Source organism: Mytilus galloprovincialis, chromosome 1, assembly GCF_965363235.1.
Source record: "Mytilus galloprovincialis chromosome 1, xbMytGall1.hap1.1, whole genome shotgun sequence".
Taxonomy (NCBI): Eukaryota; Metazoa; Mollusca; class Bivalvia; order Mytilida; family Mytilidae; genus Mytilus; species Mytilus galloprovincialis.
The window spans coordinates 94,944,035-95,008,172 of record NC_134838.1 but is presented as its reverse complement, the minus strand read 5'-3'; the positions used below and the strand labels follow the sequence as shown (position 1 = coordinate 95,008,172).

The following is a 64,138-nucleotide window of genomic DNA, read 5'->3' as shown; positions in this document are numbered from 1 at the left end:
GTAGCTTTTCACGCTAACAGACCCCTATATATTAAATAAACCATTACCCTTTTTAAGCTTACAATCCAGTAGCCTTTCACGCTAACAGAGGGTCTCCATTGACAGTAGACGATCAAACCAAGGAACACATTGTGGTATATGATAACGTAAAACTAAACGTTGGACTCGCTTACAACTCAGTCAAAGGCAAATTTGAATGCCCTGAAGCCGGAATATATTCATTCAGTTGGACATCAGACGTACCAAAAGGTAAACAGTTTGAAACTTCATTCATACTAAAACACAAAAATAGTCAGCTTGGCACAAAAATAACCGGGAATAGAGCAAGTGCCATTGGAGTCAGTGATTCGGTTCAGTCAACCAAACACGTAGTCGTTGACATGAAGAAGGGTGATATGGCGTTCATTAAAACAATTCGTAATGCTGCAGATGTTCTTCATGGTGATGTCAACTCATTCTCATCCTTCTCAGGCTTTAAAGTTCTGTAAAAAAAAAGTAACAACGAAAAACAATGGTCTGAAATAAGACCGAACTAATTATAAAACATTTTCTTGAATGTTTGTGCATCTATATAAATTTGATATCATTTACTGTTTTATATATATATCAATGAATGAATAAAATCTATATAAAATGCTTTACGTTGTTAGATTTATTGAAATACTCAGTATTAAAATTTGCTATGTCTATGTATACGAAAACTATGTACAAATAAAAACATTATCTACATATTAAACGCTTTTAATTTGAAAAGGAAAAGATGTTGTGGTGCACATAAGAAGTTGATACACACAAAAAAAAAGATCACATAAAATATATTGAAGTATCCAAAAATATCAAATAAAACCGCGATTAAATTTTCGATTTTGATAATAAAAAAAAGACTGAAAAGAAAAAAACAAACTTAAAAGGGCATAATAAAACATGGAAGAAATACAGACCATATATTGGTCGGAAGATAAATAGACAAAACAAACGAATAAAAGTCCACTCAACAGTACAAAAGAAACAACGATTGAGCAATAGGAACCGAACAAAATAAACGGGGGATAGAGCTCAGGCGCTTCGGAATATACTCCGGAATGATAACCGACACCTGGTCTACTAGTGGTACTCAATATATTTCTCCCTACAAGTAAAAATACATTGATAATTCATATCATAGGACGTCTTAAAATCAAGAAAAAGAGGACGGAATTGAAATAATGACAAATGGAACAAATAGATGGTCATTATTTCATCAAACAAATAATCATTGCGTCCGTAAAACTTCCATCTTTACAACAAAGAACACTTCGCTTCAAGTTTCCTTGTAAACATATCAAGTACATTAATATGAAACGTAGTTATAGTAATGACAACCCTATCAAGGAAAGAAAAATCAACAACAGGAAAGGAAAAGTCTCTACGTTTGAGTAGAAAGAGAATTTTAGAAGCACTTGGGTACAGAATTTCGTTTGTTTTCTCTTTCGTTGTTTTGTACTGAATACTTTTCAGTTTTTATACTACATACATAACACTAATAGGTTTGTCTTACCTTTAGTTGTTTAAACTTATTTGTTTACATTGCACAGAACACGTGTGTTTGTAAGAATAGTCACCAAATACACTCTAGATTAATAGATTGGAAGTCAAATATATAAAACGTTGGAGAGTTTAATACTTAATTGCCATAACAGGACCTGTCTTAGGTCAGCTAACATGGCACAACAGTCAACCTTACAGGTTCCAAACCCCTATAGGGTCAACTGTTCTTGAGGGAAATGTGTGCAAGTTTCGCTTTCGTACAATTATATATATTTTTATAAACTGGAAGCTTACAGAGTAATGTATTAATTGAATCGCTCCAACACGCAAAGCACTGACTGCTGCTAGAAAGCGCCTACTGAAAGACTGATAATCCATTAGCTAAAGTACCCATGCGCCTGTAGTAAATCAAATATTATGTCATATGTACAAGACAAACATACATATTCAGTAAATACAACAAATTGACGTTAGAACGTTCCAAATTCTAACTGAATCCTAAAATTATAAAGTAACTCGTTTAAGTTCAAATAATCTGCTTGTCATGTCGATTTCAATTTAGAAGAACATGGAAAAAGATATATAAAAATCTGCACCCCTGCTTGCCGATTTGTTTTTGTACTCAGAAGCAGAATTCATTCAGAACCTTCTAAAAGACAAAAAGAAAAAGCACCTTGCGAAATTCTTTAATTTTACTTTCCGATATATTGATGATGTTCTATCATTGAATAACCCATATTTCAGCCAATAATTACACCTCATATATCCCAGCGATCTTGAAATTAAGGATACTACTGATCCTAGAAGGACTGCTTCTACCTTGATCTTTTCCTAAATATTGACGCAGATGGACGACTTAACACGAAAATCTATGATAAACGGGACGATTTCAACTTCCCAATTATCAATTTCCCATTTCTCAGCAGTAACATACCCTCTGCCCCTTCGTATGGTGTTTACATATCACAATTGATACGTTATTCTCGTGCTTGTTCACACTATACGGACTTCATATACAGAAGTGTGCTCCTTACACAGAAACTGCTTCAACAAAGTTATAAAGAGGACAGATCATATGTTGTACCCTTTTTGACTTGTTATATATTATATTTTGTAGTGTACAGAATCATATTACATGATCCATCGCCCTGTAAGATTGATCGTTGACTATTTATTCAGTCATTATATATATATATATATATATATATATATATATATATATATATATATATATATATATATATATATATATATAAAACGATTTATTTTCCTCCATTTTGTTTATTTACTTTTTTTTCGAGTTTCTCGGAATTTATCCGATCAGACAATACTCGGAATTCACCTTGAGCTCAGAAAATCAATAGTCAGCTGATTGCATTTTAAAGCTATCGACAACAAAGGACTAATTAATAAAGGTGTTTTTGGAATTGTTTGACAAAATGATATGGTTAAATGGCTTCCGCTAAATGTCACATACAGAAATTATTTACCACTTTGCGACGCACGTGTTTGAAGCAAAGTTTTGACGTCTCCTCCTTTTAAAGACAGTTTGATAGAAAGTTGATTGAAAACTTTAATTATCATTTGACTTTAATATCATGAGGTAATTGATTTGGGAGACTACTTTAAAGTTGTTTGAGTGACACACGTGTTTCAAGCATAGTTTTACGTCTCAACTTTTTCATTTATCATTGTTTACGATGGTCAAGAAAAGAAAACTGTCGTTATGACGAAATATATCCAAAAGGTTGGGAACAACCCCTCGAATAAGAGTAACTCTTCAATGTAATGAGTACACATGAAATGAGGGATCAATTTCATATGATAAAAGCTTTTGTTTTGTTGTAAAAACCACTTCTTAGTACAAAAGGGCACATCAGCATTTTTCTTTTAAAGAAACTTTCCCTAAGAACTATACTGGTATTATTATTATATGATAAAAAAAACATTAATTTGTTATGTTCCACGACTTATATCTTCTTTATTATTATAAAAGTATACAGCCCCCTCATTTACAAAAGTTGTTTAAAAAACAATGACTATATTTTTCCCTTTCAAGTTAAAAAAAATTCTGATGTTTAAAAGTAAATGTTTAGTGTTTATTCATTAAAATGTAGACTCTAAAATAAGTTTGAGAGAATAATCATAGACACATTGGGACAAAATCATCTTATTTGAGGGAGGGAGGGGGTAGAAAAAAAGGTCAATTTTAAATGAAAAATATGTTTATGTTACTTGGCGATAAAAAAAATAAAGTGGCGAAAAATATATTGTTTTGGCGAAAGAGGTGGCGAAAAAAATAATTGACCTAGGGGAAACCCTGTTTATGGACACCATCATGAATTAGTTGATCCATACGATGTGTCTTTGACCAAACTAGCTAAGTACATTTTTACCACATGGTAGATTGTGGTTTGTCATTACGTCATCTAATCTTTTAATTACGGAACGGGACTTATTCGCGATTGTGACTGTTTTGCTGAGTGTGAATTCGCATTACTATAAGACGTGTGACGGTACTAATCTATCCCAAATTTATGTATTTAGTTTGATGTTATATTTGTAATTATCATCGGATTTTGTCAAATCTGTTGACGTCTTTTCTATTATATTCATGTGTTATAGTAAAGAAAATTAATCACCGCCTTCATTTATTAGATTTGATTTTGTTCAACGTAATCTGTACGATGTTTACGTTTGAAGTTAGATTCAAAACAAACCGGACATATATATAATATAGTTAATTGCTATTAATAAGTGTTGCAACGTGCATTGTGTTTAAATGTCATATCAGTATTTAGTTCTGTTATAATCTTAAATCAATCCTAATTCTATCTTATTTTTGAAATATAGTTTTTCAAATGTGACGGCATTTTTGTGCTGTTTCAGAAATTCAAATGTTACGTAATTTTTGTGCCTTTTCACCACTTCGCATGACGTCATTTTTATGACTTTTTGCATTGCGGCCTGTACTAAGTTATTGTTCAGATTCCGTGAAATCATACAAAATATTAATGCTTATGGTCATAGTTTATATTTTTGAAATGAGAACTTCTTTTCATTTATTTTTGTGGTTAGTTTACATACTTTTGTTTGTTATTTTTATGTGTTTTTTTTAAAATGAGATCGAATTATGTTGATTTGTGTGGCTATGTTCCACACCATATGAGTATATGAACCATACGTGTATGGTCGGACCGTATGCGCATAAACTCGTTTGGGTATTTACGGGTTGAACCATATGAGTATTTATATCATATAGGTATTTTCTAAATTGCATTTGAAACGTTTCAATAATACACAAAACTTTAAATTAAAAAAAACCAAACAATTATGGTTACATGAGAATGTCTAAACTTTATAATTCAAAGGGTACATAAACATTAATATTGATGCCAGTTAGTTTTCGTCGCTAATTGTATTCGTGCATGTATGCTTAGGGTGGCATTTAATTCCAAACGGTACTATAGCTTTTCTGTCTTTGTACGTGTGGTTGTGCACGATCATTTTGCAGTTAAACCTTTTGTTAGCGAGTAAAAAGCTAGCCTTCTTTGCAGATCTTTTTTTCAAACCTAAAACGGCACAAGTTACATGTTGAAACCCTCTGTCTTTAACACGTATCGATTTTCTGTTCGTTTTTAGTGTGAGTTATTAGACTCTTTCTACTGTCGATTTTTTTCGTCAGTCAGTAAAAGATATTACTTCTTGTGTAAAAATTCATCAAAATATTTATAGATAAAGGCAACAGTAGTATACCGCTGTTCAAAACTCATAAATCCATGGACAAAAAACAACATCGGGATAACAAACTAAAACCGAGGGAAACGCATTAAATATAAGAGGAGAACAACGACATAACACTAAAATGTAACACATATAGACAAAATCCCACGAGAATAACAAATATAACATATATATATAACATCAAAACCAAATACATGAATTTGGGATAGACAAGTACCGTGACACGTCTTATCGCAATGTGAATTTACACTCAAAAATAAGAGAAAACAAACGACACAACGTTATAATGTAATACACAATGAAACGAACTATAATATAACAATGACCATATTCCTGACTTGGTACAGGGCATTTTTAAAGGAAAAAATGGTGGGTTGAACCTGGTTTTGTGGCATGCCAAACCTCGCACTTTTATGGCCATGTGAAATATAACATCAAAATGACAACACAGGACTACAATATAAATAAATTGGAGAACACAATTGACAAAGAATCACACGAACAACAGCCAACAAAAGAAGAAGTTATCTTCCCAAGTCGACATATTGCCATTCACTCGTAAACAAATCGGCAATGGCAATAGGTATAAAGTAATCTGTTTTCTATGGTTCTGACTAGTGAGTTAAAGCAGCTGTGAAAACTGCTTTTGTTCACATATAATAAATTGGCCTTTGATAGCTTTTTTTTAATGGTGACAACTAAAAAAGAGGGACGAAAGATACCAAAGGGACAGTCAAACTCATAAATCTAAAACAAACTGACAACGCCATGGCTAAAAATGAAAAAAGACAAACAAATAACAGCACACATGACACAACATAGAAAACTAAAGAATAAACAACACGAACCCCACCAAAAAACTAGGGTGATCTCAGGTGCTCCGGAACGGTAAGCAGATCCTACTCCACATGTGGCTCCCGTCGTGTTGCTTATGTGATAACAAATCCGGTAAATAGTCTAATTCGGTAGGTCACATTCATGAAAGGGAAGGGATTGTAGTTACGACGTAAGGAACATATCCGATATCATTTGTGAAACGGTTATTCCATAACGGTCAACGAACTCGTGATGGCGTCCGTAAAATTTACGAAGGGATGATTTCAACTTCATCATTTGGAACTTTTGGTTTAATAGATTCCTTGTGAGCAGCAACCCTCTATCAAGAAAATCATGATAGGAAATGCAAGCACAGGAATATCGTATCTTTTGGGAGATATATACCCCGTATGCAGGTGCTGCTGGAATGTTGCTACTTAGAAATGGAAAGTTCTCAATTGGAAAGCTGAAATCATCTCTTTTGTCGTAAAGTTTTTTTCAACCGACCCTCATTGTCAATTTCTAGATGTAAATCAAGATATGAGGCCGACTTAACTGTATCTGTAGTATCCTTTATCTCTAGCTCGATGGGATAGATGCGTTCCAATAGTCACCAAATTTTGAATTATTTAGTGAAAGAACATCATCTATAAAGCGGAAAGTAGAGTTAAATGATACTGCTAACTTCTTATCTTTCTTCCTAAGAAGTTCCTGCATGAAGTCAGCCTCATAATAATAAAGAAACAAGTCGGCAAGTAGAGGGGCACAGTTTGTTCCCATTGGAATGCCGACAGTTTGTTGAAGCGTCATACCCTATGGAAAATTTTGAAGTATAAAAAGTAAACGTGTTATTTACCCTGACCTTGAGCGTACAATAGGACCATACGCGTATGATCGGACCACATGAGTATATACCCATATTGTCATGACCATACGCTTATTGTCCAAACACTCGTATGGTTCGGATCAACTATTGCACGTTTTTCAAAAGGAAATGATGCTTAAAATTTAATTTTTTAATGGTGATTTCATCTATTTGCATACATACCTTTAACAAATTCATATTTTCAGTTTTCAATTACAATTCGTTATGCAGCTAGAATTGGATATTTTTCAAACTGTATGTAAATGCGATTATGTTTTGATTACTTAAATTCATTACCTTTTGACTTCTAATTTATGTTTGTTTTCTTGTGAATCTTTCAACATATTAGTAAGAAAATGGGTATATGAACTCATTGACCATAGGATATGATAAATGAGAGAACTGCAGTTTAAAAAAATAAAAAACACAATGGATAAGCGTTTGATCAAAACAAGATGACATTTATCCCCAGCTTTACGATATCTTTTTTACGAAACAATGATCACATGCATTATCTCTTTTTTTGAAGTACTGTTCAAAAGGAGAAATAACCAAGATTTATTCAAAAGAGTTGATATCACAACATCATCTTTATGTTTCTTAATGTCCATATTTGAAAGAAAACTGAAATAATATTTTATCATTCTTATTATCAAATTATCGTTTTTACCTAATTATACAACTAAATGTATGCTTAGTTCATAAAAGCTAAAAAGAATGCATAAAAATCCTGCCTCAGATGTTTTATATGAGGTTTAGAAGACTAATCAATTTTCAATATTTCTTATTCACTTATTATTCCAATATATTCGGACGATATGAAATAATTTCAAGAGATAACTAGGCATCGAAGACCAAACAAACATCATGTAAAAGAACAGACATCAGCAATGAAAAAGGGACGCCGCGAAATTCACAAAAAATACTTGGAAATATGTTTACGTACACAAATCATTATTTAGATATTTAGGTATGTTTAAAAATTAAAAAAAAAACCCAACAGTATGGGAATTTCTCTATTTATTATTAACTTTACCCTTAAAAGCTTTTCTTGACAATGGAAGGATGTTTAGCGATTTTTTTATGATAAATAGAGCTGTTTCTTTTTTTGGTTGTAATGCATTTATCATTTATCCCTTTTTTACATGTACAATGTATGAAGTTGTTTTAAATAAGAAAGAACAAGAAACTTTGAATCATGATTGGTACAAATGTCACATGTCAGGACAGAAAAAGCTTTCATTTATCATCACTATATAGAAGTAACTTTTGAACTTTTGACCGGAACAAATAGTATAAAAGGTACAATTTACTTAAATCATGTGGACATATGCTAATCATACAAATTAAAGGTAAGTCTAAAATTATCTAAAATCGAGCCCTTTCATTACAACTTTATTACTAGCTTTACAGTCTGTCATAATTGTTTTTCGTAAACTGGTCCGTTAGTATTATCTTTTGAATTGTTTCACATTTTTCATCTCGGAGCCTTTCATAGCTGACTATATGGAATGGGTTTTTTTCTAATGATTGAAGGCCGTACGGTGAAATGTAAGTAATAGTTATCCTATGAGGACACGGTTTGTCAGTGTAAACTCACCCCCGATGGCCGAAGTCCAGAGGGGATCTAACATTGACACACAAAGTCCGAATGGGATAACTATTTTACATCCCAGCTGTTCTGGATAAAATAAAAACTATTTACGCCTCATAAAATTTAGTTTAAAGCGCCACACTGTCATTATTATATACTTAATATATTACTTTATAATATATACCCTTTATGAGCCCCGGACACAGTGTTTAAATATGTTAAATTAACTAAAGTTTCTATCCAGTAGACCTGTTGTAGACTCGTGGGTTAAGATGTTAAAGGTCTTGATTTCGATTCCGAGCATAGACAGTGGATTGTTTCAACATAAATTTTGATAGTTAGTCTTTTCCGTGTACATGTTTCTAAGTTTAATTGTGAATTTGGCATTCCAGTCAAAATGTTACAGAACAAAAGGAAATAAGCTGACAAAGAAATTCAAATTAGGCTGATCTGGTAGGGATGATCCGACTCAGATCACCCCTGATATAACAAAGGAGCTCCGAAGTAATTGATTTTATACGACTCATTTGACCTCTGGTGAATAGTTGACTCATTTGGCAATCATACCATACCTCCTAATTTTGTATATTACTTCAATTTTGTTTATTTACAAATAAGTAAGGCTGCAATTTTCTCCAGCATATTTAAAAGTTTTGAATATAATATAAAGATAACTTTTTAATCTTCATAGGATAAACCTTAAATAGATAAGGATAATTCATTTTAACCTTATATGGGTGACCCACCACTGTTTTGTATACTATTTGTATTTTTATTTGATTTTGTAGTCATGGGATTTTCAGTTAATTTTGACTTATTACTGTTATGATTTTGAATATCCCATTGGCATCTTTTGCGTCTCTTTTGATTACAACTGTAGGTTAATGGATCCTCATGTTTTTGAAAAAATATATTAAAGTATAACAATTGAATCTCGGAAGTACTCGTAAGGCATATTTTGTAAATTTTGTAAGAAATGTTCATTAATTTCCTATTGAATATGCATATGCATAAAAAGTTTACGCAATATTGAATTTAAGGCCAACAATTCGTTTCGTCCTATTTTCTGTGTAGATTCAAAATTTATAATTTGTATTTCGTCATTCATCTTTTCTTAATATGTTCGTTATACAGTACGTATCATGCGGTTCATTGTTTACTTTCAGGAACAACCATCAATATAGACAATGTCTGGAACTGCATCCTTTGCCATAGTGGCTCTTTGTTTCATTTCTAGTAAGTACCAGTTCGCTTTCAAATCTACTACGGTAAAACATATAACCTCAATATTCCATTAAAGGGACATAAGAGCATTACATACACGTTATATACGATTCCGTTATTTTGATTGGCCGAGACATTCCAAAAGGCGATCTTTCATTTCCCTATCAAATGTAACATTGTTTAATGAACGTGATATCTGTACCTTTTTAGAACAATGGAATATCAAACTCAAATCTTAAGTCAACTAGTTATTTCATTGTTGCTACATGAAAATATAATCATCAGAATAAAAAGGTTCTTGTAAAAGAATAGAACGTGCATACATTTTTTTGTATGACGTTCCATACAAAATGTGCTTTTATCAACACTTTTACGTCCAAATGAAATAACAAAAAGAAACATTCAATTTTCATCAGATCGACACAGATAAGAAACACAAAAGTACGGAACGAACATGGTAAGGAATTAATACTACAGAAAAGACACAAAGTACAGATCTGACAGTACTCGAAGTGACTGACATCTAGTTAAAAGCCAATATTAACTTATAAAAAAATCATATGTCTAGGAATTGTATATTCATTTTAAGCTTGAAACTGAGTAGGAGTGTTTTATGTTTCAACTGTTTGAATACATTTATTGTTAAAGATATGCGACTGTAAGGACCATATGATATCTTCTATTTATCGTTTTTTTAATTGATAAGGACTTTTAAGTTGTATGCCATTGTTTTGCCTTTTATTTTACCCAAACGTTATTTAATATTTGTTCCGTTTCTTGTTACAGGCCAGACAGTATCAGGTAATACATATTAATATATATACGAATAAAAGAAGTAATGAATAACGATTTTTTAAAAATTTTAGAGAAAGAAATTTGTACAATAACGCCTACCAATGCATAATTAAGTATCTGTTGGCGAAAAATGAACGTAAAAGATACATATTTTGAAATCCTATTATTGACTTCATAGTGTTAGTTATTTTCATATTTAAAAACTAAAAAAAAAAAAAAAAATATACAGACTACTCATCAATGTTGAATGAGAATGTATTATGCTAAGTGGCATTGATCTTCACCACAAAACAACATGTCATGCATTCATTGAATCCTTATTTTGTAAATAGATCTAAAGAACCTAACTTTTAACTTAGTGTTATGTAGGAGACGATTTATTATCATCCTAAAATGAAAGGAGCTGAAGAATTCATAAATATATTGATTAAATTTGGATTTTTTTTTATCATGTTAGTATGTTAAGGACGAGAGTAAAAACGTTCTCATCATATATTGGTAAAATATCGAATTTTACGATATTGTTTGGAATTTTCATTCTAATGACGAAATGTGCATTGGATTTTAGTATTTATACAAAAAAATTACAAAGAATGTAAAGATGTAATTTATGAGGAGAAAGGACTTTATACGTATATACAAATTTTTTTAGTCCTGATATATATAATGAGTTTCTTTACAACCACTGGGTCGATGCCACTGCTGGTTTAAGATTTATTTTTCCGAGGGTATCACCAGCCCAGTAGTCAGCACTTTTTGTGCCGACATGAATTATCATTGATATGGTTATATTTATAAATTAACTGTTTACAAAATTTTTAATTTTTGAAATACTTAGGCTTTCTACCTCAGGCATAGATGACCTTAGCTGGATTTGACAAAACTTTTAGGTATTTTGGTCCTCAATGCTCTTCAACTTCGTACTTTATTTGGCCTTTTTAACTTTTTTGGATTCGAGCGTCACTGATGATTCTTTTGTAGACGAAACGCGCGTCTGGCGTATATACAAAACTTAGTCCTGATATCTATGATGAGTTTATTTAATGGTCAAATTTTGGAAATGTCATGATATATTTTTGTTGCTTCATTAATTTTCGTGGATTGCATTAAACATAGTTTGGTCATGGATATTTGATTTCGTGGTTTTACCAAGATTAGCGTAACTTTTCTTTTCTGAACACTTCAATTCGAGTTTCAACTTATACAATATTCATATAATGCTCACCACGAACTATCATGGATTCACAGTATAATGTTAATTAATATATACTATATTTTATATAAATTCAAAGAGGAGCATAACTAAAAGTTATTATTTATTATTTTAATTTATTGATGTTTAAACTTTACATGTACTATTCAGATTTCTTGCCATGGCTTTGTTTGGACTTGTTTGTTTGCTTTTTGGCCTAGTTTGTCCCAATTATTCTATTAACTGTTCATTTGCATTCAGATATAGCAAGTCAAATTTATTCGTACATAGTTTATTAATTTACGTTTTTTGATTGAGTTAAGCCTGACAATTGATATTTTATCGTGTGTTTTTCTATGTTGTGATGTTATGCTATTGTTTCAGAAAAAAGGGAGAAGGTTTGGATTCATTAAACGTTTAATCCCGCTGCAAATGTTTGCACCTGTCCTATGTCAGGAATCTGATGTACAGTAGTTGTTTATGGTATTTGTACGTGTTTCTCGTTTCTCGTTTTTTTATATAGATTAGACCGTTAGTTTTCCTGTTTCAATGGTTTTACACTAGTAATTTTGGGGCCCTTTATAGCTTGTTATTCGGTGTGAGTCAAGGCTCCGTGTTGAAGGCCGTACGTTGACCTATAATGGTTAAACCTTTTTCTAAATTATTATTTGGATGGAGAGTTGTCTCATTGACACTCACACCACATCTTCCTATGTCTATTTTTGTACTAACCTTAAATTCATGTGATTATACAGTTTATGAAAGCTTAGCAAAACAAAACTTAAAAAACATATACTAGCTACTTTTCATTATGATTTTTGAAAAAGCATTATATTAATACTTTGCAGTAAAACAAGGTATGAAAATGTACTTTCTTTTGTTTATGCGCTACTCAACCTATGCATGTATGTGATACACAAATCATTATCCATTTTAAGCTTACAACCCAGTAGCCTTCCACGCCAACAGAGGGTCACCAATGATGGTTATTAAAGGCAATCAAAACAAGGCACACATTGTGATATACGATAATGTGAAAACGAACGTGGGCCTCGCTTACAATTCAGCCGAAGGCACGTTTAAATGTCATGAAGACGGACTATATTCGTTTAGTTGGACATCTGACGTACCAAAAGGTAAACATTTTGACACAGTATTCATATTGAAACACAAAAGTAGTCAGCATGGTGCAAAAATAACCGGAAATAGAGCAAGTGCAGTTGGAATGAATGGTTCGGTACAGTCAACCAAAAACGTAGTCGTTGATATGAAGAAGGGTGATACTGCGTTTATAAAAACAATTCCTAATGCTGCAAATGTTCTCCATGGTGATATGAACTCATTCTCGTCCTTCTCAGGCTTTAAGATTCTTTAAATAGAAGAAGAACGAAAAACAGTGGTCTGAAATAAAATCAAAATATTTTCATGAATGTGTTGTTTTAATATATATGTTTTGTTAAAGTATTTAGTAATTAATGAATAAAATCTTTATTAAATACTTTTACATTGATAGATTTATTGTTATTATTTTTGCTTTATTTTTCTCGCTTAAATTGATGGAAATTGATGAAACATTTCAATCAATGTTGAAATGATGTTTATATACAAACACATGTACACATTAACACATCATCAACAGATAATTGGAAGCAAATAAATAAAGAAAAAGAAAATAGGTTGGCTGTATATAAACACGAAATAAAGAACACATGAAATATATCGAAATATCTAAAATAACAGCGCTTAAATTTCGGTGTATAAGGTAAAAAGACAACAGAGAAAGGAGACAATAACAGACAAATAACTTTGAACAGAGTTCACAAAACATTACACAAACATTAAATGATTCAGCAATACTAACCAGAACTTAAACCGGCTGTAGAACGTACATGCTCCGGAAAAGTTCGGAGGTTCTTCTCTACTAGTGGCACTCGACGTGTTGTTCAGAACAAGGAAACAGACAGTTGTTTTCTATTCGTTTGATATGTTTAATTTTTGCCATTTGATATAGGAATTTCTATTTTTCATTTTTATTGCATTTCGGTATTTTTGTGAAATGTGCGTTTTTTGAATTTACATAAGCTGACGTCTTAAATGTGGAAAAGTGGGAAGTGAAATGGGTTGTAGTGATGACTAGTGGAATAATTACAAAATATGTGACACTTATATTCTATCAACCAAATCCACATTGCCTGCGCAAAACTATTGATGATATGACTTCGCCTTTACACTAAAGAACACCTGGATTCATATTTTCTTATTCAGAACAAAAACCATCTATTATAACAATAAGTAAATTCAAATATAAAACGTAATTCATAGAAAAGCGTTGTACACTCCATTATAGGGAAACATTGTTATATCCCTATGAAAGCAAGGAAAGTCAACAAGAGGAAAGAAAATAATCTACCATAGATTGACGTCTTAAACTCACAAACTTTCTTCAAACAAATACAATAGAATTTACTAGTAATTAAACTGCCGAGTTTCCTGGTCCGACTATCATATGAACATACGTTGAGGTTAAAGAAGCATTTTATAAAACTTTCCAAATCAACTATTGTTTAAATTCATCCCCTCATTGATTACATATGCAATATCTTAAAAACGGCAAAGCAATAACCACTAATTATCCCCATTTGCTTAATATTGTTTTCGTTTTATTGGATGTTTATGGGTGTGGAGAAGGTAGTGGTGAAAATAGAAGACAAGGACAGTGGATTGATGCATTCTAATAAGGTATCTTTAAATTTGATTGCAATACTTTATGCCATAGTGGAGTCGATTTGCTGCAATCTTTTTCTGTGATTAATCTTCTTTCAAATTCAGAAAAGAAACACCACGGTATCATCGATTTTTCGACGTGTATCTCGAAATTGTAATGATCATTGTAGAGTTATCTTTCTTTACCTAATAAAAATAAATATAAAAAAGAAGATGTGTTATGATGAGACAACGCTTCACGAGAGACTAAGAGTGCATTTGTTTCTAACCCGAAATTTTGTCATCGATGACTATCGGTTAGTAAACGTTAAGCTGCTAGAAACAAATACATCGTTTAATAAACTTTATCGACCCCACGTTGTCAGACAAAAATAGATTACACTCACTTACTGTAAACAAACAGGTAAAAGTGCGGGAAATAAATAACCAGGACTTTGCGAAAACAACACGTGCTCGTAATTATTTAAACGACAGATGCAAAAACAAATTTATCGTTTACACGTCTCAACGATAAACGATCAACGTCTACGCGACTATTTTGCGCGTACATCGTTTATGTGAACGATGTCAACGTTGACCAAAAAATGTAAGAAACAAATGGATTAAACGACTACGCGCGTAGTCGTCTACATCGTTTAGGCTAGAAACAAATGCGCGCATAATGACACATGAATTGAAAACTATAGGTAACAACAATGAGCAAAGCTCATACCGCAAAGTCAGCTATAAAAAGCCCCAAATTGAAAAATGCAAAACAATTCAAACGAGTTAACAAACAGCCTAAGTAATGTACAAAATAGTGAAAGAAAAACAACTATGAAACATAGTAACAAAAACACAGAGTGGACCTTAATGGGTAGGGGTTTTATATATATATATTTGTATATAGCAAATATGAAAATGAGCTGTTTAAAATATTTTGTCATCGAGCAATGCGTAACAAACTCAATTGGAGTTTTCATAGAAATGAGAAAACATTTTCTACCTTCCATGTTTGTATTGCAATAGCCTTTGTCTGCTTTTTCCACAACCTGTCTGGAAAATGGGCTCTCTGGTATGACATATTGTATTTTACAAAATTATAAGAAGATATTTATGGCTGGCACGCTAAACATTTCTATTTTTTTCGCACTGATAAAATTTCAAAATTATGTTCCAATAAGATTATTATTTGTCGAAGACCATTATAACGAACAGACGGACAAATAATATTATAACGATGTTAAAATAATCAAAAATGAAATTCTGCACAAGGAAAATGTTAAAGTATTTTGCATTCTTCATTTTGGTATAACATATTTTGATGTCTTTTCTTTCACTTTACTTGTGGGTAATGGTGAGGAAAAAGCGATAATCATCTGTTTTGTTGATACATAAATCATTCATTTGATCACGATTGAAATGGAATTTGACAGGTATAATTGCACGGCAATGACTGAATATATCATTTTATGATATCTTGGTCTATATCACACATGCCTGTTTAAAGTTGAAGATTTTATCATTAACGATTTTGTTAAAACGGTATAATTTTCTAAAGAGACATATATTAAGTCTACCCTATAATCTTATAAAATTATTATGTGGTTCTTTTAACAAGAGATAGGAGTTTTAAAACTATCATTTTTATCGATAAAATTGACAAGAAATCAAAATTTGATAACAAAGTAACGACCAATGGCGATCAAATATGGATCAATGCATAGGGGTAACAGATTTGTTCTCACGAAGCTTGTTGGTTTATGAAAAAGATGTCCTTATTGATATTTTCTTTGTGGTATTTTGAAAGTAAAATTTATTCGAATAATTTAAGATTATTACTGTGTGGTTTGAAATGACTGTCCGCTGCAAACAGGTGTTTAATGTGAGTCGGAAATAGAACTACAGGCAATCGAATTTTGAAGTACAACAGTAATTTCAGTTTAAAACAAAAAGTTTTCTCACTGATGATTTTGTACAACTTTGCTATCAAACTAACTCTATAAAATGTCCCATTGTACGAGTAACAAAATATGTAATATTTTATTTTTGAGTTTTAGTAAACTTATTTCAAATTTCTTGGAAGTAAAACTTATTGGAAAAAAAAAAGGTTTGATTGCAAAATCTGGATCCAAGATTGCTAGCTAGCTGTATAATATAAGAATGTGGTATGATAATATTGTTGCCTGTGGTTTTGAGGGTTCTGGGATACATGGGCTTTTTCTTATATTTTTATAACGGTTTGGTTTTGTTATCAGTGTAGGAAATTAAGCTTTTTTTGGATGGTGGACTGTTAAATTCAGTTGAAACTAGCTTCTGAATTTACGCATGCAATTATAACAGTTGCTGTCTATTCGTTTGATGTGGGTTATCATTTGATTTTGCCAGTTGTTCATTTTGGTTTTTTTAAAATTTCCTTGGAGTTCAGTATTTTTGTGATTTTTACTTTTTAAATATTAAAGTAGTCCTTTGAAATTTTTAATTTCAAACTAGATTAATGGTTATACACAAAATATATATGACACAACTTCCTCTTTTTGCACGATGTTTGATTATTAATTGCGTAATATTCAGTGGCAAGTATTTCATTTATATTCAGAAGAAAAAGAACCATTATAATTTTTCGGTAAGTAGTGCAATTTGGGTTGACCGGAATATAGAGTAAACATCGCTTCTACCAGAAGGGTTTGTAAAATGTAAAATTACAAAAATACTTCGAGGAAAATTCATTTCCATATCTGCCCGATTTTATTAAAAAAAGAGGTAAGTTTCAAAATTCATTTTGTTAAATAGAGCGGATATTTTGCATTAGAACATGCCACATAAACATTGAAGATCTCCAAAATGTTGTTGAAAAGGTTCATTTGCGCGCAGAAATCCTGTCAATCTCTATATCGCGGTTATATTTAGAACGCTTAAATTCCGATTGAATCGCCAGTAATCTGTCTATCGAGAAATGATTTAACAAATTCTGGATGTATTGCTGGGCTTCCAAAATGTTGTAAATTACAAATTTTCAAGAAAAAATATCTCACAAGAAAATTTTGACAAAATGCATACTTCCAAAATGTAGTATGTGAACTTGAACATTTTTGTAAAAAGCAGTGATAGAAAAACTTTGACATTTCCCAGCTAAGCGATGACCATATTCCATTAAATCATGCAGTAAATCCTTATAGTGTCCCATGCATGGACTCAATAGATTTTATCATTACGAGTGATCTTGAAAGTCCATAAGGTTCGGAATTTTCCTTTATAATAATCATAAATATTGCCTTTAGGTGTATGAATAAACAGGTCTAAGGAAAGAGGGTTGAAAGAATATTAAGGAAAGTGGTCTAGTTACAAAAGTGAGGTGAAGGATATCAAATTAATATTAAAACTAAAAAGTTGAAAATAAACTGACAACGCTAAAAAGGAAAACCACTAACTTACAAACAGACAACAAATAGAACATAAAACATGGCATAGAAAACTAAAGACTAAGCAATACGAACCCTGCTAAAACTGGGGTAATCTCAGGTTCTCCAGGAAGGAACGCAATCGGAACTGCTTTGCGACCAGAATGGCACTTCGCATATATTTACAATAATCGGGAAGAAGAATTCCCGAATAAAACAACAGGAATACGATCATGTGTGTCGACGGTGTAGGCATATCCTTTTGTAAATACACCAACACCACTGCGATTTCATGCGATGATATTGTTGAAATAGTCAGCAACCAATATAGACTGTACATTAAATAAATATAAATCTGCAAATATAGTCAGTAATAAATAAAAGCAACAGTAGTATACCGCTGTTCAAAACTCATAAATCGATAAAAAATACAAATGCGGGTTACAAACTAAAACTGAGATAAACGCATTAAATATAAGAGAACAACGACACAACATTAAAGTGTAACACACACAGAAACGAACTAAGCATTAGACAAAATCCGATGAGAATAACAAATATAACATCAAAACTAAATACATGAATTTGTGATAGAAAAGTATCGTGACTCGTCTTATAAGAATATGAATTCACGCTCAAATATAAGAGGAAACAAACGACACAAAAGAAACACAACGTTGAAAGGTAACACACACAGAAACGAACTATAATATAACAATGAATACAGAATAAATACAGACATATAAACAACCTGATTATGTGTTTGTCATCCGTATAATGTCGTTACAAAAAAAATCAAATAAAATATTAATTTATTCATCAAAATGTAGTTTAACATTGCCAAAAATGCTGCCAAAAAAAGGAATATGTCCTTAAGTTCAACTTAACAGTAAATTCTTGTTATTCATGACTAAAAAAGGGGGAAAAAGTAGCGTTAATAAATGAGTAATGAATTGTGAAAAAATCCTGCACCCTTGTCGCGAATACATTGATACTGGCCCATATACTGCCATTACCCAGACCTGTTAAGTTTCACAACTTCTTATTGTTAATTTACACTTCCTGCATGCTATGAAGCAACTGGTTGTGTTTTCTATTAGCAATATACGCGCCTTGATTAACACCTTAACACTCTAACAATGTTGTTTTCAAGCTAATGTGATAGGGGTAATTAACATCAATCAAATATTTGTTTTGTTATTTGAACTTCATCTTAAAAGGTCTCATTTGACAGACTGTAAGATACATTTTACTGCCATTTTTCACAGATGGATAAATCTTGCATAACTTACATAATTATTGATTTGTCGAAAAGTTATTCAATATTTAAGAACATTCGTGTTTTGGCGTTATGCCCTTTTCACATAGAATGCAGCCACTGCATATTATGTCTGTTTGTTTTGTTCTAACATCGTTGTCAATATAATAGAATTTCGTGCGACTGTCAAACAAGTGAGATGTTTAGCTAGCTACAAAACCAAGTTTAGAACACTGCTTTCTAGTTCTAAATCAAGTCGGAATATAACAGTTGTTTTCTATTCATTCGATGTGTTTGAGCTTTTTGCCTTTTGATTAAGGACATTTAATTTAGAATTTCCTTGGAGTTCGGTATTTTTCTTATTTTTATTTTTATCCAAACACAGTGTAGTTCTGAAGATAATAGTATTGCTCAAACCTTTTGTGAGATCTATCTGTCTGATTTATGGTCTAGATATATAAGCCAAAGGTACATTGTATCACGAATTCTAGAATATGTCTATATTCTACTTTCCTCCTACAGATATATAATTAGATAACCTAAAAAAAAAAAAAAAAATAGAATTAAAAATGACTGATTTATTAATATTATCAATATGCAATTTAAACGTCCTGACAAATCGATTGAGATCGTATAAAAAGTAGAGGTCTATTACATATCGGTATTTTAAGACTTAATATTAATTAATCTTGGAATTCAACGACATTGACAACAATTTTATAGTTGTGTGATATCAGAATAGTTGATGACAGTCTTTAAATCTACATACTGCTTAAAGGGGCACTAGCTACGAGATACGAAAAAAATAATATGAATTTGTTGAGCCAAACATTGATGAAAATGAAACAATATAATAATAATTTATTTTTTGCAGCCACTTTTGTTAAATTTCGCTGGTGAATTATCCTAATGCAAAGCATCTGTATTCATGGGACCCTCAATTTAATCCATTTGCTAGAGATTGTTTAAACATGTATCCGTCGTGTTCAGAAATTACAGCAAAATATCTAGAGTGTGTTGATAAAGGTAATATCTTTCGTTAGCTTGCTTGCTTAAGCTTGCTGAACCGTGAAATCATGAATAGGTAAGGTATGCTACCCGCTTTTAGGAGTAGTGTAGTCCTACAGAAAGACAGACTAGTTGTCTGTCAGGCTGGTCTACTTCTGTACCTAACTAAATAATGACGTTACGGTTCAGCTAGCAAGCAAGCGAAACAAAAATATTACCTTTCCTTACACACGGAAGGCATTTTGCTGTAAAAGGGAAAGTATGTCAACATTTAAAAGTGAAACAATAGTCAAATATTTGGTTGACTCATTCTTATACAGGTACACACATTAATTAGCGTATTAAATATATAACATTAAATCAAGCAGACTTAGAAAATACAATTGCACGAGGTCGCTATATTTTGTTCATATTTATATCGGGTTATGTGACCGTCGGCAGTCTTCGGAGGTTATCTCGATAGTTAACTAGATAGTGTCTGGACTAAAATACACACGAAATTCTGATAAATATTATCAAGTACAGGCATTGTTAACTGTTAATATCAGACCTATTGTAATTTGAATATACGTTTTAGTATGTTAAAAATAAAATATGAGTATTTGAATTCAATCGGTGAACATGAACTTGACAGCTAATGCTCCTTTAAGCTCGACGGATGGCAAGACGATAAGAACGAGTACTTATAAGTGCATAACGATTGATCTGAACAATACAATTTTCTAAACGCTGAAATCGAACTCTGAATGACAGAAAAATATTTACGCTACAGTAGCGCATTACTAATTTTGCATAAATTGTTTATTTCGATAAGGTTTATAACTAATTCGGATTGTTATGAGTCGGAGTGATAATCTGCGTTCAATTGATATGAGTTTGATTTGGTTTATATTTTTTTCATTTTCTAACCATCAAACAAGGGTATACTGAATCGCAAGAAATCACGAAATTATAAAAAAAATTGTCTTTCATAAAATCTTATTGTGCACGTGAATCCCAATTGGTGGACGTCGAAATCGAATAACTTCAACGATACGTACCACGCAGATGATAGTTTGGCCTAAAAAAAATACTAATGTTATTCAAACAGGAAAACCAACGGTGTAATCTATATAATAAACGAAAAACGTATAACACTTATATACCATATCAACAAACGACAACTACTGAACATCACATTCCTGACTTAGGACAGGTGCAAACAATTCCAAAACTTATAACGGAATTTGATGCGATTGTCATAAAAATCAGAGGGTTAGCGCTATAAAACCAGGTTCAATCCACCATTTTCTACATTTGAAAATGCCTGTACCTAGTCAGGAATATGACATTTGTTGTCCATTCGTTTGATGTTTTTGATCCTTTTATTTTGCCATTTGATTAGGGACTTTCCGTTTTTAGTTTTCCTCGGAGTTCAGTATTTTTGTGATTTTACTTTTTTTCTAGGGAACATAGAAGCGAACTCATTTAAACGTTGTTTTCTTTATTTCAATTCGAGTCACAAGACGATTAAATAAACAAACAAGATAATCCTCAATTAAATGATTTTTTTTTTATAGAAATGAAAAAGAAATGTGTTTATGCCAGAGGTGAAACTCTGGTTAAAATCTATGAAAAAGTTATGATACATATGTTTCTGTTCATGAATCAATTTCTAATTCAATTGGTTTCAAAAAGTCCTTCTGTATTTACCATCCAGGAACAACAATTTTCATCAACCGTGGGTCATAAGTCTAGAACGGTAAAAGTGAAAACTAAATATTTACACTACAGTAGTGCATTGCTTATTTTGATAAAGTTAATAACTAATTCTGAGGGATAATCTGCGTTCAATTGATGATGAGTTTTGTTGTAAAAAGTAAAAGAATGTCAACAGTGAAAGTGAAACAAAAGTGAATACTTGATTACAAACAATTATTCAAAAACTTCTGTGCTGACATGAACTATCATTGATATGGTAATATTTATAAATATCTGTTTACAAAATTTGTTGAAACTTTGAAATACTAAGGCTTTTCTACCTCATAGATATATTACCTTTGCTGTATTTGGCAAAACTTTTAGGAATTTTGGTCAGCAATGCTCTTCAACTTCGTATTTTATTTGGCTTTTTTATTTTTTTGGATTCGAGCGTCATTGATGAGTATTTAGTAGTCGAAATGCGCGTCTAGCGTCAATACAAAATTAAATCCTGGTATCTTTAATGAGTCTATTTATCACCATTTGTTCGATGCCACTGCTGGTGGAGTTTTAATTCCCGAGAGTATCAACAGCCCAGTAGTCATCACTTCTGTGCTGACATGAATTATCATTGATATGGTAATATTTATAAATTAACTGTTTACAAAATTTGTTGAAACTTTGAAATACTTACGCTTTTCTAACTGAGGGATAGATTACATTAGCTGTACTCGGCAAAACTTCGTATTTTATTTTGCCTTTTTAAGTTTTTTTTGGATCACAGATGAGTCTTTTGTAGACGAAACGCACCTCTGGCGTAAATACAAAACTAAATCCCAGTATCTTTGATGAGTTTATTTATTCTAACGAAAAAGGAGAAAACCATGAAAATTGAACGTCACTTGGCTTTAGTGGTTTAAATTTTTTCGTAAAAATTTCAGTCAACTTGAAAAACCAAACGAATTAAAAGTTTTCGATCAATTAACAAATGCATTTGTTATTATCTGCTTCTATAGTATTTTTCTAAAAATATTTTTTGGTCAAGTCTAACTACTCAGTAAATTGCATGTTCTACTGATTTGTACAACTCATTTTCAAGCTCATAAATTTTGTTTGGTACATTTTGACTTAATGATGTACTCAGGTGAGGCTTAGAAGTGTGTCAGTTATTCGTTTTTTTTTCTTTCTTCTATTCAGATTTATTTGTTTGCCCCATAAGCTGATAAAATGGACATTACCAAAATAAAGCAGATTCTAGTTTTCTTATCTTAGCATTTGAGACACAGATAAAGTCAATGCTAAATATAAGGTAAAAGTCTGAGTCAGCCTTTTCCCACCATTTTGCTAAAATCGAATATCTCGAAAAGAGGTTTCATTAGTTTGAGCTAATTTTCTCCCTTGTCTAATGCTTTGTTGGCTTATGTTATCAATTTTGAATTATGATTTGTCTTTGGATTTTACCCGACTACATCTTTAACAAGCAAAGATGCTTACAAAATGTATAAGTTATTTGATTTCAGCAAGTTTATGGGTATTATTGCCTGCGGATATCGATTTTAAATAAATTCCAGCATGTTTTAATAGTCATATATGTATGTTACAATCATTGAACTGAAATGATTTAAAACATTTCTACAATAATTTTTCCACATTTATTTGAATAGACGGCGGATGAAATGACCACATATATTCAAATAAATAGACTTTCAAAAATTTTATGAAACTTAATCCTGTTGAAATTTCACAAATAACGTGTCGTGACCCATCAAGTCACATTTTCCTTCTTTGATCGTAGTAGTAAACAAAAAAATAAAATGTAGCGACTTTAAACTACTTATTTTTGAAACTATATCCAAACTTTAATGGAACAAGCGCTTTGAACATACAAATTAAACGATTCTTTCGATATTGAATAGTCATTAAGCATAGATATGTACAAAATTCGATTGTTCGGGAGAGGTGTGGTTAGATATTTATTTTAAAATTGTTATTCAATATTGCAATAGATGGTCACAGGATATATAGGATATGCCAACAGTCTGAGGTGAAAATTAGATATATGTCGACGAAATGTCGCATAATAATTACCAGTGGTAAACTGAGAACCTTTTATAAATAATATTGTTGTCATTCTTTCAACATTGATTTTGTCAAAAATAGCAGGGAAACAGCGCTTTTGTCGGATACGTAAAAATTAATAAATAAGACCATCCGTTATAATAATAAATAATAAATAATAGAGAACGACAAAGCTTATTTCTTGCAAAATGCTCAAAAAATGTTATAAAAATGTTAATTTGCTTTTCAGTAAAATTGGTAATGTTTCGCATTAAATTAATATTTCGGAAATGTTATTTCCCCCATGATGTGATTTACCATAGCTTTAAAATAAAACAAATTTTGTCTCATTTTAAATGTTTAATGTTAGCGATTTTTTTTTCTTTTAATTTGAAATATTCCCAATCTAAAGCATCACTTTTCACTAAAATTAAAATTTTTCAAAATATTTTTTTGTCATTGTCAGATTATGTAGATTTTCATTACTAATTGCACTAAAAATGATGACAAACATTTTGTTGTGACATGACCAATTAATGAACATTTTTTCTTTTGCTTTTTCTTGCTTTTTTACCAGAGTTTAATTATAAACATTTCGAAGTATTATTTCAATTACTTAATTTTTCAATGTATAATATGAGAACACCAGTTTTGTTGGTATTTACCGAAGTAGTATGAATACTGGTTATATATTTTCGTTCGTGGGAACCTTAATATTGTCGAACATAAACTCGAAAGAGTGTCCTGTACTCATCAACAACTAGGATTCTTTTTCATGCATATCTTGGTGCAGAAAATGGAATGCTAATAAAAACATCGCTGGATTCTCGTTTGATTAAATATTTGATAACAAATGTGTATAAATGTTATATTCACATGGCCTTAAAAGAGGGATGCCACAAAACCAGGTTCAACCAACCATTTTTTCCTTTGAAAATATCCTGTACCAAGTCAGGAATATGGCCATTGTTTTATTATAGTTCATTTCTGTGTGTGTTACATTTTAACGTTGTGTTTCCGTTGTGTCGTTTGTTTTCTCTTATTTTTGAGTGTGAATTCACATTACTATAAGACGTGTCACGGTAATTTTAGATCCCAAAATTCATGTATTTGGTTTTGATGTTATATTTGTTATTCTTATCGGATTTTGCCTAATGCTTAGTCCGTTTCTGTGTGTGTTACGTTTTAATGTTGTGTCGTTGTTCTTATATTTAATGCGTTCCCCTTAGTTTTAGTTTGTTACCCCGATTTTGTTTTTTGTCCATGGATTTACGAGCTTTGAACAGCGGTGTACTACTGTTGCCTTTATTTATATCGGATAACTTTACAAATAACTTTTTTAGAAATCATTTTTCGACCTTAATCACAGTTTTCACAAGATGCTTAAGATATTGACAAATAAATACATAAAAGTGTATACAAATCCAGTATTTATATTGATTAACTTTACAAGTATCTATTTAGAGAATTCATTTTCGACCTTGATTATGGTTTTCTCAAGATGGGAATTAATGATGAATCGAAATATTCTGGTTAATTATGATACTGAAATGAAAATACTAAATCAAAATCTTAATCAAATGGCAAAATCAAAAGCTCAATCACACCAAACGAATGTATAACAAAAGCCAGATGGAAGTAAAACTCATGGATAGAAAATAAACTGACAGCGCCATGGCAAAAATAAAAAGACAAACAGACAAATAATAGTACAGAAAACACAACATAGAAAAACTAAAGAATAAGCAACACGAACCCCACCAAAAACTGGGGGGGGGGAGATCTCAGGTGCTCCGGAAGAATAAGCAGATCCTGCTCCACATGTGTCATCCGTCGTGTTGCTCAGGTCATTACAAACCCGGTAAATAGTATAATTCGGTAGGTCATATTCGTGAAAAAGGAAAGGGAATTGTAGTAACGACATAAGGAAAATATCCGATATCATCTATGAAACGGTTATTCCATAACGATCAACCAATTAGTAATGGAGTCCGTAAAATTTACGAAGAAGTAATTTTAAATTCACCGTTTAGAACTCTTAGTTTTAAAGCTTCCTTGTGAACAGCAACCCTCTATAAAGGAAATCATGATAGGACATACAAGCATGTGAATTTCGTATCAATTGGGAGATATATGCTCTGTATGCAGGCGCTGCTGGAATGTTGCTACACAGAAATGAAAAGTTCACAAAAATCATCTCTTTTGTCGTAAAGGTTTGTTTTCAACCGACCAACATGGTCAATTTCTAGATGTCAGTTAAGACATGAGGCCATCTAACAGTATATGTTGTATCCGTTATCTTTAGTTCGATTGGATAGATGTGTGCAACATAGTCACCAAATTTTGTATTTTTTAGTGAGAGAACATCATCTATAAAGCGGAACGTGAAGTTAAAAGATGTTGCTAACTTCTTATCTTTCTTCCAAAGAAGTTCCTGTATTAAGTCAACCTCATTATGATAAAGAAACAAGTCGACAAGACGAAGGGCACAATTGGTTCACTATGGAATACCGACAGTCTGTTGAAAACACGTCCTCCAAACGTAAAAAATATCAAGAAATCAAGCATCTTGATAATGTCAGTTTCAGAGATTTTTTTGTTTGAATCAGAGTGATTCTTTACAAAATAGGATTTATCCCTCCCTTAGTAATCTAGCGTAAAATTTTTCAATAAGTATGATCTACTTAGGAAATTAACCTTATTGCCTTTTTTGTAACTGTTTAACAATCTTAAAACTTTCAATCTATAACTTTATCCATGGATATGTATAGTGTGATGTCTATAAATCCTTGCATTCACTGAAAATTAATTTTAACTTTTTTTCTAGCGTGACTTAAACAAATTAATATCGCTTTTACGGTTTATGACTAAGAAGAAATCTTATTTAGATTTATTGTTAAAGTTTAATGTGAAGTTAAGCTATGTATGAAGTCTCGACAAACATTCTTGAAACTTTTCATAATTAGCTACAAAAGAATCTAGAGGCTCGAAAATCCTGTGTCGCTAACCTGGGTCTATGTGTAGCTTACTCCATTGATACTCTCCAACATTGCAGACTAAACCTGTTAACCGGTAGTTTAAAATGGTGTTTGAAGGCCTTATCAATAGTACCCTGCACATTGATATAAGAAGATGTGGTTTGAGTGTTAATGTGAATACCTTCCATTCAAGTCATACATTTACGTTTTTATAATACGATGGATTGAAGTTTGTCCTTTGGTATCATAACTTGTCCGTGAAGATTCCTGTCCAAGTTAGACTTTTATAATCAAATACACGGTATCACCTATGGCGTTTGAACTAACTTCAGATTGAAAAATAAAAATAAAATCTTGATCTCGTAGAATTGAATATGTCTGAAACTGATGATTCTTTCCTTTTTTTGTTGTCTTCGAAAATAATGTGGAGTGTTTTAATTTGAATTGATTAATCCTGATACTCGTACCATCAAGTATACATTGATAACATTCACGTTGGTTTGCTTTTTACAGTTTTTGAGTTAGCAATTGGTTGAAAATGTGACAAAGACTTGTACGACGGAGATTGCACATTCAGATGTAGGCCTACACAATATTAGATCAAAAATGAAACTTAATCGTATTACTGATTTAAAGTAACCCATTTTTAATTAATTACCACGACGACAATTTTTAAAGAAAACATAGCTATTTGATGATTTCAATACAAATTTATATTATATCTATTAAAATTGAAAAAAGTCCGGTTAACCGGTTAGCGTTTTTGGTATTTGGTATTCGGTCGTTCGGTTAACCGGTTAACCATTGACAACACTCGTTTATTCACTTATATACTATATAAGTATCATTAGGAAGCTAAACAACTTAAATTCTAAGTAACGCAATAAAATGTTTATTATTAAGACATCCCAATTACTCCCGGTTTTTAGTGAAGTTCGTCTTGTTTCTTGTTTATTATTTATTACTGTTGATGTAAATGTCCCTTGGTTTTGATTGTTATTGTCTTAAACACTTTTCAATAACCATTTATCTAAAACTGTATCACTATGATTTTGTCACCTTTTTTCAGCGCCATAAGAAAATGTTCTGTTTTATGCTAGTCCAAAAATACATAGCATATTTTCATGATTTCCTTGGTAAAGGTTGCTGCTCACAAGAAAGCTTTTAAACCAAGAGTTCCAAATAATGAAGTTCAAATCATCCCTTCTGAATTTTAAGGACGCCATCACGAGTTGATTGACCGTCACGGAATAACAGTTTCACAGATGATATCGGATATTTTCCTTAGGATGTAACTACAACCCCTTCCCTTTTAATGAATGTGAATTTGTAATAACATGAGGAACAAGACGGGTGCCACATGTGAAGCAGGATCTGCATACCCTTCCGCACCACCTGAGATCATCCCCTTTTTTGCTCACCTGGCCCGAGGGCCATGTGAGCTTTTTTTCATCACTTGGCATCCGTCGTCGTCGGCGTAAACATTTTTTTTTTACATTTTGAACTTCTAAAGAACCACTGAATGGAATGAAACCAAACATTGTATGAATGTTCCTTATGAGGTGCTGACCAAGAGTTGTTACTTTGTAGCCGATCCATCATCCAAGATGGCCGCCAGTGGTGGGACTTAGTTAAACATAGGATCCTATGGGAAATACATACAAATGTCTTTTTTTTTTTAGAGAACCACAGAATGGAATGAAACCAAATGTATCATTAATGTTCCTTATGAGGTGCTGACCAAGTCTTGTTACTTTGTAGCCGATCCATGATTCAAGATGACCGCCAGCGGGGGAGTTAGTTTAACATAGGACCCTATGGGAAATACATACAAATGTCTTCTTTTAGAGAACCACTGATTGGAATAAAACCAAATGCATCACTAATGTTCCTTATGAGGTGCTGACCAAGTGTTGTTTTTTGTAGCTGATCCATCATCCAAGATGACCGCCAACGGAGGACTTAGTTTAACATAGGACCCTATGGGAAATACATACAAATGTCTTTTTTTAGAGAACCACGAAATGGATTGAAACCAAACATAGCATGAATGTTCCTTATGAGATGCTAACCAAGTGTTGTTACTTTGTAGCTGATCTATCATCCAAGATGGCCGCCAGTGGGGGACTCTGTTTAATACAGTACCCTATGGGAAATACATACAAATGTCTTCTTTTAGAGAAGCACCGAATGGAATGAAATCAAACATGGCATGAATGTTCCTTATGAGGTGCTGACCGTGTGTTGTTACTTTGTAACCTGTCCATTATCCAAGATGGCCGCCAGCGGGGAACTTAGTTTAACATAGGACCCTGTGGGAAATACATACAAATGTCTTCTTTTAGAGGAGCACTGAATGAAATGAAATCAAACATGGCATGAATGTTCCTCATGAGGTGCTGACCAAGTGTTGTTACATTGTAGCCCTTCCATTATCCAAGATTGCCGCCAGCGGGGGACTAAGTTTAACATAGGATCCTATGCGAAATACATACAAATGTCTTCTTTTGAAGAACCACTGAATGGAATGAAACCAAATGTATCATGAATGTTCCTTATGAGGCGCTAATCAAATGTTGTTACTTTGTAACCGATCCATTATCCAAGATGGCCGCCAGCTGGGGACTTAGTTTAACATGGGACCCTAGGGGAAATACATACAAATGTCTTCTTTAAGAGAACTACTGAATGAAATGAAACCAAACAAAACAATATAAAACCAAATTTGACCTAAAACATCATTATAAGTATCTGTTACAATTTTTTTTACATTTTTTAATATTATTTCAAAATCCTCAATAGAATCAGGTGAGCGACACAGGCTCTTGAGAGCCTCTACTTAGTGGGGTTCGTGTTGCTTAGTCTTTAGTTTTCTATGTTGTGTCTTGTGTACTTTTATTTGTCTGTTTGTCTTTTTAATTTTTAGCCATGAAGTTGTCAGTTTATTTTCGATCTATGAGTTTTTGACTGTCCCTCTGGTATCTGGAATTTTCGTATTTTATTTTGGTCTCTATAACTTTGTTTTATTCCAGTGACACAAACAAGTCTTTTGTAGAAAAAAACGCGCCTCTGTACAAAGCTGTAATGCTGGTATCGATGACGAGTTTAAAGTATTGCGTGTATTACTTAAAATTTCATTATTATTCTATCTAATTAATTCTTTCTATAACAACTACCATATGGAGTGTTAAAATATTGTTTACTATGACGGCAACATTATATTCAGTCTTTTTTGTTGTTTTGTCTCCTTTAGTTATAAGCTTTGTTTTTTAATGTCATGTATCTATTGTCCTAGTATTGCTGTAGTACCCTTGTTGAAAAACATCTACTTCCTCTAATACTTTGACCGCGGTATCAATATTTTGTAAAAGTTGAATTGTTCCATGTTGGTTTAAATGAATTCCTTTACACATTTAAAAATTGATAGCTATACATATACTTCCATCTCTGTAGGTAAAAGCCTCATGGTTTAGAAAAATTTCACTCCTTTTCTGTTTTGCATTGTTCCATTAACATAAATAAATGTAAGTAATATTCATCTTAATGATCCGATCTCGGTATAATTCCTAACGCGAGAGAGCGACAACGGTTATCATGAATAAAGTTTATCATCGCTTTAAAGATTTCAAAAATAATCGGGCAGTAGCTACCAAATATTAGTAGTCCGTTTTTATGTATGTTGGCGTTTGTTTTTGTTGTTCCCCTGTATTCCTCTGATAGTTGTGTTTCCCTCGGTTTTAGTTTTTAACCCGGATTTTTTCTTTTAATCAATTTATGACTTTTGAACTGCGGTAAACTACTGATCCCCGAAGTTCGGTATTTTTGTTATTTTACTTTTTTTCTGGGAACCAAATAGAAAAGCAGTTAGGACTCAAATTTCCGAAAGATTTTGTCAAATACAGCTATTACGAGGGATAGAAAATCCGAAGTATTTCGAAAAAGTGTATTATTGCTGTGTTATTTTATTAACTGTAACTATGTAGAGGACACTATTGTGCCTGCAACAAACGTAGAGAGCTTTAAATTTGCTCTCACGAAATGTCAGTAGATCGACGTCGCCTTCATTCCGTTGTATAAAAAGTAAAAACACAAAAATACTGAACTCCGAGGAAAATTCAAAAAGGAAAATCAAAAATCAAAAGGCAAAATCAAAAGTCCTAAAAGACAGAATGCGTAACTACGACGTACCCATACAGATACAGATACTGAGACGAATTCAGGTTATTCAGTTTATTGTAATGATCAAGTACATAATTACCTCGGCTAGATAATTTGATAGTTTTCTAAAGGGAACTTTCGACTGACTGACTTTTGATGACGTTTTTTTTTATTTTGGACATCAGGTTTGTACTGTGGTGATGTGTTTGCTTTTTTATTCGATGCTTGAGAGCCCAATGTAGAGTATTTTAGAATTGTTACTAAGAATCCCACGGTGGTGGACAACAGACTAGATACTGACTTTGTTCACATAAAAGTTCCCCTAATTTTATAAAATAATGGTTCATAATTTATACGAAATAATATAAAAATCATAATTAATTGAATTAATAAAAATAATGGCAAACGTGAGGAGAAAAATCTTACCTACTTACAGACCTACTTATATATATATACATTGAAAGAGGAAAGTAAGCTGGTGTGAACTTTATTTCACACAAATTTTAAGATAAGGAAAACACGCTAGCAAGTCAAAAGATGATTGATAAAAAGGTATCGTACACATGGTAAATACACGCAAACGTTCTAGCCCTACAAGATTACTGAACAATTAGAAAGATGTAAACCTGCATTGTTATTATTTAAATTTCTCTATCATGTCTTTACGTCAAAACGTACAGTCGAATTCCAACAATCTATAATTCATGAATTAATCTACACAAATGCGACTGACTTACGACTACAGATACATCATACATTAACAGTATAAATAGCTCCTTTTCTATATTAGTGTCGTGTGTGCTGTTGTTTGTTTGTCTTTTTCATTTTTAGCCATGGCGTTGTCAGTTTGTTTTAGATTTATGAGTTTGACTGTCCCTTTGGTATCTTTCGTCCCTCTTTTACATTGTCTGCTTCTTAAAATATTTTATTCAGCTTTTTAAATAGCCAACACAATCGGTTATTCCGTTTTCCATGATTTTTTCAAAAACTATATACAGTTCATTGACGTCTGCAACCCCTTTCCTGTAAATTTCACAATCCTTCATTTAAAAAAAAAAATAACAGGATTTCAGAAGGTTTGAAGTTTTTGGTCGTTCAGTAATACAGGAGAGGTTGTGAAATATGTGATAAAAGAGATGAATTTTCATTTCCTATCGTTAATTATCCATTTTCAGATGGTGATGTTCCCTTGTCACCATCTTACGGTGTTTATGTATCTCAACGTGTACGATTCGCTCGTGTATGAAACAAACGTTTTAGATTTTAACGAGAGAAATTTATGTATTATTGAAAAATTACTACACAAAGGTTTTCGATATCACAAACTAGTCAAAACATTTACTAAATTTTATCGGTACACGAACATCATTCGTAAATAAAGCTCAACATGCAGACTTCTTATACGATCAGGTATTTCATATCCAATCTTTTATGGAAATATTCTTTGTAAAGCACGAAAATGTCGGTATTCACCACAGAAGCTAACAAAACCTTTAAATAAACTAATTAAGAAGGGATATAGTAACGATACTGTTGTCAGGTCATTAAAGATTGCATATTCTGGCTTTAATATTAATTTACTTATAGGGTCTTTGCATCGGAACTAAACACATTGAATTAAAAAACAGTTGTTGGCATGACACGGGTTATGTTCTTCTCATATATGTTATGAAGGTATAGTACTAAACCCATAACGGAAGGGATTGTGCCTGATATTCATTTGATGAAGATATATTTTTTTTTTAATCAGTTTGATTGAAGTCTGGAGCTGGCATGTCAGTTAACTGCTAGTAGTCTGTTGTTATTTATGTATTATTGTCATTTTGTTTATTTTCTTTTGTTACATCTTCTGACATCGGACTCGGACTTCTCTTGAACTGAATTTTAATGTGCGTATTATTATGTGTTTACTTTTCTACATTGGCTAATGGTATAGGGGGAGGGTTGAGATCTCATAAACATGTTTAACCCCTCCGCATTTTTGCGCCTGTCCAAAGTCAGGAGCCTCTGGCCTTTGTTAGTCTTGTATTATTTTTAATTTTAGTTTCTTGTGTATAATTTTGAGTTTAGTATGGCGTTCATTATCACTGAACTAGTATATATATTTGTTTAGGGGTCAGTTGAAGGACGCCTCCGTGTGCAAGAATTCCTCTCTGCATTGAAAACCTATTTGTGACCTTCTGCAGAAGTCTGTTCTATGGTCGGGTTGTTGTCTTTTGACACATTCCCCATTTCCATTCTCAATTTTTGATGTATGATTCTCGTATCTGAGTAACTGCATCTGATTTCATTAGCAGTAAATTAGTTAATGATCGTTTGTAATAGTTTGGTAAGTTATGTTAGAAAATGAATCGGAGCTAGCTTAAAGGTAAAATAACAAGCATACCCAACTCCGATGAAAATTTAAAACTGTAAGACCATAATCAAGTGGCAAAATCGAAGCTCAAAAACATCAAACGAATGGAAAACAACTATCATATTCCTGACTTGGCTGGACGGGTCGAACATTAAGAAACGATCCGCTTAAAGGTCAGCTAACTTATGTTTATGATGTATGTTCCAATATTCCAATGTGCTAACATCTTTTCGTTTACTTTAGTAATTAAATTCGACACTGTATAAATTTGACGATGACCGTCACGAATTAGTTGACCAATACGAAATGATTTACGACCACCATCAAGAATTGGTCAACTAATACAATATCTATAATTTTACTAATTGTCACATTTTGACTAGTATGGATTCATGAGGCGGATGTTACATGCATACTATGAGACGCTTACTTTGTCGACGCATTCTTTTTATTGAGTTTTTTTTTTTTTAACTTAATTTGTCTTCTTAATCGATTCATGAAATTTGAACATCGGTAAATAAGGGCAGCAGTAGTATACCGGTGTTCAAAAGTCATAAATCGATTGAGAAAAAACAAATCCGGGTTACAGACCAAAATGGTTATCAAAGGTACCAGGATTATTTTAGTACGCCAGATGCGCGTTTCGTCTACATAAGACTCATCAGTGACGTTCATATCAAAATATTTATAAAGCCAAACAAGTACAAAGTTGAAGAGCATTGAGGATCTAAAATTCCAAAAAGTTGTGCCAAATACGGCTAAGGTAATCTATGCCTGGGATAAGAAAATCCTTAGTTTTTCGAAAAAAAAAACCGATGGAAACACATTAACTATAAGAGGAAAATAAAAGAAACTACTGTTTCCTTAGTTTATTTACAGTTCTTTTGTAATACATAAAACGCTAAACTCTAGCTCATGTATTTAATGTCTGCAACATTACCCGACAATCATATTTCATACTTCGGAACTATTTTTCATCAGAATAATAGGTTTTTATTAACGACTGTCGTTCAGATGTTTTGTTGTGCATTGATCTTAAAATCGACCAAGTGCTAGTAAATGATAATACATTTTTAAAAAGTTATGTGCGTCTGAAACTCATTTTGATTACCCTCATCGTGAATGCTTACACCTAAACATTTGAAAGCAAGGGATGCGTGAAACGTTGGAGTTTTATGAAAAACATTGCCATTTTATGTATCGCCAACACAATCTAAGATCAACTTTGTCTGAGGAAGAAGTAATTTTCCTATCGTAATAATTTCTTAATTCATAGAAAAGTATATGTTATAATTACATCAATAATAAAGCAGTGACTACTAAACTAATGTTGTGCTCAAGAAATAACAGTTCACCTGCAGTGGCAGTGGTATCGCACTGGTCAATGCTAGTTACACTTAATTGTCAGTTTATTTTCAATCTATGAGTTTGACTGTCCCTCTGATATCTTTCGTCCCTCTTTTTTAATACTGCTCGTGCTACTGAACCGTGTTTCTGAATATGTCTTCATAGCGAATGCTCAAGTATAAACATTTGAAAGCAAGGGATCCGTAAATACGCTGAATTATTAGGAGCTGTAACACAAAAACTGGCCTGGTCAACATAGCCAAATTCATTTTAGGCCAATTTTGCTCGAGGAAGATAGAGCGTCATATTCATAACTATTTCGTAATTTATAAACAGGAAATAAATAAGTATAAATTATGCTATACATCATGGAAATTAATAAAAGAGAACAATGGTATTTTAATTAAATAACATGTAGCAATGGAACATTGTTTATTTGTAAAAGATCATATTGTAAATAAATAAATGATTCAAACAAATGCAAGAGGATTTTTCAAGTCATCACGTGCAATAGATATTGAATTTGGAGAAAAGTAACAAAAGAAGTTTTTTTCTCCAAAGAAGTCTAAAATCTATAACAAAATAGATCACCTTATTTTTTCAACCAGCTAATAACTCTAATACCGGTATATAAGATAGCACGTATTTGGTTAATGAGCGTGCAGTTGTCGTGTATTGTCGTATTCCAATTAGTTCCTCTAATCAAAGGATTATTTTCCCTAGTGTCATCATTTTGATTGTCATTTTAAAATGTCATCAAGGATGATCTTGTTGTTCTTGAGAAGAAATGAACAGTATAAAACATGGGCAAATGTACTTTTGTCATTTATTATGTTGATATTATTTCAATGATATTAAATAAACCTAAACAATTAACATAATATTTCTTTCACGACTGGTTCATAGAGACAGTATTATTTAATATATTGTCGTACATTTGGTTTCGAGCATACCTCATGAAGGTTATTAAGATATAACAAAATATTGATGGACGTTCCCTTCCATAGTAGAGGCATAGGTGCTTGCTAATAGGGTCAGACGAGGTTTAATTTGTGTTTTGTTATATATTATTGAACAGCACACCTCATATCAGTGACGATCGGGCAGCCTTGCATTGTACATTTTCTTTTTTTTCCAAATTGCTGGATTTTTTGTTGTAGTTAGGGATTCCAGACAGAGTTGGCAAACTCAAGAACGGGCACACTTAAGTTATGTAAGCCTGGCTCTTCACATCCTGGAGACAGTTTCTGAGATTCCTATGCAGGAATCGAACTGATCTTATTGCTCCCACAATTGTCTGGTTGCCGCGTTCTCGCCACGACAGGTACTTGTTGATGTACATGCCAAGTAATTTTCAAAATGGGACGCTTTCAAGGATATGGCCATGAAGATTATAGTCGAACTTGATGAGGTTGCATTTCTTGCAGTAGCGTATGGTGGTACATGTCTGTGGGTAAAATCCCATCTGACAATCTTACCTCTTTCCTATATTTACAAGCGACGAAAACGTTTTAGATTTCTGTTTTGCATCGTTGGTGATGATGTTTTGAATGTAGTTGATGTGGGCCTGTCTGATTTTGCATTGACATTCTAATTTAAATTGTTTATATCTCCGAATATCTCTAGCACTCTTTGTATTGTTTGTCTTTTTAGAAGCGCGGTATTTGAGTCTTGCGAGTCTGTGTGTTTCTGGATTCATCCATGGATTTTTATGTCGTGAGCATATGAGTTTGTGTGATATGTCTCTCCACAAATGAATGGACTTTGTCCCGGAAAGTAGTCCAACATGAGTCCATATAATGAGAAGGTTGTGCAACAAAGTCAGATACAAATAGGGTGATATCTTCTTTCAGTGTTGAAAGGTTATCGTTATCCCATAAGTAGATTTCCGTCCAGTTGGTTTTCTTGTTGTAGTTTATCAAGTATGTCGACTAGCACCACGTCATGATCGCCAACTCCTTTGGTAGTCTTGTATTTATTAACAAGGACCGGATGGATCGTAAGGAGGATATGTTTAGAATGGGTTCTTTTCTTGTCGGAGTGATGACTATTTGTTGGACTCCGCAATTAGTACCTATGTCGAGGTAATCTGGGTTAGATGAGTTGAAAAATGAAAATATCATATATGAATGCATACACCTTTCCTAAATTTTGTTGTGTCGTTGTTCTCCTCTAATATTTAATGCGTTTCCCTCAGTTTTAGTTTGTTACCCCAATTTTTTTTTTCCATAGATTTATGAGTTTTGAACAGCGGTATACTACTGTTGCCTTTATTTGTCATAGTCTTTTGTAGGAAAAATAACTTTTAAGGAAATAAAAAACCCAGAAAACATCGATTTATTTTGTTTTGATATAAATAGTTATCAAATGTGCCAGGATTATTTTAGTACGCCAGACGCGCGTTTCGTCTTCATAAGACTCATCAGTGACGCTCATATCGAAATATTTATAAAGCCAAACAAGTACAAAGTTGAAGAGCATTGAGGATCCAAAATTCCAAAAAGTTGTGCCAAATACGGCTAAGGTAATCTTAAGCCTGGGATAAGAAAATCCTTAGTTTTTCGAAAAATTCAAAGTTTTGTAACAGGAAATTTATTAAAATGATTACATTATTGATATTCATGTCAACACCGAAGTGTTAACTACTGGGCTGGTGATACCCTCGGGGACGAAACGTCCACCAGCAGTGGCATCGACCAAGTGGTGTAAATAGTTATCAAAGGTACCAGAATTATAATTTAGTACGTCAGACGCGCGTTTCGTCTTCATAAGACTCATTAGTAATTTAGTAAAATTGCATAAAAACAAGATGTAAATAAAATTGAGAATGGAAATGGGGAATGAACAACCCGCCCAAATAAAAAACAATTGCAGAGGGTCACCAACAGGTCTTCAATGTAGCGAGAAATTCCCGCACCCGGAGGCGTCCTTCAGCTGGCCCCTAAACAAATATATACAAGTCCAGTGATAATAAACGCCATACTAATTTCCAAATTGTACACAAGAAACTAAAATTAAAATAATACAAGACTAACAAAGGCCAGAGGCTCCTGACTTGGGACATGCGCAAAAATGCGGCGGGGTTAAACATGTTTGTGAGATCTCAACCCTCCCCCTATACCTCTAACCAATGTAGTAAAGTAAACGCATAACAATACGCACATTAAAATTCAGTTCAAGAGAAATCCGAGTCTGATGTCAGAAGATGTAACCAAAGAAAATAAACAAAATGACAATAATACATAAATAACAACAGACTACTAGCATTTAACTGACATGCCAGCTCCAGACTTCAACTAAACTGACTGAAAGATTATGATTTCATCATATGAACATCAGGCACAATCCTTCCCGTTAGGGGTTTAGTATCATACCATCATAACATATATGAGAAGAACATAACCCGTGTCATGCCAACAACTGTTTAGAATAAATGTGTTTAGTTCTGATGCAAAGACCTTATCAGTGACTCAATATTAACGCCAAAATATGCAATCTTTAATGACTTGACAACAGTATCGTAATTATATCCCTTCTTAATAAGTCTATTCAAAGGTTTTGTTATTGCCATTGTATGCGATACATAGTTTTAGTGTTATCAATTAATTAAGTCTTAATTGTTGCCAATACTGCTAGCAATTATCAAATAATAGTTTGACGTCTACATTTTACGTCAGATAATGCCCTATTTTTTTTATATCACATTTTATACTTTACTAAATAGTTTGTTTTTGTTATACAAATTGTGAACAATAGTAGGTGATAACGAGACATTCACACTTTTTTTTATATTATGACACGAATTCTAGACATAGTATATGCCACTACAAACATTTTAATGGAAATTACTTGATCCCAATCCTAACCATACTCGACTGTACCGGCTAAGGTAATCTATTCCTGGGATAAACTCGACCTTTATCTGGACCATATTAAAAAAATATTACAGTTTTGTTGATTTTTTTTAATTAATGTCATCTATTTTTATACAACTGGTAAACTCTCAACTTTTAAGTGCACATACCGTGAAATAGGAATTACTTATCTAGTAGTTTAAGCAGTACTCATTAATGAAAAATTACAGGAATAAAGAATGGTATCATACGCTATAAATTTATTACTTTGGGATATCATAAGGCATATTTAGTTAATAGTGACAAACAAAAAGGTATAACATGCTACACAGAAGAACATGTGGTCAGTATGCTGGAGTTTCTTATCGACAACATATTTGTTGAGTTTTCCAACAAATTGTAGGCATTCCTATGGGAACAAACTGTACGCCTCTTCTTGTCGACCTCTTCTTATTTTCGTATGAATCGGAGTTCCTTCAGACACTTGTCAAAAACAAGAGGATCAAAGAAGCAAGATTATTTAATTTCACGTTCAGATATATTGATGGTGTTCTTTCCATAAACAATCCGAACTTTTCTGATTGGGTTCCATTATTATATCCCCCAGAACTAGAAATTAAAGAAACAACACACGGCTTTCTCCGCCTCATTTTTAGACTTATATCTCGAATTTGACTTACACAGTCATCTCAGTACCAGAATTTATGACAAACGGGACGATTTTAATTTTGAAATTATAAATTTCTCCCACATTAGTAGCAATATACCAACTTCACCTGCATATGGGATATATGTTTCCCAATTTATTCGATATTCAAGAGCTTGCAGCTCCTACTCAGACTGTAAAACGTCATCAGTGTCTGAGTAGAAAGTTGATGAACCAGGGGTATGTCAAAGAACGTCTCGTCCTTTTTCTTAAAAAGTTCATCGGAAGGTACCAAGACCTTGTTGATAAATATTCTGTATTAACTTCACAAATAATACATGATGGTCTTGATGTATAGATTCTGCGTACTGATGTTGTTTATCATCTTAACAACGTGTTATATTGTTCTTTCATTTGTCTTTGTTCTATTATTAATATTACTTTTACTGTTGGATTGTTTTATGTGATATCCATTAAACGTGGCTCGGTACTTCAATGTGTTGGTATTATCTTTAATTTTTCGCTGGAGCGTTTTGTATATGCGACTTTTTGTGTTTCTTTGGTCTTATAGCGTGACTCTGTACTTTAAAAGATCCCGTCAATATGATATTGTTCTATTATATTTCATTACATAGGCGGATTTAGGGGGGGGCCCGGGGGGCCCGGGCCCCCCCTTTTTGGGAAAAAATTTGGTTGCTTATATAGGGAATCACTGAAGCGTGACTGGAGCGGGCCCCCTCTTAGGTCAGTCAGTGGGCCCCCACTTATGAAAATTTCTGGATCCGCCACTGCATTATGATATATTTCTATTATGAATCAGAAAATACGTTGAACCACAAACTTCAAAATTTTTAAATCGCGTAGTAGAATGAACTATTTGTGGATTCATATGGAACGCCACAGCTGTCTTATAAGGAAGTCTGATATTACTTTATGTTGCTTTATTATTACTTAATGATATTTTTTCTTTACTTGATATGGTTTTGCCATTACGTAATGATGTTTTAATATAACTCAATAGGGAATAGTCATTACTTAATGATATTTCGATATTACACTATATGGTTTCGTATTGACTTGATATAGTTTTGTCATTACTCAATATGGTTTTGTCATTAATTTTACTCGATGTGGTTTCACCATTATTTAATATGGTTGTGTCATTAGTCAATGTGGTTTTAACATTACTTGATGTGTATGTGACTTAACGTAATGTAGTTGTTTCATTACATGATGTGTTTTTTTTTTAATTTCGTAATTTTGTCTATTCTTTATATGGTTTTAACATTACGTAATGATGTTTCAAAATTTGACGATTTTACACTACTTGATGTGTTTTTTCATTATTTGATGTGGTCTTGTCATTCTTTGATGTGGTTATCCCATTACTTGATGAGGTAAAACCACGTGACTAATTCGGAAAACCTGTTCTATTTTAAGATAGATTTCCATATTGTTTGTGCCTTGAATGCGTGTGGCCATCCATCTAATTAGTGTTCAAATTAAAGTTCGGGTTTCTGTTTGAGTTAAACTTTGAGTTAGTTTTCGAATTCAATTCATGCTTAGAATTAAAGTTTTAGTTAGCATTGAGTTTCGAGTTGGACTTCGAGTTTGAGTCACATTTAAAGGCAGACTTCTAGTTACAACTTTGAATTTGAGTAACTTCTTGAGGCAGAGTTTGAGTAAGATTCCAATTTAAGTCTCATTTAGATAATTAAAATTTCGAGTTGAAATTCGAGCTATTTTATATGTCTTTTTGAGTTCGTAATTGAATTTTTTTTCGCGGAACAAGGGCTTTTGCTCGGGCTTCCGAAAAGAGGGCTCCGGGATATGCATACTAAATAAACAATGTTGCAGTACTTGTATACAAAACGCAAAACAGGAGTTGAAATAAAGTTAGATATGGTGTGATTGCCAACGAGACTATCCAACAGTGTTTAAATGCAGTGGATGTTAGAAATCATAAATATGCAACCATACAGCCTTCAACACTCCGTATAGTCAGCTACAAAAGGCCACCATGCACTAATGTGACAAAATCTATCAACAGCTGAAGTTCACCAACAGGTCTTCAATGTAGCGAGAAATTCCCGCACCCGGAGGCGTTCTTCAGCTGGCCCCTAAACAAATATATACTAGTTCAGTGATAATGAACGCCATACTAATTTCCAAATTGTACACAAGAAACTAAAATTAAAATAATACAAGAATAACAAAGGCCAGAGGCTCCTGACTTGGGACAGGCGCAAAAATGCGGCGGGGTTAAACATGTTTGTGAGATCTCAACCCTCCCCCTATACCTCTAGCCAATGTAGAAAAGTAAACGCATAACAATACGCACATTAAAATTCAGTCCAAGAGAAGTCCGAGTCTGATGTCAGAAGATGTAACAAGAAAATAAACAAAATGACAATAATACATAAATAACAACAGACTACTAGCAGTTAACTGACATGCCAGCTCCAGACTTCAATTAAACTGACTGAAATATTATGATTTCATCATATGAACATCAGGCACAATCCTTCCCGTTAGGGGTTTAGTATCATACCATCATAACATATATGAGAAGAACATAACCCGTGTCATGCCAACAACTGTTTAGAAAAAATGTGTTTAGTTCCGATGCAAAGACCTTATCAGTGACTCAATATTAACGCCAAAATATGCAATCTTTAATGACTTGAAAACAGTATCGTAATTATATCCCTTCTTAATAAGTCTATTCAAAGGTTTTGTTATTGCCATTGTATGCGATACATAGTTTTAGTGTTATCAATTAATTAAGTCTTAATTGTTGCCAGTACTGCTAGCAATTATCAAATAATAGTTTGACGTCTACATTTTACGTCAGATAATGCCCTATTTTTTTTTATATCACATTTTATACTTTACTAAATAGTAAAGTAAACGCATAACAATACGCACATTAAAATTCAGTCCAAGAGAAGTCCGAGTCTGATGTCAGAAGATGTAACAAGAAAATAAACAAAATGACAATAATACATAAATAACAACAGACTACTAGCAGTTAACTGACATGCCAGCTCCAGACTTCAATTAAACTGACTGAAAGATTATGATTTCATCATATGAACATCAGGCACAATCCTTTCCGTTAGGGGTTTAGTATCATACCATCATAACATATATGAGAAAAACATAACCCGTGTCATGCCAACAACTGGTTTTTGAATAAATGTGTTTAGTTCCGATGCAAAGACCCTATAAGTGAATCAATATTAACGCCAAAATATGCAATCTTTAATGACCTGACAACAGTATCGTAACTATATCCCTTCTTAATAAGTCTATTCAAAGGTTTTGTTAATTTTTGAGGTGAATACTGACACCTTTGTGCTTTATAAAGAATATTTCCATAAAAAAATTGGATGTGAAATACCTGAACGTATAAGAAGTCTGCATGTTGAGCTATATTTACGAATGATGTCCTTATACCGATGATAAAATTTAGTAAATGTTTTGACTAGTTTGTGATATCGAAAACACTGGTGTAATAATTTTTCAGTAATACATAAATTTCTCTGGTTAAAATCTAAAACATTGTTACATACACGAGCGAATCGTACAAGTTGAGATATATAAACACCGTAAGATGGTGACAAGGGAACGTCACCATCTAAAAATGGATAATTAACGATAGGAAATGAAAAATCATCTCTTTTATCATAAATTTTAGTATTCAGCTTTCTGTTAGTGATATAGATACCAAGATCGAGAAAAGGAATGTGGTCAGTGTTAGTATTAGCTTTATTTAAAGTAAGTTCAGCAGGATAAATTTCTTTAATATACATACTCAAGGGGTACAATCAAAATCACGTGATGGATATACACACACCGGAAGTTACAGTCGAACTCGCCGCTTGAAAGGTTAGTAGTTGCATTTTCTTGTTTATATCAATTAAATTTTGATTAATAAGTTGGCACACCGAATGTCGGATAATATGTAGTTTTAAAATACACAATTGTTTTTGCTAGAAAGCGTGCAGTTATTGCAAACACTTCGACACAGTTACCTGGTGAAATTTTTGAACTGTGTCTAAGTGTTATCATTAACTGCACGCTTTCCAGCAAGGATAATTGTGTATTTCAAAACTAGATAGCATCCGACATACGGTGCACTACCTTATTTATCAAATTTTATTGATATAAACAAGTAAATACGACTACTTACCTTTCAAGCGGTGTGCTCGACTGTTACTTCCGGTGTGTGTATATCCATCACGTGATTTTGATTGTACCCCTTGATACTGAAGTCGTCATTATTGAGAGCCAAAATATCATCCAAATATCTAAAAGTATTATTAAATTTGTTGATCAGATGTTGTTTTGATGGGTCTTTGCTTATTTTTGTCATAAATTGTAACTCATAGTAATACAAAAGAATTTTCAAATAGAAGCAGTATTATAATAAATTTGTAAAAAAGTCCACGGAATGCTGTGTCTCGCCTGATATTGCTGCTTTCGGTGTAAAAGCGTAATTTTGATCGGCTGTACATTCATTGGTAAAAAAAATTAAAAAAAATGTTTTTCTGTGGATGCTTTTTCTTGATATTGAGGAAAAACTCCTATCCAAGTTTTAAAACACTTCATGGAAGTAATAAATTTATCATGTCAAAACAGTTTAATTCGGTTTTATTTAACTAAAACAAAACTGTATGGTTTTCAACAATGAGCAAATCTCATACCCCATAGTAAGCTATAAAAGGTCCCGAAATGACGCCACTTTCGACGACGTTGTTGTGTCTCACTGTCGCTACATGGATGTCACAGGCACGACAGAGATCAAAAGACTAATACTTTTTGTTAACAAATGAGACACTTTTAATCAGCTCACACTTAAGTCACAGGAAAATCGGGGGAGGGGGTTAGGGCTAAGCAAAAAAGCATCAATACTATAAAATAAGAATTCTCCGATTTTTTTTTTAGCGTTAATGATCATTTGAACATATATACGAATATCAATCTTTTACTTTTAATCAATTGAATTCTCTGATCTACCTCGCACTAATTGAAAAATACACTTTTTGGAATATTTGTTTCACATGTGACGACGAACATGTTCCAGTTGCCGTAATCATAATAATTTAATCTTTTACTTCCAAATAAAACCAAATCACTCGGTTTGTAATTTCGCGAATAACACGACGGGTGCCACACGTTGATCAGAATCTCCTCACCTTTCTGGGGAACCCGAGATCACCCCGATGGATTTAAATTACCCAGTCATACCGATCTGTTGAGTCAGCCAATTGAAACTGTTTTAAGCCACCACAACTTTACCGCAACTGAAAGTTAGGGGCATCATGTTTAACCTCTGCCCTTCCGTCCGTCTTTCCGTCCCATTATTGGTATATAGTTATTCCGCATAACTCCTCCAACAGTTTGAATCCTAGTAAGTTTTCTTTTTACTGTCTGTTTGTACATATATTTAAGGTGTGCTGCATGTGGTCAGGGTTTAATTTTTATCAATATGTGCTCTTTTGGGAGAAAGTTGAACTTAGTCATTTTTGGGGAAATTTACTTGCATAAGTAGGGCGTTTCCAGATAACTCCTACAGTTTGAATGCTAGGAATTTATCACTCTGCTAGCTGTCTGCACATGTATTGAAGGTGTGCAGGTGGTCAGGGTTTTTTCTTTTAATTATTTTTCCTCTTTTGGGAGAAAAATTGAACTTTGTCCTTTTTGGGGTATAAGCGGTTAAATGAGTGGAGTGCAGGGGCATCACTTTGTCTAGTTTACATTTTTTTCTCGTGTTGTGCTGTTACACTACTGTTAAAGTCCGATGTTCGCTCACATACATGTTAAACTCCGCCACGTGCACTTTCTTTATGTACCTGCCACAACACAGGAACATGAAGTTCAAGTGTTGTCGTTGTATACATATGTGTCATATTTGTTTTTTGTAAAATAGACCGTTATTTTTTCGTTTGATTTTTTTTTTCACATAGTGCATGGTGGCCTTTTATAGCTGACTATAAGGAGTGTTGAGGGCTGAACGGTTGCCTATATAAGAACCACTGCATTTAAACACTGGTGGATAGTTGTCTCATTGGCAATCACACCACGCCTACTTTATTTCAACCCTTATGTTGCGTTTTGTAAGCGAGCAAAAGCCCTTGTTCCGTGATAGAAAATTTAATTACGAACTCAAAAAGACATATAAAATAACTTGAATTTCAACTCGAAATCTTAATTATCTAAATGAGACTTAAATTCGAATCGTACTCAAACTCAACCTCAAGAAATGACTCATGGCATGGCTTGAATTCGAAAACTAATTCAAAGTTTTACTCAAACAGTAACCCGAACTTTAATTTGAACAAAAATTGGTCCGAGACCACAATTGTCGTCCCTTGATTTTCGTTGTTTCGTCCCTTGATTTTCGTTGTTCGTCCCTTGATTTTCGTTGTTCACAAATATAGTCCCTAGTGTTGACAGTGGGTTACTTGCCATTAATTTTTATACCTCTTCCAAATTTATTTCTCCATGTTTAATGCCTCATATTGCAAGAAGGGGGTGAAATTACACTGTTAAAAAATTTGGGTTCAGAATTTTAAAGGAATGTAGTGATTTGGTCCATCTGAAAAAGGTTGAAAATTAGCACTTCGGAAGCTGTCAAAAGATTTCAAGACGCCCTAAACATAAAATTGTCCATATTTTGAGTTAGAGCCGATGAAATTTTCTATAATTTTAATACAATTTGTCCCAAAAGTAGTACAACACACTGTAAAAATTTCATTGAGAAAGCGCAGGTGGGATTTTTTTAATTTTCATTTATCTTCTAAAAGAAATGCACTACGTAATAATTGTGGTCTCGGACCAATTAGATGGACGGCCACACACATTCAAGGCACATACAACACGGAAATCTATCTAAAATAGAACAGGTTTTTCCGAATTGGTCACGTGGTTTTACCTCATCAAGTAATGGGATAACCACATCAAAGAATGACAGGACCACATCAAAGAATGACAAGACCACATCAAAGAATGACAAGACCATATCAATTAATGAAACAAACACATCAAGTAGTGTAAAATCGTCAAATTGAAACATCATTACGTAATGTTAAAACCATATAAAGAATTGACAATTTAAATCATCATTTCGAAATTAAAAAAAACACATCATGTAATGAAACAACTACATTACGTTAAGTCACATACACATCAAGTAATATAAACCACATTGACTAATGACACAACCATATTAAATAATGGTGAAACCACATCGAGTAATGACAAAACCATACAGTGGGATTTCCAGTGACACTAGAACAATAGAAAAATCACTCTTCTTATGAAAGAGATAGAAAAGGTAGAAAAAAAGGAGAGACAATCTACGCATAAAAACCGATATGCATAGGGATGAATATCTCTTAAAACACAAAACCATTATATAACTTTTATACAACCACTATAAATAAAGTATATGCTAAAGCTAAATTTGTTAATATATGAATTTTTAATGCCAAACATGCTGTTAATTGAACAATCTATTGTTCAACATAGGGGTGTGTAATAAACTGCCAGATTTGACTGCATATTTTTCTTTTTTTTTGAAAAAAATATATATCAAACCTTAATAATGCAGCTTTCTGAGTATCTAATTTTTAACGTGTTCCGAAATGTAGTTTCGTCACAAGAATTTTTCAAAGTTGGGTCATTTTGTCTATATGAATGTCGGTAAATTCGTATGATCGAGCACACCGACAAGTGTATCGTTGGGACAACTCGATATAATGTAATCAATATACGTGACAAATAACCTAATGTGAAGTTTATTAAAATCATCATAACATAATTGAACAACACATTATATTTGAAAAGCATGAGTCCTATAATATAAGACTTTAAAGGTTCATATCATTTACATTCAACGTTTTTATTGGATTTTTTTTTTACTACAATGTAACCTCGAGGTTAAACGTTGGTGGTAAAAAAAAATCCCAGAAAAATGTTGATTGATATTGTAAATGATATGAACCTTCGAATTCTTATAATATCGGAATAGAAAATATGAGATCCGAATTAACCATGCACGTGTATTGAAGAAGACTTTGCACTTTTATGTAGTACCGGGGGTAAGGTGTTTTTCTTAAACAATATTATGATCCCAAATTTGAGGAATTTTGTTGGCAATACTTTTAAAGAAACACTACATATAGGAAAGTATATGTTAAATCTCAATGTATTATTATTATGAAAAAAACCTTCCCCCTCCCCCGATTTAGCATGTAATGGTTGAAACCTAAGGTGGTTCGCACTAACTGCCTAAAAGGGGACCCGCTTCAGTCTTGCGTCAGTGATTTAGTATATACTAGTAATAAACAAAATATTGTCTCATAATGAAAGGGGCGGCCGAGCAACCTGCACAGCCAAGCCTTTTATAGCTGACTATGCGGTATGGGATTTGCTCATTGGTGAAGGTCGTACGGTGACCTATAGTTGTTAATATCTGTGTCATTTTGGTCTTTTGTGGATAGTTGTCTCATTGGCAATCATACCACATCTTTTTTTTTATATTGTCTTGCAAAACAGTCAAGATTTACAAAACATTTCCAACAAAAACCTTCAGTTGGGCAATCTGACTGGAATCTAATTATCGCTACTGATAAATAATGCAACACTAATGATACATTTAAGTTTTGGAAGGATTTTATTCACAAAGAATGTTTCTCATTGATGTACATTTCTATGCTCTTGTCTTTTCGGAGTTTATATTGGAAATTAAATTGTTCCATGAAAGAGTCTAGCTCCACATTCCTATGAATATGATTGTCATATGTACGTGAGAATCATTCCATAAAACATCCGTTTGATATCCTTTCAATGCCAGACACTGTATATACATAGTGTATGAAATCTGGCTAAACTTGTGCTGGATCAGACACTTGAATCTTACATCGTTATTGATGTTAAGCAATTAGTTTAACGGGCCATCCGGAACTGTTAGATTTTATGACAGTCTTCCTTCCATACAGAAAATCACTGCAAAATAATTTGAACATTCAATTAGGTGATTATAATATTATTTGGCAATCCAAAGAGAACCTGAAAATATTAGACCACCGTACGTTTGAACAGAGATGCTTAAAAAAAAATCCCCCCACAAAACCCCAGCCATTTTACTTTACAATCAAATTGAAAAAGTAGTTAGTTGCATGTCCCATCATCCTTTGGTTGTAGACCCCAGATAAATATAATCTAAATTTCGTAGCATTTTCACCACCCCCCCTTTTTTTTAACTGAATTTGTTCAAGGTATAATGGTTTTACCCCCTTTCAGATTTCAGTATGTCATGTTGTATATATTTTATAAATTAGATGAATTTCTAGAAAGCTTTCTACGATATTCTTTATCATTTGACAAAATACTATGCATCTGAATTAAATTGTTTACTATTTGAAAAAGCGCGCCTTCTTATACTTGAATTTACCTCCCATTATTTCACATAGCAACACAAATTAAAAACTGCCAATCTTTGCTGCATATCAATTTTTTTCCCCGATAAAAATATATATCATGCAACATAATCAACTTTACAAATTGGGAGAAAATCAGGGTGTTCTGACCATTGGATAGTATTTAAAAAAAATAATGAAAGGATGGCATGATTACATGTTTGATCCCTGACGACACTGAAAATCGAAAATTCACGCATTTACCTATCATATGATGATACGATGAGGTGATAAACTTAACAAGAAATAATTTACCTGATTCGTTATCATATTCACATTATGTTGACACGTCTTAGTTCGTTTATGCTAGCTCATTTTAAACAAGCTAAACAATTACAGCATAATCCGTTTTTTTTACCGATTACCTCTAGTCAGAAGAGCGCACTGTTTACAGGGGAGGTAATATTTTGTCACCAGTTCGCCCACTGGATAGAGTAATGACAAAACTATATCAAGTCAATACGATAAAGTCAACTCGTACACTCCTGTTTCAAATTGGACAATGTTTTGCTATTTGTTTTTACTAGTGAAATTAGTTGTTATGTTAAAATAGTTAATTATTCACCTTGAGCGACGTATTATTATTGACCATTCGAGATTCTATTTTTGCGAACCTGTCTTCAGCTTAATGTGTGGTTACTATATCGTATTACTACACGGGCCTCAAGGGATTTCAAATCGAAAATAAATGCAAAACATATGTTTTTGTGTCTTTCAAAACACAAATAATATACAGAATTAATTGCAGGATAAAGACAATAACTGTTTAGTGTCTTTAAATATCAGCTGTATTTGTACTCGGCTCGAAACTGGTGTAATAGCTCGCTAAAAGCTTGCATACACCTTGTTTCCTATCCTACAGCTGATATTTAAAGACACTAAACAGTTATTGTCTATATAATGGGGTTCCACAATTTGCAAATACAGGAAAACATGCCGACATTCATCATGTGAGATGATGCTTTTATTCGAATTTTGAATGACGAAACGTGCGTATGATGTAAATACAAAATTTAATCCTGGCATCTATGATGAGTTAATTTGGCTCAACATTAGGCTAACTGGTCTGCCGGTGTAATCATGTTTTTACAACTTTTTTAACGATGCTAATGACCATCCTAGATTAGTGTTAAACGTCAAGTGCCAAGTGGCAAATTGTACATGCAAGTCATGACGAGAAACTTTTTATTCGATATGAATATATTAAAGCAGTGCGTTTCAGTTGAGCGCCATGCTAAAACGAATGTTTTGCGTGCTAATTTACAGGATAACAGTCCGCTTAGATAGACATGTTATCTTACTGGAATACATTTATCTGTAATTCGTCTTTTTTGCACCGCCTAAATACCTATTTTCAAGTCTGTGGTTTGACATGATTGAGGCTCGATCTTGCGACATCCTGTACTCGAGACGAGCACGCTCACACGTTCTCAATACCAGGGGGAAAACAGTGTTCAACAGTATTAATAGAGTTGCCTTTCTTTGTTTAGTGTGCTGCATTCAATAGTTACTATCTTGCTTTATTGAATTCGATAACCAGTAAAATGTAAGCTATGTGTTAAGTATTGCGGAAATACATTTTAAGCAAAGGATCTAATATTTGAGTCAAAGGTATATAATTATCATTTTAACAATATCCATAATAGTTAACCATTGGAAAATATATGAAAATTTCACTTTTGTATGAAAGCTTCTATCTCGATATCGTGGCCTCCAATATTATATTGTAAGTTGTGCGATATTCATATCAAACCCTGTTATGTATTTGTTTGTAAGTCACATATCATTTCTTACCGCATTCCATGCCAAAGCACACAGACGAAGAGCCTGATTAAGAGGATAAATCAGCTTCACTAGTACGTCTTTTATCCTTTTTTTGCCCACGGAAAGCCAGTACAGGATGCTCAGGAAAAATCTTGGATAGTTTAGAATGTTTTTCGATTTCTTTCCCTCATAAAAAGTAGAATAACAAAAATACCGAACTCGGAGGAAAATTCAAAACGGGAAGTCCGTAATCAAATGGCAAAATTTCTGTGATATTTTGTCTCCTGTTGAGAGTTGTCTCATTTTTTTTTATATTTTGTAGACGAAACGCGCGTCTGGCTTAAAAGTTTGACCTGGGTTCTTTGATAAGTTTTTTACAACCATGCACTGGGTCGATGCCATTGCTGTTGGAGGCTTCCTCTCCGAGGGTATCGCCAGTCATGTGGTCAGCACATATATATTGTCATGAATTATTGTTGAAATGCATGGTCATGCTTATAACTTAACTGTTATAAAACTTAGATATTTTGCGAAATTCCAAGTATTTTCTACAGTAGATTACAGTAGCTGATTTTGGGTCCTCAATGCCGTTCAACTTCGGATTTTATTTGGCCTTTATGCGTAACTTTTTTTTTATTCGAGTGGCAATTATGTTTTTTTTGAAGATGCTCGTTTGTCGTACACAATTTTAAGCCTATGATGAACATATGTTGAATAATATATATTAAAAAGTTGCTAGAAAAAAGCTTCATATGTCAGTGATATGAGGAATATATATATATATATATATATATACAAGTCTAAATTAAAAACTACGTTCAAACCTATGATTGCGTTGAATAAAAACCACAATTTGTATACGGGTGCATTTAAAACAAATTTCGTTGTAGAAGGGTCTAAATACAGCACAAACAACTATTTTCCAAAACACCAAAAAAGTGGAAAAGTATATTTAAACAAAACGCATTTGACTAACAGGTCGAACAACTGATGTTCTTTTACCCTGCTGACTGCCATTGGCGATTGCCAAATAAAATTGATCACAAGATGTAACAAAATGGACCTTTAGGGATTGTTAAATATAGCTGTGCAATTGGAATACATATATAGCAATTGCTGCATATGTGTATTGGAAAACACTAACGGAAAAGCTACGTATTCCAGACATATGGGTGACTAATGTCGTATAACCCAGGATACAGCTATGGAAAAACTACATGTGCCAGAAATATGGTCGACTTATATGAAAAAACTAAGGGATACAGCTATGGAAAAGCTACATATACCAGACATATGGATGCCCCAAATGATATAACCCTGTGATAAAGCTATGGAAAAGCTACACATTAAATTATGATATCAGATGCATTTTGATATTCAGGTAATGTATCTAATGAAAGCCTAGATATTATATTGATATATTCTATGTGTGCTTGTCCCAAGTCACGAGCCTTTAATTCAGTGGTTTTCGTCACCCTGTCATGTTTTTTTTTATTTTCATATTTTTGGTCATTAATCAGCCATGTCATTAATTTTGTTCGTTTCAATTGTTTCAAATTTTGTTATATCGAGGTCTACTATAACTAACTACACGGTGTGGGTTTAGCTCATTGTTGAAGGCCATTAGGTGACATAATTATAATTGTTTAAATCCTCTTTATTTTAACTCTGTTTATAGTTGTTCCATTGAAAATCATGCCTTATTACATACTTATAAAAGGCTACAAATTTCATACATATTATATACCTCAGGGATACATCTAAGGAAAGGTTAACTCTTTTATAATAGATGTTTATAACTAGGTAGATAGTACATGCATACTTTAAGAATATAATTGGCATCAAAAGTCTTATATTTTATACTTTGCACTTTAATAAAAAAATATTGGTTTATTTCAATTTTATTTATTTTTAATTAATAATTCTGTAGAACTTATATTTCCAAAATAAACATTAAAATGTTATATGTGCAAGGATATTTTATCGTTTGTAAAAAACTCGACCATGAATACAAGTTGGAAGCTGAATCTAAATGACAATTTAAATGAGACAGCAACCCACACAAAAATGAGATATTCCAACGTATTTTTATGAGCAATGGATCGCAGTGTATGGTGAGTTCTATACCATTATTCAATCATTTAAACCTCGATAAAACAAGAAATTATAGAGACTGGGACGAACAATCGCAGGATTAAACACAATAAAAAAAGAACAGTCCTTTTAACATGCGTTACCCCGAAATAACTCTGATCATTATCAGTACTTTCTAATCTTTTCACTTTTTAAATCGCTCGTCAACTATCTGTTGATATTGACCAAATAGTGTTAACGATTTTTATATGCATACATTTTTAATATAACGACAAAGGGGTATTAAATATAAAGTAAGTTATAAACGAATTTATGATTAATTTGATATTTATTTTATATTGATGGAATGCAGCGAAGTAAGATGGTCCAATACTTTTTATGTACAATTTTGAGTGATTTATTATCGTAAAGTTAGAAGGTAAGTGATTAGTACAATGATTAAAATGTTTACTACCGTCAAAGGATTTCATGTTACACGTAATTATCATTTCTGTAACAAACCAATTATTATTTATTTTCTTCTTTTTGTATTCCTCGGTAGATATCGTCAGATGAGGGGCGTGACGCATATCAAAATCTATTTCTAACCTGACAAGACGCTTTCAATTTGATTTTCGTATTTAAAAGTGGCAAATAATCAGTTAAAACAAATATTGAATTTTCTCAACATTAATTAAGAATTCAAATGAAATTGAAAATTAATTTTGGAACATCATTATGGAAATGTATAGTATTAATGAATTAAAAAATATATCCCTATTACTTAAATAAAACGTCTAAGAATAAGCAGTAATTTCCTATATCTGTTAATGAATAATTGAGTTTTTAAATGAATTCCTTTTAAAACATTTATTATCCATTCAAGTATGTCAATAGTCGTTTCAAATGTTATAATTAATTTGACGAATTAGTTTCATTGAAAAACGGCAGATTTTTTTTTTTTAGCTGAAACAAGAAAATGAACATGTTATTGATCTGTTCATCCTTTTTTTCAATGTTTGCGTGTGTTTGTTGAGGTATAAAAATAATACATACATTTATTTTCGATTCTAAAGTTACACCTCTAGAATGTTTAGAAGGTCTCATTGATAGACAGTCGTAACAGAAGTTATTATTGTCCATTGTTGAATGTCGTCTGGTGACCTTTCGTTGTTTGTTTTAGTTAATTTGTATTAAAAAAAAGATATACTTGCAGTGATTGAGACAACAAACCCAATAAACACATTCAACTCAGAAAAACAACCACTGGTTAGTATAGTCCCGGTTGTTGAGCCTCAGTTGCTCTATTGAAACGTATACTCATAAACGTACCAAAAATATTTATTGGGTGATTCATCATTGATTGATTGTTTGTTGGTTACTTACTTAACGTCCAGTGGCAAATTGTTCCCAAATTAGGACGCATTTCTATGTGGCTGCCAAAAAATAGGATTCCATATTTTCAAGTATAGATGTTTGAAAGTTCGTTTTCTATTAAAATTTAAGGGTTAACTATTTGCATGTGGAAGAAAGGTCCGCTGATGTAGGCCCTGGGGTAATCAGGTTCCCTCAGGTATCCGGGGGAAATTGTCATCGATCAATTGGCACGAAAATAAAGTTCCCTATTTGGATCAATCTTAATACCAAATTGTAATGTAACTTAATACCAAAGAGCAAAATAGATACAATGCAATAATTGATTAAAGTTTTGATCGCGAGGACACGTAAAAGAGGTCGAGCAATAATAACGTGTTGTAGGCACTGAAATCATCAAATGTGTTTTCGACTACTCATCTTCTGTGTATTTTATGAAAAGGCATGTTGTCGAAAGAAAGAAAAAGATATGAGGCTCCGTGTTGAAGACCGTTTTTATTGGTTTATTTTTACAAATTGTGACTTGGATGGAGAGATCATATCAGTCTTCTTATCAATATAAATTCGATCAATGAATAAATCCACAGTCCTATTATTAAGATATAGAGGATCTAGTTCTTTGTATTCTCGGGGAAAAACAGAAAGCTTAAAACTCCCAACATTTCTAAAATTTAATCGAACAAGACATTTTAAAAGAACTAATTTTAGTTTTGTGTAGAATTTAACAAACGTCTGGAAGATAAAGATTTGACATGTGAACATTGAATCTACAAACGATATATAGATATAGGATGTGGTATGAGTGCCAATGAGACAACTTTCCATCCAAGTAACAATTTATGAGAGTAAACCATTATAGGTTTAGGTACGGTCTTCAACATGGAGCCGTGGCTCACACAGAACAGCAAGCTATAAAGAGCCCCCAAAAAACTACTATTGTAAAACCATTCAAACAGGAAAAACAGCGGTCTTATCTATATAAAAAAAAAACGAGAAACGAGAAACATAGATTTGCTTTTTCAGTAAGACTGATGCACATATTTGATTTTACGAAACAATATTTGTTATTTTTTTTTTTCAATTTGGATATTAAGATTTGCCAAAATGATTGTTACATGGCATGCAGTCAGTGGTTTGCTGATTAAGTAAAAAAATATCCTTTAGATTTTGTCGGTAAAAACGCTTTATTTCCATATTATATACAGCACGAGGTACAAAAGAGAAATTTAATTTTCAGATTTCCCTTTAATATTGGAAGTTAATTCCACTATGGGTACCAATTTTACTGCCCTAGATGTGGATTTCTAATAAAAAAATATGTCTTCAGCTCTACTGAAAGGCCAAATATTTGAAAATCAAAAGCTGAATCACACGTTGGAGAATTGAAAAATACAGCTTTAGACTGAAGAAGTTCAGAGCAATTTTCTGGCGTTACATTGTAACTTCATTCCTTTTTTTCCCGAATAATTTCGATTTGTTATTTCCGTTATTCAAAATTTCATATAATACATGTTGGTTACAAGTTATTAGCAAGTCTACATATACATATTATCGAAAGAAGGTGTGATGACAATATATTGTAATTATACAACTGTTTTATTTGCCTTGATATTTTGGATAGAAATCCATTCAAATAATATATGTCAAATGCTCTTTAGTCTACAGCAGTATAAAATAAAAAAAGATGCAGGCAGAGCTAATAAAATTATACACCCTCTATATATCCTATTTATATAACCTGAATCAAACGTATGGATAAAATAAAATAAAAAAAGATCGAAAGGTCAAAATATATATAACCTATGTACTTGTAGGTGAACAGCCGATGTCACTATACTATCATAATATATCTATACACAGAAAGTAATTAATTAATACGAATAATTAAAAACAAATCATGCTGTTATTTCTTAATCCAAAGATTTGATCTCGTGTTTCTCGTGGTTATTATCCATTCATGTTTTCATACAGAGACAAATATTATCCTCCCACACTTAATTTTTTACAAAAGTAATTTTCTCTTTTCTTATTTGTTGTTATATTATACTCCGCAAGGCTCAATTCGTTCATCCAAATATATATTGCAATTACGCGAATTTCAAAGAGATAAATTGCCTTGAGGTCAAATTAAAGTGAATTAGAATTCCAATTCCATGCTGCTTACATTGGCTTTTTATTGAGAGGCCAATGTCTGTTATTATACACATGTTGTATTTGCCTTGATATTTTGGATAGAAATTCATTCAAATAATATATGTCAAATGCTCTAAATGCCAAAAAAGCAGTATCAAATAAAAAAGCTGCAGGAAGAAGCAATAAACTTATACACCCTCTATATATCCTATTTATATAGCCTGAATCAAACGTAAGAAGGGTAGAATAAAAAAAGGATCGAAAGGTCAAAATAATTTAGAACAATAACCATTAAACCGATCCAAAAACAGTCCACTCCTTAAAAATGTACTAGTGAAATATGTCAAACATACAACTGGAAACATTTTTCATATTCTAGATAAGGTACCAGCGTGTTACCTGCGTCCAACGTAATAATGGAGGGAAAATGCTTTAAAATTCCATCAGAAGAAATTTGTGCAACTAAAAAAAGCAAGTAAGGGATAATGAATGAATGTTAACCAAAAATAAATTTGTTCTCAACTTTTATATTGACACCACTTGGTTTAACAGAACCTTTTTTCGATTTACTATTTAGAAACTGAACGATGTGTTGTTCTCAGTGTTAATCTCCGTTGCATTATTTATATATATGTATAGTTTTTCATGCATTTATCGTTATCTGTTCGTCTAAACAGTTTACTCTTACAATTTCTAAAGGTTCATACCAACTGTTTCTCAAGGTTAATGTAGAATATTCCGCAAGGGTTATACAGAATATTCAGCAAGTTTAATACAGACTGCTTCTCAAGTTCAATACAGAAACACGTATCGAAAGCAACTAGAACCATACATTTGATTTGATTGATTCTATATATTGAAATCTACTCCCATTTAAAGAATTAGTAAATTAAATTATGTAAGAAAATTTTAATTGTGTCTGGAATGTTACTTTAAAGCTTGTGATAAACATCTAACCTAGCCAGAAAATCATGATTGATACTCTTACTTGCCTGACAAGGCCAACATTCACAGCTCTTCATATAATTATAAAGATTGTAATCATTTAATGAATATAAAAGGGAGACTTTCTTACCGTATTTGTACATTCAAATTTGATAAAGAAGCAATAATCGCTGAGCATGAGAAGAAGGGAGCTATCTTTTTTCTTTATAGAAAGACAGCTAAATTCTGGTAACCAAGATACGTTATTTATCTTGTACTCATATTTTTTTATATGTATCAAATACTTGTTCGTTTAATTTGTTGACTGCTTGTTATTGTATAACTGTAGTACTCATTTACAGTGTTTTACTCTTAATAGAGAAACACTTAAAGTGTGAAGAGTTAATTTCTCTTATAAAGATGGGTATTTTTATGAACTCTTATTAGATTTTCGTGAACATACATAAAAGATTTGCAACTGAATGCTACGCAACCAACAATCTAATTAAATGATTCATATTACAAAAGAGGAAAGACGATTAACACTGTTAGATTATAAAGATAATAGAAACCAAAGAAATACATGTGTATGACGTACATCGGTTTACTATTGCCAGAAAAGGCAGGAAAACCCGTAATAACATGTGTAACACTAAGCTATATTAAATGTTTAAAGGAAAAGAGGAATTACGGTAACTACAAAATCAAGTCTTACCCTATAGAAGATATGCTCGCCACCTGCAAGTGAAAAGTCAGAAATATAGAAAGATTTATGATTTTGAAATGATGAAACGAATCAATTTAAATTCTATACCTTAGAGGAATTTGACTATGTAAAGACCTAAAAAAAAGGAAAGTGATATGTTAATTATCCTCACCTGTTATGGAGATGTGACCTACAAATTAACCATTTCTTAATATGTTATATGATGTTTTACCATATAGTATTACTTATAAAAGCACATGAACACTCAAAGCACCTGGCAGCTTTCATTACCTTGAATCTAAATGGCTATAACATGGATAAATAACTTAATAAGGGTGTTCTTTTTCTGCACTCTGCACACATATTTATACATTTCGAAAAATTAATCAAGTTATTTTTTTTTAATAGATTTATTACCAAGATGGATACGTGTTTTTGCATAATTGATCATAATGTGTTGGTTATAATAGAGTCAACGAACATTCTTTAGAAGACATCGGACCATCATGAAAAACTAAACAGTACAAGCAGATACATATATATGATATGAAACAAAATATGCGCTTATAAAAATTCACGACAATATTGTAAATAAATTAAATCATACATGCATCCATTGACAAAAATACAATAATTAATATAAATGTTTTGGATTTAAAAAAAAACCACCTTTTTCAGTGTCAGTAGCTCGATGTAAAATTGAAACTTTATACCGTTAAAAAAAACCCACGTAATTCAAAGTAAACATCGAATCCCCCCTTTCGGTAATCCTAATAGTTGTACTAAACTAATACCACTATACAGAGAAGGAGAAATCCCCTGTCTAAGGGAATAAATAAAAAAAGATGAATATGCATGGAATACATTCACAAAAATAGAGAAAGCAAAATAAACCGAACTTTAGTGCATACGTAGAATATTCAAATGTCCAAATACATTAGCCACGTACCCTTTAAAAAAATCAATCAAAACGACACCATTGATTTTTAAGTGTCACAGTTCTGACTTACAATCTATCCAATTGTTTGACAACTTCCCCTCAGTACTATGACTGTATACCAGACCTTCCTTCACTCGTCATATGAGATCTCGGATAAAACGAAGAGTGAAAAGGTAATTTCCCACAAGAATAAATCAATACGATTGTATAATCAATGGAAGGAATATTCAAAAATATGTATTAACAAAAAACTGCAAGATAACTTTGATCAGAGAAATTACCGAACACTTGGCACCATCATGGAAAAGCACACCTAACAATCGCCTTGTGAACAGACTGGCGATCGCCTGTCATACTCCTGGCTTAGATTAGACATTTTAAGTATATTCCATTTATATGAAAATTATTCTATTTTAAAATAGGCACCTCAAAGACAACAGCCATTATTTTAGTTATACAAATTGAACCAACCAACTTACCTCTTCTCATATGGTTTTCAGGGGACTCGGTGGCCGAATGGTCTAAGTAGTTACTACTGTAATCACTAGCCAGTCAACACTGAAGTTGTGAGTTCGAACCACGCTTGTGCGGGTGCACTCGACTCCAATGTAAATTGACTAGGAGTGTCAGATTTCTTATCGAAGGTCGATGGTTTTCTCCGGGAACTCCCGCTTCCTTCACCAATAAAATTTGGCCGCCACGAAATAGCCCCAAAAGTGGTGCTCAAAAGTGGCGTTAAAACACAAAAAAATCAAATCAAATTATATTTTTTAAATTTTATGGTATCTAAACTTGTCCGAGAGAAGCTGTTTCCTACAAAAACCGGCGTTTGCAGATTGAAGAGGGCAACAAAAAACTAGATTGATTGTTTGTTTGCTTTATGTCCAATGGCAAATATTTCTGGCCTGTTAAAGACGAGAACATAATAACTATATATCTATGTAATAAGTAAGTTATGCATTGTGATAGTTTACTTGAATTGAACCGACTCTGGAAAAAGAAGAATTTATTAGATTTGAACAGAAATATTGCCTTATAAATGGTCACCTACTGTTTCCATAAAGTTCAAAAAGATTCCTGTACGTGTAATTGTAATTGCACTCTTTTTTCATGAGTCACCATATATAACGTCCAAATTCCTAGCGGACATGGCTACACATTTATATACGGTATATCGCACAGACAAATTGTTGATTCACTCTAGCAACGGTTTCAATGCCAGAACGGGAAAAGTCCAAGGAATAACCATAAGTTTAGTCCCAAGTCAACTTTTGGGACAAAACCATTAGTTTTACAGAATTTCAGTTATGCCATTTTCCAAAAAACTTAAAATATAAATCTCTTGTTAAGAATTATGTCCAGGTAAACAGACTTAATTGAATTGCTGTTCTAATAAGACATTTGAAAAAAAAAAACTTGTGTACTTGAACCGAACATTTGAATTAAGACTTAATTTCTAGACAAAAACGATTTGATTGATAAGTATACAACCGAGCTCGATCGTCGTTTGCAATCGGAGGATTCAGTGATCGATCGCAGACTGCAACCGGTGAGCTGTTCCAGGAATTTGTGCATTAGCCCATTTCAAAACTATGAAAGCATTTTTCTTGAAACATAAAGTTAAGAAAGACAGAATCACAATTGATAAAAAAGGAAGAACTTGATAAAAAACACTTTGCTACGTTTCTCTGTAAAATTCTGGATGAACATAATCATAAAAAAAACCCACAGAAACATACAAATGCCCTGGAGGAAGTTATTGCAGGGTATGCTACCAAGTTAGTACGTTGTCTATCTTAAGGATGTACTTAGATGAGGTTAGGTGAAAATTAATAAATCAAGAAATTAAAATTGATACTATAAGCCGGTAGAGCATATGTTAAGGATAAAAATAAGCTAAAAAAATAAATGGGTGTTATGGGGCAAAATATTTTACCTTGTATTGTATAGAAAAACACCAAAGAGTGCGAACATTTGACACAAATTCCAAAACCTCACCTAAGTACATCCTTAAGTTCTTTTCTTATTTCTATGTCTGCCCGATTTTTCAAATGTCATTGACGAAAGTCTTCCTACAAACATGTAGATAGTGCCATGTAAATGTCTTAATTTTTTAAATAAAATTTGTTAATGTGTTTTTTGGAAAACAATGACATATTTGAAGAAAGCACTCAAAAGTTATTTATGCATTTTGGAGGTAAGTTTGAGATAATATCACAAAGATATATTCATAGCTTTCAGTGAATATCAAATTATATCTCATAGTTTGACGCTATATGGTCTTGTAAGTTTTTTATGTCTTTAGCTTATCGTTGCAAGCCTTCAAGAAACTGTATTGTTTCGATGTTCAATATAGGAACATATTCAAAAATTGAAAGACACATTCGGTATATTAGTCTGGCTTTTGGTATTATCTCCATTCTTTGTATATGTATACCCCCTGTGGTCGTCCCTTCTCCTGGCACTGAAAACATTGGCTATGACCTTCTATATATAAAAATAAGAAGATATGGTATGATCACCAATGGGACAACTTTTCACAAGTGACAAAATGACACAGAAACCATATGTCACCATACGAACAATGAGTTAAACCCATATCACATAGTCAGCTATAAAAGGTTCCGAATTGACATATGTAAAAAAAAAAACCAAACGAGAAAACTAATGGCCCGATTTATGTCATGATAAAATAATGAACGACTGACAAATGTACTTTTTACCACAAATTCAAAGCTGATAAAGTTTGTACATTTTATGGAAAGTAGCTATGCAACTGACTAAGACAGATTTGGCTTCGATAGGTTTGACTATTCTTTTATAATCATTTTTGTTATACATTTCTTCGAACAGGAGTGTTTACTATTGACCCTTAGCGTTTACGTTAAAGGTTATCCCAGGATTCCGATCGAATTCAACATAAAGCATTGTTTTTACTGTAATTACTACAACTGGATCACCGAATCACTGCCACTGCTTGGTATCTAGTAATCCGTCCGGTTATCTTAAAAGTAGATAATTTGTATTGGATACGTACGTATATTTTGTATTATACCGATTTATAAAACATTTCACAAACTTAACTTTAAAAAAATTTCAAACTCCTGCAGTCAAAGTTGCCTACAGATGACGTTTATGTTGTCCGCTTAATTTTTATCCTTTTTTTGGTTATATGTGTCTGAATAGGTGTCTGAATAGGTGTCCCAATTTTGTATCCTAAGCGTTTCTCTTGAAGGTTCATATATATAGAATCTCATAAAATGCATGATTTTTTCTTCCATATATTTATTGTAAATTGTCACGATTAAAACGTAATAATGATCGAGATATACTCCTCTGCCAGGATATCCTCTATATAGTTTTAACGACTTTTACATTTTTCTAAACAATATCTATCATATGTCTAATTCAAAATAATTTATGAATGTAGAATCGTGAAAGTCATTTGATCGTCTACGGTGTGTAACGTCGAAATATCTTCATGGTAATTTTGATCCCATTTGATGTCATTCTTCAAACTTTTCAGACTTAAAAGAAATTAACATTATTTACAACATGTTTGATTCCACAAGTTTCCTATAAATTGATCATAAATCGTAAGAGTAAATACATACAAAAGATCACTGATAAAGATGGATCATTATTGGATATTAACTGTCAAATTTTAAATATTTTGACAATGATTTACCTTTGCATCAATACAAAAAGAAAACACCTGCATAAATATGTAAGCAAATTGCAGAAGTGATTGACAACTGTTTATTTTAAACCCTTTTAATTATCGTTAGAAAGTATGTAATGATAAATTATAAATAATTTAAAACCTTTTTACAGTATACCAACAACTAAAATAAACCGCCGTATAATTAATTTGATAACATCTAAAACAATAGCCTATACAGAGTTAATAGTTTGAATAATGCATCATATATGTATAGAGCGGACTTGCAGGGGGTAAAAGTATGATTTGTTTGTGCCAGGCAAGGAATAGAATTAATTTATTACCTTTCTTGTGGTTAACACTTTAAACTAACATACTGCCCTCAAACTGACAGTTACAAGTGCTTAATGAGTCGAGTTATCAGCTGATCGTCTTCGAAAATACCATGTAAATTTCGATAACCGGTCTTTGAACACTTGACAATGTTTAAATATTATACATTGTAAGTTACGACAACTTGTATTGTTTTGTTTAAAGTGCACATTTTGCTGTTTTAGTGTAAACAAAGTTTACCACGGTATACTTTTTTAAAAATACAAAATACAACCAATGTTTCGTCTACATCCACGGGGTTTCTGCTATTTACAAGCAGTTCCAATTTATTTTCGATTAATAAAACGATGTTTTAAAGCTTTATTTGTGACTATACGTAACGACCACACAAATACAGATAGTGCGGGTGTACGAGCCTTTGAATCGCCATTAATGTCCAGAGATAATGGAACTAATAGTAAACGGTCTTTTACAGGTGGCCCATAATAGAAAAGAAAACCAGTCGGTATCCGTTTTCAAGGCCCAATATAAAAGGTATTAAATTGATTTATGTTCCATATATCACTTTAATTATTCAAATATAATAATTAGAAATCAGATTGACCTTTTAATGTGGCAAATTTAGGTCATGAAAGATAAAGTCGAGACAAACATTAGCTTACAAAATTTAAATATAATAGATATATGTACAAATTGACGGTTTTCTTTGAAAGACATTTGTTTCTTTCATGAAACTCCTTGTCAAATTTAGAAAATAGAAAATAGAACGTTTGGTTATGGCTGTCACTTAAAAACTTGTATGTTTTCAGCTCTGTACGTCGTTGTACAATAATTTTCTGATAAAAATTGAACTACTTATATATTCTATTCATTTTAAAATGTTCAGTAAATCATAAATGATTTACATTTTTACGAGTAAGTAATTACACTGTAGAAACATATTTGATATGTCATAAACAAATCGAACATAATTGGATTAAAAAAGAGGAACAAAAGATACCAAGACAGTCAAACTCATAAATCTAAAATAAACTGACAACGCCATGGCTAAAAATGAAAAAAGTATGCCACAACGAAGTGCAAATATGGTAATGTATGTGATACCGTGGTACAAAACTGATACTTACTGTTGTAATGTATGTGACATCGTGGTACAAATAGAATATTTTGGTAATATATGTGATATATCATGGTTCAAATATGATAGTGTGGATGGTTTGTGACATAGTGGCACACATTTGTCATTGTGGTCATGTATGTTACACCGTGGTAAACATAATATATGTGAGACCGTGGTACAGAAATAACATTGTGGTAATGTATGTAACATTGTGGTACAAATATAACATTGTGGTACAAATATGACATTGTGGTAATGTATGTCACACCGTGATGAATATGTCATTATGGTAATGTATGTTACCTAACGGTAGCCATCACAGTTCACACTTTTCTTTCCTCTGTTTGTTTCAACAGCATTTATTTCCATGATTAACCAAAATGCAAATGCAGTCAATTATAACATCAAAGCATTAATT

The 64,138-nt window shown here is 32.5% G+C and overlaps 2 long non-coding RNA genes across 2 annotated transcripts; one reads left to right on the top strand and one right to left on the bottom strand.

Moving 5' to 3' along the window:
- The first annotated feature begins 8,265 nt into the window (after positions 1–8,265).
- On the top strand, positions 8,266–13,267 carry LOC143050099 (uncharacterized). Its single transcript, XR_012970493.1, has 4 exons — positions 8,266–8,304; positions 9,713–9,782; positions 10,557–10,571; positions 12,696–13,267. It is a non-coding gene; the product is annotated as an uncharacterized LOC143050099 (long non-coding RNA).
- A 34,597-nt stretch (positions 13,268–47,864) lies between these two features.
- LOC143049996 (uncharacterized) lies at positions 47,865–49,115 on the bottom strand. The gene is made up of 2 exons (XR_012970433.1): positions 48,948–49,115; positions 47,865–48,219 (listed from the first exon to the last, which is right to left on the bottom strand). It is a non-coding gene; the product is annotated as an uncharacterized LOC143049996 (long non-coding RNA).
- Between the last annotated feature and the right edge of the window lie 15,023 nt (positions 49,116–64,138).